Source organism: Hyposmocoma kahamanoa, unplaced genomic scaffold, assembly GCF_003589595.1.
Source record: "Hyposmocoma kahamanoa isolate Upper Pololo Valley unplaced genomic scaffold, ASM358959v1 94, whole genome shotgun sequence".
NCBI lineage: Eukaryota > Metazoa > Arthropoda > Insecta > Lepidoptera > Cosmopterigidae > Hyposmocoma > Hyposmocoma kahamanoa.
In genome coordinates, this window is record NW_020654878.1 from 10,467,905 (window position 1) to 10,539,828 (window position 71,924).

Here is a 71,924-nt window from a genome sequence, read left to right on the forward strand (position 1 = left end):
CCCCCAAATACCTCGAAAATGATATCCATATTGCATTTATTCGCAAACTCGTGTCCGCCATCTTGGATTTAGAAATAAATGCTATATTCGTAATGAGCACCCCCAAATACCTTGAAAACGATACCCAACTTGCCATTATTCGAAAAATCGTGCCGGCCATCTTGGATTTAGAAATGAATGCCATATTCGTAATGAGCACCTCGAATACCTCGAAAATAATTCCCATGTTGCATTTATTTGGAAAGTCGTGTCCGTCATCGTGTATTCAGATATAAATGCCATTTCCATAAGGATTACCAAAAATAAATTTTTGAAAATTCTTGTCACTTGACATTGTCGATCGACAGTAACAATCAACAAAACCAAGCATATCTGTAGGCACCTGATGGACACTGTCGATCGACAGTATATTCGACAAAATCGAGCAAATTTGTAGGCGCCTGATCGACAATGTCGGACAAATCTGTAGGCACCTTTAACTTAATGATGAGTTAAGCGAGATACAATTTCCCCAGTTTTGAGGGAAATTTTATTCCATGGCATCATTATTTGTATAGTTGTGTGCGTGCCGACGAGCGTAGATACAAGTTGCTTACGCCTATATGAATTCGATTTTTGCCTCACTTGTGACAGTTCGTTTGATATGAAACTATCATTCTATGCGTTATTATTCTAAGTAGATCACATTATCTTCTATCACTTTGAACAAAAACTTTGAATTCGTAATTAGTGGAATTTTCAGGATAAAGTCTTTTGTAATTTGGTTTCCGTTAAGGAATATAGTTCTAACTTTCTTCATCGCTATTTCTTTGTCCTTGGATTTAGAAATGAGTGCCATATTCGTAATGAGCATCCCCAAATACCTCGAAAAGGATACCCATATAGCATATTTTGAAAAATCGTGTCCGCCATCTTGGATTTACAAATAAGTGCTATATTCGTTTTTCATCGACAAAACCGAGCATATCTGTAGGCACCTGATCGACATTGTCGATCGACAGTAACGATCGACAAAATCGAGCACATCTGTAGGCACCTGATCGACAATGTCGGGCAAATCTGTAGGCACCTTTAACTTAATGATGAGTTAAGCAAGATACAATTTCCCCACTTTTGAGGGAAATGTTATTCCATGGGATCATTATTTGTATATTTGTGTGCGTGCCGACGAGCGTAGTTACAAGTTGCTTACGCCTACATGAATTTGGTTTTTGCCTCACTTGTGACAGTTCGTTTGATATGAAACTATCATTCTATGCGTTATTATTCTAAGTTGACACCTAATATAATTACCACGGATTTATATATTTCATAAACCAGTTTATCGCGCACTTCGATATACCAATATTACAAACTTACACCTTATTGGGTTATGTTAAGGTTTATTTTAAATAAATATAAAAACCAAGCTACGTGAGATAGCTCGAAGTAGTGGTCTGTCCTTGTCTAACAAGTTGCCAAGGCTAATTAAAATCATCTTAGGTAGTGTCTAGTGTATTAACTTTTTTAATTTTGCTTAAATAAAATTAGCTTAAAGGTAATATGCTTTTACTGTAATAATACAAAAATAATATATCAACAATGAAACCTTCTATTATGAAGTAGCATATCAAATAAGTATACTAATTTAAATTATGAAATAATATTAGTAGTTTTAGTCATCCATAAGCGGCCACATTTTCTTTAAAAATTAAAAAAGTTAAATACAACGTGGCTGGCTGAAACATGAATGAAAGAGACGCATTTCTACTTTGAAAAGCTTTGAAGCCTCTCTCTCGGCTCGTTTTATTAACTTAGTGCGCGGTGCAGTTTCATATACAAAGCCGTGACAATTACCCCGTTTGAGTGTTGTCCGAGAATTTACAATAACCTTTTTTGTGTGTACATTTTAATGAAAAGGCATTGTATAAATATTTACGAAAACAATATGGATACATGCCATGAAATACCAAGAGTTTATCAGACTTTATATTTACCATTGATTGTAGTTTGTATACTTTTCTCTCAAAAAAAGCACACCTTTAAAAAAACTCATGTCCTTTGACTCGTGCTCGAAATACCGCTCACGATGCGATCCTTAGAGGATGGAAAAAAATAAAAGAATGCGATCGCACGAGTGGCGATGCGATGCACGACGCGAATAGCGAAGGGACCGTTTAGACATGCGTGCGTGTATCGCATCGCCTATCGCACGAATGTGTGAACGCGTTTCAACAACAACACGAATGTTTCGTTTCGAAACAATCGACGATAGTGTAAACGCGGTGTTAATGAACACTCTATTAGAAAGAGACGCATTACTACTTTATACAAGTCCATGGTCCTGAACGTAGTTCCCAAAGAGTACATTGTATATCTAAGTAGTCTGTGGCCGTACATTATTGGCTCTCGAGAACTATGACAAGTGATTTTTCAGCTGCCCGCCACTCAAGAAAATAAATAATAAATCGTCTTGTGAGTACGTGCTTTCTTAATTTAATTGATACCGCTATTTTGAATTTTTGATGATGGGCTTGTGCTGAATTTTCTCAATTTAAAATTTACGTTATATGGTGGAAAGATAAGGTAAGAAAAGGTACAAAAGAAAAGAAACATTTTCATGAAAAGTCGCGAGCTTAACTATTTTGTTACTTGAATTTGGAGAAGAACTATTTAAAATCTGTTTTGTAGGTAAAATGGCAGGGTATTTTGAGGAGATGGGCTGGAGCGAGTTACGGGATGGTGAGCAGCCAAACCATTTATTGCATATGGCTAGGTTCTTGCTGGATGTTGGTGTGTATGACGAAGATTTCTCTGGACAGTGGCCCAGGTAAGTAAACTAAGAATATATCTTTTATTTAAGTTTATCTGAGAGTTGCCTCTTGTAAACAATCTAGCAATAGGTTTACATCAGTAACCCGTCTTTTGCCTTGTTTAAAATTGTTTGTGTACTTTGTTCTTGATCCCTATGTACTAGGTGTACATAAATGTGAAGTGATTCAGACTCATAATATTATTTCTATGATTCTGTAAACGCCTAGTGTACTAATGAAAATGTCGCATTCAAATTTTGCACTATATATCCTAATATTATGTCTATAGAGTACCTAGAAAAATACTTGAATAAATCTCAGTTGCATTTTTTAAAACTTAGGATGTTGCTTGGACCTGAAGCATGTAATTATATTTACTATATTTTCATGTACATGCATTGGGTGTTTTGGTACTTTTCCAAATAATTGTAGATCAGGCATAGGAGGTTATACAATAGCCATAATATCATAAAGTTATTAATACTGTATTTAATTATAATAAAATTATAAATAGAGATCACATTGTGGTTACAATAATTGTTAATTAAAATACTATGAGAAATGTTGATATTAGCCAATCTGATTTCCTTTTAGGTGTAGATCTTCCAAGGCAATATCTAACCAGTCCTTCCTAATTACTTCGGACAAAGGCATCACATCTTCTAACCACCTCTTTTTTGTTGAACCCCATGCTTTTGTCAGTAGCATCCCTGACTTGTCACTATTTCCGATCCACTGTTACTTTTGGTTATTTGGCATGATTTAAGCATCATATAGCTTAATTTTATTTATCACTTTGTTTTATTTTGTCTGTGTGTTTAGTTTCAATTTGCTTTAGCTCGTAACTGTGTAGTGCATCACATTAATTCTAGTTAGTATTAAATTAACATGTCTATTGATTACAGATTGCCTCCACCGGCGTCCAAAAACGCAATAGCAAATTTACAAGAGTTCATTATGGAGAATGATGTTAAGAACTGCCCAATCTGTCTTAAGGATTTCAACATTGGTGAAAAAGCTCTAGAGATGCCATGCCACCATTTATTTCATGCTGCATGCATCCTCACTTGGTTGGAAAGGGTAAATATGAAAATTGATTTTTTTTTCTTGTATGTCAGCTGAAAACAGTTGTAAATTATGACTACAAGTATTCATTAGGCACTGAAAAGTTAAATAGTTCAAGCATGAAAATTTACAGAGCCGATAAAATGTGCATTAATCATTTCTACTTATGATTGTTACAGACCAATTCTTGTCCGTTCTGTCGCCACGAGCTTCCTACAGATGATGAGGCGTATGAAGCATTCAAAAAGGAGAAAAAAAGGGCTGAGCAAAGAAAAGAAGACATTGAGATACTGCACAATTCTATGTTTAGCTGATTAAGATGTTGAATAGTATGTCTTTAATAGTATATTGTTTTTATGCTATCACATGTTAAGGGTAAGGAAGTTCAAAGGGAAACAAAAGTTAGTAAAATTTTTTGTTGGAGTTTACTATATTTAAGATGCACCGAGTTCATTTAGAACATTGTAAATTTAGGGTCAATTTACATCGCCATGGTATGGAATGGAACTGAAGCGGCAATTTAGCCTTTTTGCGTGAGTAGACGAGCGAATTCGCACGACTGCACTTTGTGGCTGTTGTAGATGTTCAGTAGTTTAGTCTAGATCTTTTGTATGACAAGGATGTTGGATTATTTCGCTTATTTGTGAAGCAGAAGAAGATAAATTTGTTCATGATTTATAAAAGCTTTTGGCGAATATTTCCATTTTACAAAGATTTATAACTATACCTGTTTTGTAGACACGTGACGCCGTACTGCGCCTCCCCTTGGCTTCAATACCACTAGTATTGAAGCCAAAGAAAGTTGTTAGACGCCTCCGGAACTCTCGAGAATGCACGAGAATTCTCTGGAAGATGCGCGATCTGTCTTTTGACTCGTATCTTGTCCGTACGTTATACATAAAGTTCATTATGATGTGTACAATTTCATTATAAAAATTCGCTTCTGTCCCGGGGCAATCTATAAATAAATAAATAAATAAATAAATAAATCTCAATTGAGCCTTAAACACAGTTTGGGAAAATAGATTTAGATGGTTTATATTGATCCAAGTCTTACTGATTGGGTCTTCTAAATGTAATGTTCTATTTTCATTAAATTATTGTGCTTATGTTAAGAGTAATAATAATTAGAGAACAGTTCTAAGCGCGAGAGGTACGAAAATTGGTGCAATAAACAAAACTACTCAGGAGGAAGGGTAAAACATCTTTATAGTATAAAGCCTTATTTTGCATATCTATAGTATAAAGTAACTCTTGTAATTGGTTGTGATGTTTGAGTCTATCTTGTATAGAGAATTATCTTAATCTTTTTGTTTTTTGGATTTTCGGTACTTCCGTAACTTTATATTTACAGTTTAAAAAACATTTATGACATGTATATGGTATATAATGTATCTTATCATTCCAACATGTATTATTATTATTAGTGATTATACTACAAGTTTATGGCAATAAAATATTAAAAACGCAATATTATTTTGATCTTAACTATTCTTACCACAATTATTATTTTTATTTATTTGTTTATTGCATATCATATTGTACATTTGTAATGGCAGGTAAGTTAAGTGAAAAAAAAGTAAGTTATTATAAATCACACTTCACTAACTATATTACACTATTACGGGGCCGTAAGCACATCAAGCCCGCACATTGACGGATCCTGTTCCATTGCAATAGACGTGATATTTGCATAAATGTGCTGAAAAACCTGAAGCGCTGTTGACTGTACCCATGACAATATTGTATTTAAATAATCAAGTTTAATTTAATTTAGTTATTTAAAATGACATACTAACACACAGAGTCATATTAATGTGACTAACTAATGTGAACCCATTACATTTCTAATTGCAACTATCCCAATATAATAAATTACTTATATCAATTACGTTGAGGTATACTGATAATTCATGGATCAGTTTATTTCAAAATTTAATATTGGTCAAGTTGAAGGCAGTAGGAACTGGTCAACAAGGAAGTACAAGGTCATTGCTATGCTGCGAGGCATAGAAGGTGCCATGGAGGCAGTTGAAGGAAAACTTGCCAAATCCACACTGGGAACTGGTGACTTTGCACTGAGCGCCTATAATACAGAGCTTCTGAAATATAGGAAGATAGAAAGCATTGCCTGGCTCATCCTTACAAGCAACATGAGAGGTGAAACTTGAATGAAAGTTATGCGTTATGTGAGACAGCGCTAGGAGGTCAAAAGGAGGAAACCCAAGGAGTGCTCGCCTCAACTTCAAAGGTGCAGACTAAACTGAAAAGGGACGATAATTTGCGATGTAGGTATTGTTCGGAGAAAGGCCACCGGATCCATAACTGCAGAAAGTGGATTAACCTTCGTATACCCGCGCATTGGTCTCTCAGACCGCCGATTATGGTTTGCCGTGTTTTTTCTGAAACGGAAAACGTCAGAGCTTTGGGCTCACTGCTAGCTGCATGGTTCATGGCTAACTTCATTTCAGCGTAACAAGAGTATTGGTGCATACAACACGTGTACTCCTACACGACACCGATCGGCCCCTTAGACCGACGCGGGTATAGTTGTCAAAGTTTTAAGTGAATATTGTAATTTACCAATGTCTGTAACAAAAGACTGCTTATCTCTAATAAAAGAAAAATATATTGTATAAAAGTTTGCTTAATACAATTTCCCACATTTCCTTTTAATATTAAACTTAATTTTACGACGATATTTTACTAAACAACATACTAAAATGACCCTCGAACTTTCGGTCCCACACACCGTGCGCGGGTATATGTGCTACACTATTTGGCGCGAGTATAGGAAGGTTAACAAGGATGGCAGACCGAAAAAGGCTACAGAGGCGTCCATCAAACAGCAAGTTCAAAATATCACGCTGATGATTTACACTTGCTCTGAAGAAAGAGAGAATTGGTATGTCGGCAATGGAGCAACAACACATGCTACCAATAAAGGCGACGTTTTCGTTGATTTTGAGGAGTTTGATTCGACTCATTCTGTCACGACGGCAATGGGACCGTCATTCCTGCGAAAGGGAAAGGGTCGTTGGAGGTCGAGTCAAATGCCTACGGAAGAAACTCACACTTAGCAACGTGTGGTATGTGCCGACATTGACCAAAAATCTATTTACAGTTTTAGCAGCACAAGACAAATTATGTAACAGCACATTTATATCGACAACTAAAGAGTGTAGGATGGTTCTATATCGTAGGAAACAGAAACTACGATGGAGGATTGTACATATGTATAAGTTGCAATTGAAGACAGTCCCACCAAAGCATCCTATTCAAGTAAATGCTGTTATCTAGCATGCTCCAGCTATATCACGAAAGGTTCGGTCACTAGAACCAAAGGTACATTAAGGATCTTCTAAAAACGGAACTAGGGGTCGACCTAAAATCGGATGATATAAAGTACGAGGGCTGCATTTATGGAAAAGAACAACGGCTGAAATTTGGCAATAGAGATAGAGCTTTTATGGCAGGAAAGCTCATACATGCTGATGTAATAAGAATAAGAATATGTTTATTGGCATCACAAACACACAGAAAAACAAAATACTTTACATATTTACATTTTTAAGAAAAGAACAAGATACTTATGCTAAATGAACATTAAGTGTGTGTTAAATATTAACAAAAACATGCATTGTTAACGTGATGCCATGCCTGAAAACATTGTGAGTCATTACAGGTGGTCCCACACTTGGCTAAGCCTGTCCTGGGGCGACCTTTTTACGGCTTCAATTTCTTAATCCCGGCATTGCATAGCGTATATACGTTGCGTTACTCGTTACGTTACCTACGATTATATTATACAAATAATAAGACCTTATATGTCTATTAAATCTAACATAAGAATAGGAATTGTTATAGATTGTATTAAGTAAAATAGCATGAATTTAAAATCAATTGTGATCAACATGTACAACAACAAAAATAAATATTTATATTTAATAATAATAATTACTAACTACTATGATGTATGCGGATCATTCGCGGAAAGTTACTCGAATTATCGCTATTTTGTTTTCTTTAAAACGATTATTCTGCATTTCGTCATGTTTATTTCATCCGCAACAAGAGTGATGTTAAAAATAAACTATTACAATTCTTGAAAGAAAGTAAGAACGCTTGCACGACCTAAAAAAATTACTGAGCGATAATGGCGGCGAGTTTGACAATAAAGCCGTTCGTGAGATACTGAACAAAAACGGGATAGTACAGCGGCTTACAATGCCTTATACCCCGGAACAAAATGGGTGTGCTGGGATTCTTGTAGAAAATCTCGGTCGTAGATGCATTCTGGAGAAGAGTTTCCGCAAGCGTTATGGGCAGAGCTGATCAATACAGTTGCTTATGTTCTGAACCGTACGGGACCCACAAGGGTAGACGGGAAGTACCTTTTGAGTTGTGGCATACGAAGAAGCCCAAGATCTCGCACTTGTGTGTTATAGAAAGCGATTGCTATTTTCACGTTCCTAAGCAAAAGAGGAAGAAGCTAAATAAGAAAGCTGTTAAAGGAAGGCTCATCGGATATGACAACGATGATGGCTACCGCATCTGGGATGGACAACAGGCAGGCAAATTCAGAGACATCATTTTCTGTCCAGGACTGGAGTTAATAATTCCAACGACGGTAGCTGATCTACCAAGGGAAATGACTCCACATTTGCCTAGCAAAGAGGCAGAGGTCATTCCAGAAATGACAGGTCAAGAGATAGAGGGAGATATCTTTCCAAATAACGTTCTCTCGCAGAATAACGACATAGAAGATCCACCTGGATTGCTAGAACAACGACTCAGTGAATCTGAACTTGCGGGAGAGTATACAACAGTGCCCGTGGATGAATCTGCTGTAACATCAGATCAAGTTCATGACGATGAAGCAGAGCCATTCTTGGACGCCCAAGAATGTGAAGTAATCGAATCTGAAGCCAGACCCGGATACAATTTGAGAAATAGAGGCACGCTCAAACCACCGGAACGTCTTAAGGACTTCGTCTGTTTTTTAAACTCCGAAAATTTTCCAGAGACGTACAGAGAAGCTATAAAGATGAATGGTTTAAAGCTATGCAGAGTGAGATGAGATGGCTGGAAGAGAACAGTATATGCACTCTGTGTCAACTACCACAAAATAGGAAAGCGCTTTTTAGAATCAAAAGCAACCCAGATGGGACTATTGGTAAATATAAAGCGCGCTTAGTAGTGAAGGGATTTAAATAATGAAAAGGTCTAGATTACAAACAGACATTTAGCCCAGTTGCAAGGCTAGCAACGATAAGGGCGCTGTTAAGTGTAACCGCCCAAGAGAAACTTCACTTGGTACAGTTTGATGTTTCTACAGCCTTTTTGAATGGTGAACATAGAGAAGAAATTTATATGAAGCAGCTAGATGGTTTTAGTGATGGGTTGACGAAAGTAGGTCGTCTGAAGCGCAGCTTGTATGTGCTCAAGCAAGCACCTAGATGCTGCAATTCGTGTTTCGAGCAAATTCTCTTAAATGTGGGTGTCGAACAGAGCGAAGCTGATTATTGCTTATCCACCAAAAAGATTGGTCACAAAAAAATTTTGATAACATTGTCAACAATAGCCATCGTTAGATGGCTTAATAGCCGTTACGGGTGTAGATTTAGCGAACAGTTTTTTGAATGATCTTAGAAACAGACGCAAGATTACTACAAAACCTGCATCGTATTACTTAGGCCTTGAAATTGAGAGAACTAAAAATGGATCCATAATGATTAAGTAAGAATCGTACGTTAAAAAGATTTTACAACGTTTTGGGATGGCCGAATGCATATTTCAACACCGATTGAGAAAGAAAGTGTTCAAACAGGGAAAGTTGATACCTCTACAAAGGAAGAGAAGTTTCCTTACAGAGAAGCAGTAGGTGCTCTTGTCTATGTAATGGTAGGACCCGTCCTGATATCGCATATGCGATCGGTGTAATCTCTCGCAAGTCGGAAAATCCTACGAAGGACGACTGGAATAAAGTTAAAAGAATATTCCGGTACCTCAAAGCAACAGTTTCATTCGGAATCACTTATAGCAGTGGGCCTAATGGACATAAACAATTGCTAGGCTATAGCGATGCTGACTATGAAGGAGACACTACCACTGGATGATCTACTTCTGGCGTAGTATGTTTATACGCTGGTGCAGCTGTGTCGTGGCTTAGTCAGCGGCAAGCTATAGTTGCAATTTCTACTACGGAGGCTAAGATTGTTGCCGCCAGTGAGGCAGCACGGGAACTTATTTCGCTTCTAAGGATATTTGACACGTTAATGGACATAAGAGACTTGCCGTTACTGAAAGTAGACAATGAAGCTGCCATTAGATTAGCGCACAATCCTGAATTTCACAAAAGGACAAAACATATATGCATGAGACATTTCTTTGTTAGAGAAATGGTGCACGAAGGCACTCTCACAGTTGTTAACACGGGCTCAACGCATCAGTTGGCTGATGTCTTAACCAAAGCAGTTCCAAAACCACAGTTGCTGGATTTGCGTGTTAGAATTGGTATTACTTCTTTCAATTAAGGAAAGTGTAATAGCAGAGAGAGACTTCTTGTTACAAATTGAAAGAAGAGTGTGGTTCTTACCATGGGCTACCAAAATAACAGATGTGTCAGTGAGTTGTTAAAAGAAAGTGAAAGTTATTCTCTATATATTCCTCGTGAAACCGCGTACTGCTACATTTGGTACACTCTTGTTGTTTTTTGTCGTTGAAACAATAACGGTCGTCAAAGTGTATCGTATTATGCATTGACCTACCAATCATTGACCTACCAAAAATGTCAATGGTATTAAGTTTTCGTATTATCATTTCAAAAACAAAAGAAATAAAAAGAGTGTAAAATATTCAGAAACACCAAAAAAATGGACTAGGGGATTTCTTGAACTGGGTCATGAAGCTTTTGTTGGTATCATATGGTATCAAGGTTAGTTGTGAAAAAGTTTTTTTTTTAAATTAAAGTCAGTTTCAAACATTTTTGGTTGTTGTTTGGGAATAAAAACTTCGCCAGTGGGTTATCCGATATATTTTACACTATCCTTCCGATTTTAAATTTAGAGATAGTGACATTGTCTGTCAAAACAAATTTATCCAATCAAGTGCTAAAGTATGAAAATTATTTTGTAACGTAAAGAAAAAAAATATAAAAAAAATTGCATAGTATAAACTATTCGAAATGCCCAAGAAACAGAAACGGTAAGATATTGTGTACTTTCGTTTTTATGAAAGTAGACACATCCTATCAAGAAGCTAGAAGGTTTCGCTGTAGCTACATCTTGACTATTTGAGGGTCGTATTCTAGAACTCTACTCCATGCTCAAGTCAGGATTTGAGTATGGTTTAAAGCACTCGAAATCATACTCAAGTCCCTGCCATTAGGGACGTATTTCTAGTGCTTGTGTTGCCAGTGCAATCCTGACTTGAGCATTGGATAGAGTTCTAGAATACGACCATTAGACTGCAATGCTCAGTCCGGAAAAGGCCTCCTAATGATCATATCGTTTTCAGGCCATGCGAAGACGAATTAATATCCGCCATTGTATCGACACTTAAGCGCGATGAAGAAAGTAAGTAAAGAATATTCACGTAAAATATTAAACGTTCCTGACTACTGATAATTATAATTTTTGCCGCACTGCTGGACACAAGGCCCTCTCGCCACTTGGCTCCTATGCCTATAATCCTATGGGGTTTCTGTCTAATGTTTTCGTTGCTATGGTCCCATGGATCACAGGATATAAAGGAGCAGTTTGTGTCTCAACTGAGTTGTCAGACCAACATCGTTCTGTGGAAAGCCGTATCTTTCTGTGTAGTTTCCTAAACTATTGGATCATACGATCTATTTTTTACCTTGACATTTACCATTTTATTTTCTATATTAGGTATATTTGGTATGTCATTTATTTATTTGTGCTTTGTAAATACTACATAAAGATAAATAAATATACTTGGACATTCACGTAATAATATTTTGACTACAGAAAGGAACAGACGTGGGAAGAGTCGGGTTACTGTACCAGAAATGAAGGTGTGGAAGTACAAGCCTCCTCATACAGGCTGTATACCTATGACTCCTTCTATGCATACTAGGTAAGTGTCATCTCCAAGGTACATGGTACTGTATTAAATCTTGCGAGGTAAGTGGGTTAATACTTGGAATGACAAACTCTAAGACCAATAGCCGAACGTTTACCGAACCGTTTATTATTTGTAGTAAGCCCAGTGCGCTTAATATAGCAAGCTTAGCGTGTTCATAAGTCCGTGAGGAAGGCAGTGAGCACGCCAGGCGTGTCGTGAGCACTCAACGTGTGATAGTTCACACAACCTAGTGCGTTGCGTGCAAAATAATTAAACGTGTACTTTTTGAATAAATAAAATATTAGCGTTGGACCTGTGGTGAACGTTGACATGTTTTTGTCACTCTTTCACTATTTTGAAGCCAAAACTATCTGATCAACCTTTAGTAGGAAGAATGAACCATTGCATAGGGAACCGAAACTATAATTAATTCAAAGCATCTGGCTCTTTCATTATTTATCAATAAGAAAAAAAGAAAAGTTAAAAGCTGTCATTATAAACTTAAGCACTGAAGTTTAGATTGCTTTAGGTCGAATCGACGCCCGTATGTCTCATTGTAAACTAAATAGCCAACATGCGTGTGAGTGTTCTGTTTTAGCTTATTAGACTACCAAGAAAACATTTTTAAAGTTATATTTATTATTACTATTTATTTATTATTTTATTTTTAAAGTTTTGAAGTTATAGATATATACATATTGTATTTCAGGTTGCGGTACATCACTCATTGCGATCCATATCCAAAACCTAGGGAATATCATTGGTAAGAACTTTTGGTTACTAGCGATTCGCACCGGTTTCCCACGAATGCACTATGAAATTGTTTGCTAAGAAGACTACGTAGTGAGAAAAATCAATGTTTAAGACCTTACCAACCTTAAATGTTTAAGATAGCTAATTTTAACTATAGTTGTTTCGACATCGACTTTAGAACGACTACTTTATCGATATGAGACTAGAATGTGACGTGGTGAATGTAGTGTGGATCCTACATAAATAATTAATAATGTGCCAGACATTCGCGCCAAATGCCTGTTCTCAAACTAGGGAATTACCGGTACTATGAGTACTAGAACAATGGGATTCATTTTTGGACCACTTCCCAGAAAACTTCATTAGTATTTTGTTCTACAGGGAGTCGAACCCGGGACCTCCTCATCTAGCGCCCACAATATAAACCGTTGAGCCACTGAGGTCCCCATATCACTTTAATAAGAATGAAGCAAACTAGGATAGTTCCTCGCCGCCGCCGTCTGCGCCCACTCGCATACAGAGAGACCTATATAAGTGTATGATCTATGGACCGGGCTGTCAGGGCTTTGGCGCGCGATTAAGGACCACGGACTGGTTCGAAATATGTACAACAAAAATTCGTCTAAATACGTAAATTATCCGTTAGTTATGTCTGAATCTCACGGTAGTATTCTATTTAAAATAGTTAATTTTACTTATAGGAAATATTTAATTTTTCTTGATATGAATAACTGCATTCATAGATGTTTTCAAAACTTACTTGAGCCGGGAATCGAACCAACTAAAAATGCAAAAAATAAACATTCGCTGTTTTATTGTGATCAATGATTGAGATAAAATCTCCTTAGAAAGAAAGCTTTTGGTTGAGATCCGTTTAATAATGAATTAAATGTTTACTATGTTCGATTTTCGACTCAAGTAAGCTTTTGAAAAAATCTGAGATGTAGTTATTATTATTAAGAGAAATAAAGTAATAAAAATTAAAGAAACATTAGCTGTGTTAAGCATTTAAGGTAGTTCCTATTACTTTTTCTATTATAAGCTTCCTTGGTGTATAACAACACATGAGGGAAGAGTTAGATAGAACGATGCGACCAAACCGATATGGAGACGCTAAGGCCCGCTCGCGCGTGTTGTATTTGTAAGGCATAATTATAACGACAACCCTGTGGGTATCCTAGAAATCGTTTGCAGCGGACCGCGCATTGGGCAAAAGGCGACTCGCGAACGTCGCTGCTGCGCCTGCCCTGCTTCTACGTCCCGTCCGCCTAAATAACGGCAAGGCCCGGTATTTTTTTTTAATGTAGGTAACGCAATAATCAATAACGCTCTAGTAACTTTTAAAATATTAAAAAACTAAAACTGTGAAGAACAATTATAATTCTGTGGGTGTGAGGTAAAAGACCTTAAGTCCATATTTTGGGATTTAAACGTTTATACATTGCTTTAGAATACTAATAACTTTCTATAAAAACCGACCTTAAATTTTGTTGAATTCGGTTACCGGAAAGTGCGTGACACCCGATTTGCCACCCTTAGAGGTGGAATATTTTTTTCCAAACTTTAATAGGACCAATACTGAGGCACCCTCTTTCCTGTAAAAAAAGAATCATCAAATTCCATTCACAAATAATGACCGGAGTCATTGCGTAACAGACACAAAACAAACGGTCGAATTGAGAACCTCCTACTTTTTTCAAGTCAATACTAAAAATAACGTATCGTCGTTGGTTTTTTATTTAACATTGACGTTGAGACTGACTTTAAATTAGAAAAAAAATACTATTTGGCACCTACGGATTTGTATATTTGACTTGTTAGAAAAAAATAAACATTCAATTGCAAAAAAAACGTACTTTGAATGCGTTCCGTTTTCCGTTGTCTTTTAACATGATTATTTCTTACTTAACGTGTAAATTGTCCCAAAAAGTGGTTTATTAAAAACCATAATAAGAGTTCCACTATGCAAGGGAGACTGGACTTTCAAATATTATGCGTGCTATAGCTACCTACGGTGTCGGTGATGATTCTTTAATATGAGTTAAAACTTCAGTCGTTAATATTTAGTAACATTGACTTTGTTAGTTAGTACAAAGGCGGGTTTTACAATCTTGAAACTACATTATATTTAATTGTGCAGACTGAAATAAACATTATGAATTAAAATTTTAATGAATTACTGTATTTTATAGGAATAAATTTGAAGAGTTTCCGGATGACGATAGACGCCGTACGAAATCGATGCTACATGATGATGAAAAGCCGTGCTGCATTACTTTTTCGAAAATTACACCAGCTTTGATCAAGCATTCTCCCTCTGATACCTCTATTATAAACGTACGTATCTTGTTTAAAGGATGAAAAGTAGTTTTTGAATTTATTGATGTAGTGACTAGAATAGAGAGGGGATGCTTCGATGGTTTCAACATGTAGAGAAAGTATGAATGTTGATAGATTGACGACATAAATTTATAGAGCGAATGCGGATGGAGGCGTGGGGAGAGGTAGACCTCGGCGTATATATCTCAATTAGATTGGGGATATCCTTAAAATACCAAGAATAAACGGGCATGTATGAAGAGATTGATGTGAACGGAGAAGGCGAAGAAGGCTTGTGTCCTGACACTCCTTCTGATGCTCCTGCGTAACGGGTGAGAGATCCATGGTCTCCTATGATTATATGTAGTTTTGGATACTTGATGAGTTTTAAGAATCGGTTAATTAGACTATGTATGTTACGATAATTCCTCGCATACACACAACATACATATAAAAAGGTACAGTCGAATTGAAAACCTTCTTTTTTTTAAGTCGGTTAAAAATAATCTTAAAAGAATCCTGTTATTATTATTATGATTAACCTGATATTATTTATTACTTTCGGGATAAAATAGAACTAAGCCAATGTAACTTCTTGGGAATGATTTTTTCCCACTAGTTCCATAATTATTGAAATGTAATTTAATAGAACTGCTGGGACTTTTTGTCCCAGTAGTTCTATAATAGTACTACTTAATACAACTTGTGGGAATGAACCACTTAATTTGCTTTGTCAATAATGTTAGGTTAGTAAGGTGTATCCGGAGCACTCCGTTTATTTTGTCACACACACCGACGGTTTAGTATTAACAAATAGAATCCTTTAAACCTGTTTTAAAGTGCTTTTCCACTAACGAGGCGAGGCGAGGCGAGAATCTAAATTTCGCCGACCTATTTCCACCAAAAATTGTCATCGCAAACTCAGGCAAGCATTCGCGATTTCGCGCTAGGGTTATGGATAGTGAAGACACAGTGCTGTTCAATTCGTTAAGCCATAAACACGCCGCTAAAGTACCACGTCCAGCAAATTCTTATTATTAAATATGTTAACGGAAGAAGAATCAGATGAAGATACTGTAAGAAGAAATAATCATGTTGTAATATAAGCTGTTTGTTCGTTGTTTGTTGCTCGGCATATTATGCTGGAAATCATACAAGTGGTTTACAAAAGGGAAAACTACCGATATTCCGCCGGACCCACCTGGAGGACCAGAAGGAACTAGCAGGACGCAGTTCTATCTGAAGAAGGGAGGAGTTACCATGGCGTAAAACCTGGTAAATGCTGACTCTCACCTACGGCGAATTAGCTTACTATTTAGATTTATATAACGTAATGCTTTTCTACTTTTCATTGTATTTTTTTTGTACTTTAGTCTTGTAAGGTTTTTGATCCGAATTAAACGACTTTTATTGTAATAATCAATTCTTTTTTTAAAACGTCCTTTTCCGCTGTCACTACATAAGTGGCGCAGTCGGTAGGATCGCGGCACTTATGCTCTGGCCACACAGAGGCGGCCGCGGAAGCGTTCCGGGCGCGGGATTTTTTGTAATGTACCAGTTCTTATGAACCCTGCCACACTGAAAGGCGCGGCGGCCGCGGGGCGAGGCGGCGCGGTGCGGGGCCGCACGCCATGACAAACAGGCAGAGCGGGCGCGGGCCGCGGCCGCGGCGTCCGCGGGGCGGGTGCGGTCGCGGGTGTTGTAATACATTGAGTTCTATGCAACCGTTCACACAGCGCGTCAGTGGCGGGGCGCGATCCGGGAGCGGGGCTTCAGCGGGCTTGGACGTTGTATTTTTTTACAACTAGGGAATGTGTTTTAATTGATTTTAATCAAGTTTCAAGATGAATTCGACGGAAAAACTTATATCATTGGTGCAATCATACCCCAGTTTATTTAATACAAGTGATAGAAATTATAAAAACATAGAAATTATTTGGGAAACAATTCCGAGGAGCTAAATCAAGATCGTGAGTATATTTTATTTTTTATGTTTTTAATTATTATTAAAATAATTGCCAAATTTTTCTCTGATTTCAATTGCATAATCAGACGATCTTTGATTTGTACGAATTGGAAGTAGTTCATTGGCCTCAACTGGTCGAGAATCGCTCTGTTGAACCACATTGTTACCGTTCTTACTTTAATGAAATTGTGTAAACAACACGTGACTTTGACAACTTCTATTGTCGTTTCAATATCATATTGCATGAAACGTCTATAGACTTGCCATTTCTGTGTTAGCTGGCCGAATACGTTGTGGAAAACGTCTCCCTCCATCAATAACAATCAACTGTGAGATACCTCTTTTTATCTAGATTATCTGTTCATTAGTTATGCAGAAACATTTAAAAAACTGAAACCCACAATTCAAGCCGAAATCAAATTGAAACTTGCACACATTTTTACAGAAGCTGAACTGAACGACCTAGAAGAAAATCAAATTTCAGTAGCACCGGTACAATCTCCTTAATTTACCGTAATTAGCACAACAAGTAATAACGATCAAAAAAGTATCCCAGTTTCATTGCAACTAATTCCTGAAGACTTGTGTTTCCCATTATGGTACCTGTAATATAGTTGATGACTAAACTACACAGGGTAATTCCAAAAGGTATGGTACTGAATTAATGCTGTGATAACATAAAAAATGTAATAAGAAATGATGAATGCTAATTTAATAAATAAAAAGTTAAATAAATAAACAGTTAAGTTTAATAAGTAGCAACCAAGGAGTTTTATAATTTTTATTAGAGTATTGAATGGTCTACAAAACACTTTTTGTTTGAATAAGTTTGCATTGTTAGTTCTGAGATGTTGATTTTTATGTTAGTGACTCGGATTCATTGCTCCCGAGTGTATAAGTAGGTATATAAGTTAAGTATAATTGCAATTATGCATTGTTCGTAATAATTTAAGTAGGTACATAAAATTAAATAGAATTGTTGTTGATTCTACAAATCTTAGATGCCTGTTATTTGTTAAAATAAAAAATCATGGGCCGTAGGAAGCCAGCATTAGACTGATAGTAAAAGAAGTTTGAATTAATTGTGTTAAGATTGTTGATTGTTCATAATAATGTAACTTTCGATAGGGACCTATTAATTATTTGTTAAAATAAAAATGCCCAGCGAGTTTGTTAGAAATAGAAGTTTTAAGTTAACTATGTTAAAATTGCTCAAAATAATATAAGTAGGTACATAAGTTAAATACAATTGTTGTTACATAAATCTTAGATAGATACATATTATTAGTTAAAATAAAAACGCCCAGTGAGACTGCTACAAAAAGAAGTTTCAAGTTAATTTCAATTGCAATTCAAAATAATCAGATGACAAATAATTTGTCAAAATAAAAATGCTCAGTGAGACAGATAGAAAAAGAAGTTTCAAGTTAACTATGTTAAGATTGTTCAAAATAATGCACTTATGTAGATACATAACTTAAACAAAATAGTTGGTGTTATACAAATCTTAGATAGGTACTTATTATTTATTAAAATAAAAATGCCCATTTGGACTGATAGAAAAAGAAGTTTCAAGTTAATTACGTATATAGATTGTTAATAATAAAGTAAGTAGGTACAGTAGTTAAATGCAATTATTATTGTTGATTCTATAAATCTTATATACCTATTATTTGTTATAATGAAAATGCCCAGTGAGTCTCACTGAAAAAATAGTTTCAAGTTAATTGTGTTAAGATTATAGAATTTTTTAAATGTTTTTAAATAAACAATTTCTGTTCATATGAATAGTTTGATTCAAAACCTTCAAAGTAAGTATACAGAGTGTCCCAAAACTCAACGATAACCTGGGAACAGAATGTTGCCTAGTTTGTAACTACCCAGAAAAAAATATTTAAAAAATCGGAGTCATTTTCTTTTTGTAATATAAGCATTTTAATGAAAAACGTTGAAAATGTACGCCCTGTACCCCATTTTTAAGTACTACAATTACAAATTTGCTAATTTTGCTGTTCTAGTTTTTGTAACGGTAACCCGAAACAGCCCAGCTAATGAGCACAATGCCAAAGAAAGCCCGAATTACTCTAGTAAAGTCTAGTTTCAGCACTAAAAAAATATGTATTTAATTTTTTCTTGAAATTTTTAGCAGATTTTTTTTCAAGGTAACTAACACCCCATACAAAAGTTTAAAGAAGTTCTTCTACATCACTATCCGATAGTGACATGGACCTTTCATTATTTGTGTTGAAAATGAAATGTGGCGTGACGCTTTTGGTGTCACACCGGCCGCCTTCGTGCCGCTGTCCCGTCACGAACTACACTCGGGATTGCTGTGTGGCATGCCCCGGCACGCATTCGCTTCCCGCAGGTCCGCCCCCGAAACGCTTTTCCCGCTATACCGCGTCTGTGTGGCCTGACCTTTAGACTTTTCTAAACAAAAGTATTCGCGTGAATAGAACTCTTTGTGCGAACTAGAGTGAACGGTGCCAATCGTTTATCCGCGATATCCCATCAAGATTAGTAACGACGGTGTAACTAGGACGACTGAACCCGCGGGACTCTGGAGAATTGGAGGCCTGTACCTACAAGACCCGAGCAGACAATGCAGCGGCTGTATTAGTGAGTGCTCATACTCTTCCTAGTACATTCCTTGCTCTATTTCCTATCGTATTTAGTGATAAGTGTGATTTCACGTCTGTCTGTCTGTGTGCTTACATGGCTATAGATTATAAACATCACTTTTAAACCAAGTGATTTAGTAAAGTACGTATTTAGGTGTGTTATGAAAAGAAAATGGAGTTCGAAGCAGATTACAAAATGATCTCCGACGTAATGCCGAGATAGGACGGCAATCCTAAAAGACTAAATTTCTATATCCGGGAAGTAGACAGTCTGATATCATTTACACGCCCAAAAGGCGAGACTGGTGCGTAGACTATGGCCTGCGCCATGAGATGAAGATGCCATATCGTATGAAGGTTCTGCGAACTACTGGGACGAAATTAAAGCAGCCCTACGAAGGCGCCTAGGTGAGCCTAGAAATGAAATCCAGGTAATGCTGGATCCCACACGTACCCGCCGAAATAAATCTGAAGACGCGGAGACGTACGGAAAACGGTTCCGTGAATTGTTAGATATCCTATATCTAGTAGGTCAGCATACGGACAAAACGTACTATGAAAAAATAGCAATAGAACACTATGTTCAACAACTTGACTTCCATGTATCACTAGGGGCAAAAATTGCAATACTTTAAAACTTGCTATAGTGACAGCACGACAGGAGGAAGCCAAAGCAAATTACAGGCAGAATCCTAACTTTAATAGCCCTTCTGGCTCTCAAAATAAACCGCGATCTGATCCACGTGCAATTGATAACAAATCCTTTAATAGTCCGATAAGTTTTATTCCTCAAAGCAATTTTGTTCCCCAACGTAATAATTGGACCCCCGAGCAAAGACAACAGTTTGTAAATTCCGTGCCACCATGGAAAAACAGACCTACCCAAAACACATTTAGGAATTCAGAAAACTTCAGAAACAATAACTTCCAAAGGCAGCCGAACATGCCTAATCAACTGGTAACCAACCGCCTCTAAATGTCTATGATGTCACCATGCGATCAGTTAACAAATCGACGCCGCCGCAGTTCGCTGTCCAGGAATTATTCTACAATGACGGTAATGTGAATCCACAGTTATATGAGCCCCACCAGCTGATTATTCCCCTTGTCTAAATGCACACGCCATGTTCTACCCGTCCGCGGACGAGGACGAGTAACAGGTAAGTACACCTCAGGATTTGTCAGGACCAGTACCCAGACGACCAGAGTCGATAAAGCTCAACCACCAGGATAAAGACCATCTTCCGTACATAGAGATCCCCGAATTTCAAGGTAAGTTTCTCATTGATACAGGTGCCTCATGTTCAATGATTTCCCCAGAAGTCATACAAAGTAATTCACTTCTATTGTGTTGATTATGACCCCTTCGAAGTAAAGACCGCTTACGGAGTAACACAACACTCACATGTTGCACACTTACCACTACCACCGGTCTTTAACTGTGACATAACTCACAAGTTTCTCATCTTCGAGTTCGACCCGAAATACAAAGGTCTTATTGGGTTAGACCTACTGAAAAGCCTAGGTAGTAATATTGATTTAAAACGTACGTTATTACACACAGCTTCCGCAGAGATTCCCATTCGATTCGATTATCCAAATAAGAAATTTCGAGTTGAACCATTGTGTTCCAAATTAGTACGAATTAAAACCAACTTTTTAGATGGCCAATACGTTCATGCAGACCATACGTGGGCCGAAAGAATAATATCTCCCGCTGCAATCGTAAACGTAATTAATGGTTCATTTGTAACATCAGTCATGAACTTTAACAACGAAAAGAAAACTGTCTCTACCAAAGAGCCAATCAACTTAGAGCCTAACATACAAGCATCAGTAAATTCAATAGAGATTACCACAGATATAGATAGAGCTGCGCGAAAACTTAAAGAAAGTTAGGACCGAACATATGAACGAAGAAAAGAAATGAGAAATAAACAGAATATGTTTTCAATATAGAGATATCTTTTACTCTGAGAACATTCCACTAACATTTACACACGCAGTTAAACATGAGTTAAGGTTGACAGACGACACCCCCATTTTCGTTCGAAGCTATAGGCAGGCTCCGCAACAGCGAGAAGAAATAAAATCCCAAATGGATAACTTACTGAAACAAGGTATTATCCGCGAGAGCGTCTCTCCGTGGTCATGCCCTGTTCACGTGGTCCCTCAGAAACCAGCTGCTTCAGGCAAGATGAAATGGCGTTTCGTTATTGACTTTAGAAGACTGAACGACCGCATTATAGAGGACACATACCCACTACCTAACATTAATGACATTCTGGACATATTAGGACGTGCACAATACTTTACTACGCTCGATTTGGCGAGTGGATATCACCAAGTAGAGATGCGCCCCCGAGACATAGAAAAAACAGCCTTTTCAACCGAAAGAGGGCACTATGAATTCTTGAGAATGCCCTTTGGGCTCAAAAACGCCCCTAGCACATTTCAGAGGCTAATGGATCATATTTTACGCAGTTTAGAAAATGTGTTCACTTATCTAGATGACCTAATCATCGTCTCCACGTCCTTACAAGAGCATATCACCAAGCTCAAACAAGTTTTTGACCGTTTTAAGGTCCACAACCTAAAAGTTCAGTTGGTTAAGTCAGAATTCTTACAGAAACATGTCAATTCCTAGGCCATGAGTTAACTCGTGATGGCCTGAAACCCAACAAAGATAAAATAAAAGCCGTACTAAATTTCCCGCTTCCCAAGACCCAGAAAGACCCAACTTTCCTTGGCCTTGTAGGCTACTACCGACAATTCATCAAAGACTGCCAAACTTACCAAACCCATGACCGCATGTCTGAAGAAAAACTGTAAAGTCACTCACACCTCTGAATTTTTAAACGCTTTTAATAATTGCAAACAGATACTGAGTGACGACTCCATCTTACAGTTCCCCGACTTTGACAAAGAATTTATACTTACCACAGATGTTTCAGACTTTGCTGTAGGAGCAGTACTTTCCCAAGGTAAGCTAGGTTCACACAAACCCGTGGCATACGCTTCGTGAACTCTCTCTGAAACAGAAACTCGTTACTCAACGATCGAGAAAGAGCTACTAGCGATAGTATGGGCGTTCAAATATTTCCGACCATACTTATACGGTCGTAAATTCACTATCTATGCTGACCTTTGACTTGGTTAATGTCACTCAAGGACCCAAATTCTAAATTGACGAGATGGCGATTAAAGTTGGCGGAATATGAGTATATAATTATCTACAAAACGGAAAACAGAATACCAACGCCGATGCATTATCAAGAGCAAAGATTTTCCACAATAGTATTGAATCCCTTGCTGTAAATTTTGACGACAATGACGATGACGAAATCATTGACAGAATATTTGACAGTGTGCGTAGAGAAGCTGTAACTCAACCTAAAAACACCAACTGACAAACACAAAACCCTAACATGGACTCACAGAATCCAATAGGTACTGCACTCACACCTGAAATAGATGCCAATTCAGACAGCATAATGTCGTTAGATCCAAATCAGTTAGTCTCCACTAATCATTCCCAACAAGATAACGAAAACAATGGTATTCCCATTATTGAAGACGCAATTGAACGACAACAAAAACAATTTTATGTTAGATCAACCCCCGGTTTAACGTACAGAGTTGAGAACAGATCAACTAACTCTAAAGTAGTCATTAAAGATGTATTCATACCAGTCAACAACACAGAAAAGGAAATAGTAAAGCAAGCAAGCAAGCATTCGTCAACAAATGTGATACATGCTTGAAAGCCAAATACGAACGGAACCCTCTAAGACCACCATTATTATTTTTTTTTTTTGTTACTTATTATTGTTATTATTATAACTGAAACACCAACTAAACCCATGCAACATATGTTCATGGATCTTTATTCAACATCTTTATTCACCCCGCGTGCGTCTGCACCACATTGCGCCTGAACCGACCGCCAAAGTGCGCTGGCGACGACAGCCGCCAAGCGCGCAGGTGATCGCGTCCTGCGCGGTTCTACTAGTACCCCGCAGCGGCAACCGCGAGCTACCCTCACCACTACAGGCGTAAAACGCGCTGTGAAATGTGCTACTAATTTTACATACTTAACTATTACACTCTACAGATGCCGCGGTCCCGCGGCAGACGCGGTTGAAAACCGCTCCGCGAGTTCTTAGTGTAACGAAAAATGAGTTTCAGCGCCATCTAACGTGTAATAATTAGCTATTATATACTTGTAGCATTTTTACTAAAACGCCACCTGATGGTGAATGGCTGAGCCAGGACGAAAAAATACTGAAATATTGTAATATAACTCTTACTCAAGTGACTGTAAGTTTAATTTTGTTAAATTTTAAAATTGTGACGTCGTTTTCGCGTTTTAAGCCCTAACCAATCAAAATCTTTAAGTTATGGTAGTAGATAATAAAACGTAAAGTTTGAATTGCACACAAGTTAAAAAGTGGCGACATCGGTACCCGATCTTACATAGCGTTATGTAATGACATATCTCCCCTTTTTTTCTACATCTATGGTCTGAACTCACCAGTCTGCGCCGTCTGTCTAGACTGGTGACAATGAGCACAGTGCCACAGTGGATATGTTCTCGGACTAGCTATCTGGTCTCCGTAGAGCAATAATTAGCATGTAAACATCTTATCTATAAGTATTATTATTGATTTCATGTTTTTTATCTATCAATCATCTGTATTGTTTTCTGTTTCTTTTGTAATTGTATTGGATTTCATAGCACTTAAATATTAAGACTAATCTGCTCAATGCAAATTGTGTTTCATCTGTCACTAGTTGTGCATCTTGGCATAATAACTAATAACAAATTGTGTAACATGTTATTTGATGTAAAAACTGTTGATGAACCTAATAAATAAAATAAAAAAATAAAATATTCACGAAAATGGTATGGATTCACTATGACACTAGGACTATATATTTTTCATTGACTGTAGTTTGTTTATTTTTCTCTGAAATAAAAGTATACCTTTTTAAAATGGTGTCGTGATTACATATTTTTGAAAACAGCACAGGGTACATTTTTTGAAATATCTAATATTTACATAATTTCGAAAATGTGTGAACGTTTACATTTCAATGGCGACTGTATCCCACGATCTCGCGCAAGCTAGCGAGATATCGTACGAAACATCGTGAATCGTGTTTCCGTTGCAGAGTTAATAAAGAGTCTGTGTTGGCAGCAATACGGTTCAATGTTACATCAACAAATATTTCAAATGTCGTGTCGCCCGTCCTCGTCAATCCCGACCGTTTCCACCTAAGATGCGCTAGGAGAGAATTGATATTTTGCCATACAAGTTTTAATAATCGTCTCGCCTCATTGGTGGAAATACACCATTACACAGATTTGAATTTCTTTGATTGATTGTTGTTTGTAAATGACTGTTTAGTTGCCAAGTCCAAAGACCAGTGGAGAGGTGTTGTCAGCAAAGTACGCTGAAGTCAAACCTTATGAAGTGAGGCCGCCTATGCCCTCTGCATCTGGACATCAGTAAGCTTATCTTCCTATAAAGTAACAGAACAAAGAGTTTGGTGTCCTCTAATTAAGGGGGTAAAATTAGTCTACCGTGACAGTTTTCACATGTCTTCGAAGAGTTGTAAATTATCTCCGACTTGCTGGTTTCCTTACAATATGTACCTTCGCCACTTAATGGTTAGGGTTATTGGTAGGTACTATAGGGCAATTGTATTACTTTAAATTTACAGAATACATGGACGTGTTAAACAAAAAGGATCCAATGCACATCCAGTCAAATTCGAGATGTGGCAGTTTGAAATTTAAAAGTCTTTCTCACTCTTGTTTTATTTTCAAAACTTACAATGTCATGTAACTCCAGAGATATTTATTTATGTTTTTATATGTTGGATTTCTTTTGCTGATCGAAGACGTTAAACTTTAGGAACCGTTTGGTACATATAATTAATTTTTTGATAATTTTGTGGATTAGATCCTTTTTGCTAACTACGTCCAAATATGAGTTATCAATGATTGTTTATAGAGATGCTTTTAGTAATTTTGCTACTATACATAATAGTGCATCCGTACATTCAAAATATTTGAAATAAACTCTACAATTGGTAACCTTTTTATTTCAGGGTATTTAGACCACATAGCGGCATCGTAATTAATATGGATAAGGATTTCGTCCCTGTATCGGCTTTGCCAGGATCCCGCAAAATACCTGGGTTGAGGTAAGCTTCCTTAATTAGTTTTTTTTAATACCAATAGGTATCTATTGGTGGCGAAAGGACTAGACAACAATGATTTCTCAGCTTAAAAATTGTTTAATCTAAGCATAAAATAACTATATTTAATAGTAATAGGGCTCCTTGTGAAAGAGTTCGTCCAAGGAAGTACTGCCACCCTACCTATTTCTGCCGCCAAGCGGTAATGTGAGCATTTTTTTCTTTATTTAAAGAGCTTTGTCACAACATGCGACTACGCCGCTCTATACATATAATTATGATTGAAGCGGGCTATAGTTGCCTTAACTTCGAGCTTCTCCGCCAATCTATATAGCATCTTGGCTTCCCTTAATAGAGGAAAGACCAAGACGCTGTCCGCATCCGCCAACTTGTCTAAATTGGTCACATATAGCATCTACATCAAAGCTCTACGTGTCACTGCAACTGCTATGGATAGACGTGTCGCTTACCACTTGCCTGTGCCTGCGACTACTTGTATTTGTAGTACTATGGTTGACATTTTAGTAGAATGTAAATTATAAATAGAAAGTTGTGGTGTCTAATAGAGTCATCAGTATTCTTTTATTATTTGGTTACAGAAGAAGGAAAAAACCATGTCACAAGGGAGGGTAAGTAACGTTTAGATTCATAAAGTGTTCTTAAGCATTTGATCAATAAATTTTTTTGTTGGTCATAGTTTTCATTAACTGTGGTTGTTTGTTTTGTAGGGTATGCAGGAACAAGTATTGTAAGAGGAAGATATGTCGGTATGTGTATTTTTCTCGGTCCTTTATTGTTAAATTATATAAAATAATCGAAATTTTGTATGATCATTATAGACGAGCTGCTGAAAAGAGAAGGCGGCGAATAGCAGCCAATTTGAGATGGGGGTAAGTATTTAATAAGGTTCAGTGTAAGTATATATAATATTGGCTCTGATCGCAGTATTTTTGAAGTCTTCCAGGCTTTCAGTTTTCGGTAAAAACGAATGTATCAAGGTACGACTTCACACAACATGAAAAAACATATACTAGTCCGACACGCAACAACTAAAGGCAAATTATTTGCAAAATATTTTGCTCGTTGCGAGTTGTTTTTGTTTTTATACCAAGCTATTTAGTGTCAATAACGCCCAATGACGTCAATACTTTGAAGCCGTGGTAGAAGTGCCTAGATTATCAGGAGAAAGTTCTTGCGCCGGCGGAATGGCGAATCTGAATTGTATTTACTAGGCAATAACATTTAAATTCCTCTGAATAATACAATAGCGCGGTCGCCGCCCGGCCGTCGCGTAGACCAAATTCAAGCCTGGGTCTAGTCTCGATCTCCGTCCGACATCCGTCCGAAACAATTACTGTCAAATAAGTAATATTCGACAAAATTAAAAGACAAGTATCAAGTATGAAGCTTCATTCACATCACGCGTCTTTTCATTTGGTCACACGTCTTTTCACATCCACGTACCCGGAACGCTCATTTCAGTTAAACGTAAAAGCTAAATAAATAGAGCGTATTTTGCCATGATAGTTAGACGCACGCGGTCGCTGCGTGGCGGCAAGGCGGACTCCATTCTTCGACGACGTGAGTTCGATGAAATTCCTGTCGAATAAATGCGTCCTAATGGTTTGACCTACCGCCTCTCAAGCAGAGGCCGTGGGTTCGAGTCCGGGCTCGCACCTTTTGAGTTTCTCAGAATTTATGTGCGCAATTTAATTTGAAATTTGCCATGCACCTGTACATCGAAGAAGGTTCACACCCCGAGGAAAACGTGGCCTCTCCTGAGATGAGACCCGTGCCCAGCAGTGGGACGTATAAATGGGTTTATGATGAATGCCGTCAATAAGTACTTTAGCGGCAACATATTATTATGTGACGCACAGTAAGTGTGAAAGTCCTAATTAATTTAATTCTCTTATCAGTGTCATGGGTACGAAAGGATACGTCACCGACGGCACGCCCAGGATGCGTGGCAGAAAGAGACGCATTTTTGGAGATGACGACTGCGGCCTAGACGAAGTGCCCAGACCAGAATTTGTTAGTTTCATATTCCTTAAGACCCATTTACACCGGAGCCTTAAAATCATATCGGTAAAATTTTATAGGTAGTTATCTGGCACAAGAGCATTATTCTGAGCACAAATATGTGGTATGCTATTTTTATAATATAACGTGAACAGCGCATGAGTGCGAGGATTATCATCCTCTTTTATCAAGTAGACCCCTGCAAAACCGCGCCGTCATAATAAACTAAATAAGAGCTTTACTTAACTTACCACGCTAGATTTTTATTAATCGTAGGAATCATGTTCATCGTCTCGCTCGGAAACCCATCTGATTTCGAGACTACTCGATCGGTTCGATTCCTATTTGAATCAAAATCAGCATGCAGCTGATACTCGCTATTGGGCCTCGTGGATCTAGGTAAATAACCTTAAAAATAAGAGAGGAGTAACCGAAAACGAAACATATCATTTAATTATATGTATAAGGTTCAAGATCTTGTTGGATCCGTTGTTAGGGATTGTACGAAAAAATTGTATATCATTGTTTTTTCAACAGTCACTCAGATTTTTGTTGATAGTTCCAATTAATTATATTCTCCATCCATTCAACCTGTATGATCCCGTTTTATTTTTTAAGGGGTGGTTAATAATTCAAAACACAATTAATATTGTTATTATTATTTTAGTTCTTGAGTTTTAAATATTTTTTTCTTTTTTCTTCTTCGCTTTTAACCTTTTAAAATTATTTTTGTATTTGTTGTATATTGTGACTGCTTTTAAGAGTGTTGATATCTATAATAGTTCTATCAGATATCATTAATTTTATCGAAATGTTTCGGGGTCTAATCCAGAAAAACATAAATACAGTCAACATTTCTAAAAACATACATATATTTAGGTTTAGACTGTCCCAACTTCAGTTTGTTTTATATTTCAAGCTAGTTTTACTTGGTTCAGTAATTTAGTATCTGCTCTGTTTTTATCTTAAAGGTCGTCTCAATCTTAATCGAGACGTGTGTGAGCTCAAGCAATACTCTTAAATATGAATATGTCCTTACGTGTGATTTAAGGCTCGGAAGTAAATGCTGCGCTAGAAGTTGATCTTTTAGATTTTCCATTATTTTTCTATCTATTTAGCATTTGAAATGTATACTTTGTGTTAAATTCATAAAGTTGATAAACGTGCTTATTTAAAAGCACGTTTACTTCACACGTTTAATGAGATGTACTATACGTTAGATCATTTAAGTTTTTTTTTGGTAAAAAAAATTACTAAAGAAATTGGGTTCCGTTTGACATAAGTTGTAGAACTTTCTTAATTGCAGACAATAATAATTTTATATGCTTGTACAATAACAATTTCAGCCTCAAGTACCACCAAGGTTGCCGAAGCACACGCTTAGGACGCACTCGCTGACTGTGATGCCATGTGTCAAAGAATTAACAGGAGATGTACATTTTGGCATCCTCAACGGCTCTTACAATATGTATAGCGATAAATTTGGTAAGTAAACCTCGTAAGTGTACTTTCGATCAACGGATCATAGCGGTCGTAGTGTCATCATAAAACTGACACTCTACCAAAATTTTACGCGTTATGAAAATCTGATGAGAGTCTGATGTCAGTGATTTCAACCAGAGCGCTGATTTTTTGGCCGTTGCTTTACGAAACAATTGCTCAAACGGCCATCTAAAGCAGCCTTTCCCAAAGTGGGCGATAACGCCCCATTGTGGGCGCTGCAGGCCTACAGGGGGGCGGTATGAGACCTACAAAAACATGGGGGCTTTGTGTAGAGGTTTAGGGGGAGATTTGTAATTTCATCTAGGAAGACTCGTAGGGTCGTATTCTAGAACTCTACTCTATGCTCAAGTCAGGATTTGAGTATGGTTTAAAGCACTCGAAATCATACTCAAGTCCCTGCCATTAGGGTCGTATTTCCAGTGCTTGTGTTGTCAGTGCAATCCCGACTTGAGCATTGAATAGAGTTCTACAATACGACCCTTAGACACCGACTGAGCTCTCGACTCTCGACTACAATATGTGAACATCAACTAATATTAAGAGATTGCTCAAACTAACTCGGTTCGATATTTCTCTCCGTGTAGTTCATATATCTGTCCTGTTTTATTGAATAAATAAAATAAAAATTATGTCAATCGCTCCGTTTCGAATTGAAAGTAGACAAACAATTAAAAAGGCGACACAGTTTCGCATTTTAATAGTTATTAGTATTCCTAGATAGGTAATTTTCGTAGATAATAGGCTGCGGGCACTCATGTTTTAACAAGTTTTATTTTAATAACCCGATTTGTGCATTCCTGTATGAATCGGCTGGTTCATAGAATACTTGTTCTTTCTTGTTGAGTACAATTGAGCGTGGAAGAGATAAACGAGTTTATGCATGTTTGTCTTATTCCTGTCGGTGCGTGCTGCTTATGCAATCCTATATAAACAACGTAATATTTATTTTATTTTCATTTGCAGTTTCACGCGTAATAGATAAGCAGTACTTAAGTTCAACACTTACTTACGTATTTCTCAAAACAAAACTATGTCGGAAGTAAAAAAGAAGAGACAGCAATACTGTGCGGAATATATTAAATTCGGATTCATTGAAAATCCCACAAACCCATCGTCGCCTTTGTGCCTTCTATGTCTAAAAACATTTTCGAATGAAGCAATGAAGCCTTCAAGACTGCAAGATCATTTGAATAAAATGCATCCAGATAAGAAAGACAAGAATGTAGCATATTTTCAAGACCATGAGAAGAAGCATAATACTCAGCCAAGTGTAGCAAAACTCTTAAAAAGGACTTCGAGCTTAGTACAATATCTCTTTGTTAATTGCTCATTTAGGCAAACCACACAACATCGGAGAGGAGTTAATTTTGCCAGCAATAAAGGAAGTAATAACTACTGTGCTTCATAAACCGGCCGCAGATATTATCCGAAAAATTCCTTTGAGTAATAATTCTGTGCAAAGACGAATTGATGAAATGGCTGAAAACATTGAAGAATCATTGTGCAATCATCTGAGGACTTGTCAATTCTCAATTCAGCTCGATGAGTCCACTTTACCGACTAATGAAGCATTATTGCTGTCTTACGTGAGGTTTATTAAAGATGAGAAAATATGTGAAGAACTATTGTTTGCTAGAAATTTAGAGACAATACAAAAGGCGAAACCATATTCAATACATTGGAAAAGTTTTGTGATGAGAAAGAGATTCCCTTGAAAAATATTATATCAGTTGCTACGGATGGCGCTCCGGCTATGACGGGATAAAGACTTCATAGCGTACTTAAAAAATAAAATTCCAGATGTCCTTGCTGTACATTGCGTTATTCATAGGCAACATTTGGTTGCTAGAAATTTAAGTGAACGACTATTTCAATCACTGCAATATGTCATCAAAGCAGTTAATAAAATCCGTAACAGCTCTTTGAATGATAGATTATTTCATCAGTATTACTAATGACGACGATTTCAACCGTTTGTTGTTTCATACTGAACTCCGTTGACTATCAAGAGGTGATTGTCTGCCTCGATTTTACAACCTGTTTGACTCTGTGATAGAGTTCTTGGAAACAAAAGATACAGAATTGCGCAACAAGCTCATTACCTCAAAGAATGATATAGCTTACATGACAGACCTGTATAAATAGTTCAACGACATAAATCTCCAACTGCAAGGCGATGAACTAAATTTAATTAAAACAAAAAATGTCGTTGCTGCTTTCGCAGCAAAACTGCTTCTGCACAAAAAGAAAATGGGCAGACGTGAGTGTCACAATTTTCGGAATTTATCAGTATCCTGCTGTAACGACGACTTGTTTGCCTACTGCCAACATTTAGAAAACCTCCACATTGACTTCACCGAACCACCGAACCGAACCAGGACATTTTGAACTTGGAAATACCAGACTGGGTGTTGGATCCGTTTTCAAATGTCAACACAGCAATACCACCTCAGCTGGAAGTAGAACTTATAGAATTGACAACGAACGAGGAAATAAAAATCAAGTTAAAAAATGGCTACCAAGATCCCGCGATTGTACCCTGGATTGTGGTCAATCGTTCAACGATTCTTGATAGCATTCCCATCGTCATATTTCTGTGAACGTGGTTTTAGTGCTGTGACAACGCTGCTTACTAAAAAGAGAAATCGTTTGCATGTTACCGAACGTGGTGACTTGTGTTCTTGAGTAATTTGGAACCTGATATCAACAAACTTATTAAACAGCATCAGATTCATCCTTCACATTAGTTTTTATGTTAGAATCGATTATGTTTGTTTTATTTTGAATAAAAGATATTCTGTCTGAATACTATAAAGTTGCGTTTCAATAATCATTCTCATTGGCAGGTGTAGCCCGTAATAGTTAACTTGAGACCTGAGCGCCGTTGTGTACTACCTACTGCGCTCAGGTCTCAAGTTAATTCTTGCGGGTTATAGTAAAAGTCTCGTTTAGAATGAATGTTTAATCTCCGCTAATATAGCTCACAATAATTAATTTAATTTGAAGTTATAATGGTTTTTAAGTAGGTGAAAAAATGGGGGCGCTAAAAAATAATTTATTCTCAAAGTGGGCAGTAGACAAAATAAGTTTGGGAACCCCTGATCTAAAGCATTGTAGGACTGTAAATAAGGTTGCCAGATTTTAAGATCAAATAGCCCGACAGATCAGCCAGTTTAGCCGGATATTTGCTGGCCGGAGTTTTAATAATTTTTTTGTTAATGTGAAACCAGGTTTTAAGGGTTATTTATCGAAAAGTTTTCTTTCGAAAGAAATTCTTATGAAGAAGTAACAATGAAATTTTTTTTTTAATATATAATAGACACACGCTTGGCCACAATCTCACCTGATGTTAAGCGACGATGTGACCGACGATGGGACGCGTTTGCCTAAAAAATGCCTATTCACTCTAGCCTTGAATAGCCCCAAATTGTACTTTTCGGGAAATACAGATACAGTAGAGCATTCCATTCCTTTGCCGTACGCATCAGAAAGGAGGAGGCAAAGCGCTTAGTGCGAATAGGTGGAATATCAACGACATAAGAATGGAGTGCTCCGGACCTTCTAGTCGACCGAAGGAGGAACGGTGAGGGCGGAACCAAATTGAAAAGTTCCTGCGCACACTCCCCGAAATGTATCCGATAGAAAACCGACAAGCAGGCTACTTTTCTGCGATGATCGAGATTTTGGAGCTTCGACTCCACAAGAGGATTATTGTTAATAAGTCTCTTTGCTTTACGCTCCACCGAGTCCAAGGCAGCTAACTGGTATTGGGCAGAGCCGTCCCAAAAGTGGCAGCAGTACTCCATACAGGATCGAACTTGTGCTTTATACAGATTTAAAAGCTGTTCAGGTGTGAAGTACCGCCTGACCTTGAAAAGTATGCCTAGTTTTCTGGCAGCAGTTTTTGCCAAGCACTCGATGTATCGCCCAAAGTTGAGGTTGGATGATAAGTCCAGACCAAGTAGCTCAAGGTGGTCCCTTATCGGCACGGATACACCTCGGAAAGTCGGAGTAAGGTGTAGGGGACTCCGTTTTGATGAGAAAAGACACGCCTGTGTTTTAGCCGCATTAAACCTGACCCTGTTAGCATCTCCCCAGTCGGAAGCAGCTTTCAGACTCAGGTTCAACCGGGTGACCATCGCCTCTCGCTTACACCGGATCTCTTCACTGTGCGTCTGGCACATAACTCACCGCCACTGTGCTGTCGTCTGCGTACCCAAAGATACCGGGCATCAGCAGCAGGTCGTTGATATGCAGCAAGAATAGAGTGGCGGAGAGGACAGATCCCTGAGGTACACCGGCATTTATACCATGAGGAGCAGACGAGTAACCATCTACAACTACACGGATTGACCTATCCTTCAGAAAATCGCCTATCCATGTGCAAAAGCCAACAGGAATTCCGTAAGCTGGAAGCTTGTTTAACAGGCTATCATGCCAAACCCTATCAAAGGCCTTTGATATGTCGAGAGACACGGCAAGCGATTCACCGCGTTTCTCGACAGCCTCGCTCCATAAATGTGTGGCGTACGCAAGAAGATCCCCAGTAGATCGTCCACGGCGAAAACCATATTGTCGATCACTGAGGAGATCGTTATCTTCGAGGTATCCAAGGAGACGGCTTTTCAATACACGCTCCATAGTCTTACAGAGTATGGAGGTGATTGCGATAGGTCGATAATTAGATGGGTCGGCATGGCTACCTTTCTTAGGTACAGGCTGTACATTTGCAAGCTTCCAGGATTTCGGGACAATTTCGGGAAATTGAATAAATCAGTTTCTTTTTTCGGGAAATATTTAAGTGTTTATATATATACAGATAGATATCAGAAAACTTAATACATATAAAATTATGTTCATTATCGTTCAAATAACTTTCACATCAAAAAAAATATTTCACTGCAAATAAAACAACTGTCGAACAAAACTAGTATCAAAAATAATTTAGAAACATGTATCAAAACTAGATCTCTGCTAATTACTCAGTGTACAACGAAAGTGTTCATTTATTAACAAAAATGTGGTCTAAATTTAAATTTTAAATCAACTCTAAACGAAATAACAATTGTTTTAAACAAAATTATCGTAATTTTTCTCAAAAGTTGCTCCACAAATTATTTATACTTTATACAATGAATCACGTACAACAAATATATTTATGATATAACGAATAACACATATTGCATAACATTATTTCAAAAATGTCTACTGTTTACTGAATATAAATAAAACCTCAAATGTAAAAGTTAATTTTAAAATATGTATTATTTTTATATGCGTAACTGTTTGTCCCTCAATAAATAAAATAAAATAAAATAAATAAATAAATAAATAAATAAAAAGCATGGCAAAAGTCGAACACAGTCACAATACAATACAAAATGCTTTACTATGATTTAATATAAAATGCTTCTCTCAGAAAGGTCTATAAGTAGTTACACTTCATGTCAGTATAATAAAAAGTTCCTTACTGATAGCTGGAGTCTGTATTAGGTTGGGGACCTGTGTTACAGATCACCAGGCTCACTCCCTCTTAGGTGTATAAAGAAAGTAACATTATTTAAAAAAATACGATCATGTTACAAAATAAAGTGTAGTTATAACAAGAAACGATGTATGTGTGTTGTGCGTGAGTGCGTGCGCGAGCGTGTTGCGTGATTGTGAGAATGCGGGAGTGTGTGCGTAGGTGTAGGTACGGTAAGTAGTTTTTTAGTCGACGCAAAACTAGTGAAAACTAACTGAAGGACAGACCAGGTGTTTACGTCTGTGATCAGTTTATTAGAGTCATAGGGGATTTGTGTGTGCATGGTAAAAGCTGTTCGAAGGATTAACAGCTGCCGTACTGAAAGGACCTCACAGGTTTTATAGAGGTCAGATATCCGAAGGGTAGGCTCTTTGCCACCTTGAGAATCGTACGTTGACGGCGTTTCAGCTTAAGAAGTTGCGACTTGGCAGATCACCTCAAGCAGTGATACAACAACCGAACACCGTCTAATTTGGCATGACACGCACCCAAAAAGCTTAAATATATCCGTCTTATTTAGACGCTTGGCAACGCTAACTGTATAGGTACCTACTTGCTTTGAGCTTGTTGCACCTTGCTTTTGTGCAATAATGAATATTTGTATTGTGTTTTAGGTGGTAGATCGAGGGGTAAACAGGCGATAGCAATGAGCGCTATGGCGTATTGTCTTGCATTCCACTATCATCCGAAACAGTGGACTATGAAACTCGTAGACAATCTCATGGACGCTGGCGACCAATGGTAATCTAATCTAAAAAATTAAACACTACTACCTTTGTCTCTCTCTTTCTCTTTTGATTTATGGCGTCATTGTTCACATGGCAGAAGTGCATTTGTAACTTTAACCCTTTCCTTACATTTTAGGTACTTACAACTACTAGACAAACAGCACGACCATGCGGAGGTTCAAGGCATGTGCGAAGTGTTAAAGTATGGAAAAAAAGAGACGCTAATATTAAACCAGAAGCGCATGCTGATGTACCTCGGTGAGCCCTACATTGTGGGCTATGCACTATCCAACGACCCTCGAGTATACAATTTATGTAGAGGTCTTAAAACTTTTTTTAAAGAAAACCGAGCTGCTATTATGATGTCAAGGTATACCTTATTCTGTACAATATAAGGATATTATATTTTTACATGCGCATATATGTATTGTCGAGTACAAGAGCAGGCTATCAATTAGCCTCCATTTTATCGAAGGGCGCTTTCCGAGCTATTCAGAACATTCTGAGTAAAACGTTCGATTCGGATACGATATCGTTATCCAACAGCGTTTACGAAGTTAGTCGGTGAAATAGATTATAAGAAAAATTAAAATCATTTTTTTATACATTTGTAAGACTTTTAAGGGCTTAAAATATAGGAGTGAATTAGTCTCGCATTAAAATAAATTAATAAAATTGAACAAAATCCAGACTTTATTTAAAATAATAAAAGATTTCCATATTACATTCTTGCTTTGTAAACAAAAGGACGGTCGGTAACTTGCATTCGATAACTGTGTTCTGAATGACGTTTGTAGCCTTTGCCGGTCGAGGAGTTGGAGTAATCGTACGAGTGTGACGTCATTTCTGTTCGGTTTCGAATACGACAGTTTGGGGTCGACTCGCGTGTTGTGAATAAAAAGAAAAGAAGTCATACGATATCAAATCGAATCGGTCGACAACTGAGTTATCGTAAGGTTCTGAATTGACACCCTGATGGCTTTTTATTAAAAATTTACGTCCTAGAACCTGGACTTTAGGTCTGGTCCCACGCATGTTTTGTTAGGGCATGAGGGATTTCAAAGATAGTAACTGAATATTGAAAGTTGATTTTGTCTTTATGTAAACAATGTCCTGAATATGTGAGATAATTCATGTCGTTAATGTTAAAACTATCACATTGGTAATGTGATAGTTTTAACCGACTTCAAAAAAAGGAGGAAGTTCTCAATTCGACTGTATGTTTTTTTTTTATGTTACGCGATAACTCTGGTATTTGTGAACCGATTTCCATGATTCTTTTTTCGTTGGAAAGAATCCTCTTTGACCACTCTCGTTACTTTTTAACCGACTTCCAAAAAAGGAGGAGGTTCTCAATTTGACTATGTTTTTTTATGTATGTTACGCGATAATGTATTTGGGAACCGATTTTCATTATTCTTTTTTTGTTGGAAAGAGGGTACCTCCATAGTGGTCTCATTTAATTTTGAAGAAAATCATCCACCTCTAAGGGTGGCTGTTCACGCATGAAGATTCATTTTTCTAAATAGCGCCTAAATTTTATTATAATGAGCAATTATTTTAATGGTTGATTTTGCTAATTCAAGGCATTTTCTCTCTCAATATACTTTGAGTAGTGAGAACCGATTTTTACTATCTCCTGTGTAGTGGCGAACTAAGGGTTGAATCCGGGTTTGCGCACTTTCCGATAACCAATTTCAATAAAAATTGGCAATTATATGTAATTCCACGTACTTTTGAGGTCGGTTTTTTTAGTACTCTGTACTGATTATATGTAAAATTTTCAACTTAAGCATTCGTTTATTTTTAGGGCCCTTAAATTAGTAATTTGGAAAGACAAAGTATGCTTTTACGTTTTCGACCCAGCTGGCAGAAATTCTAAAGCTGTATCGAACTATTCCACTGGCACTGCTGCCCTCATAAACGTGAAAGACGCACAAGCGGTTGCAGACTTGCTCCTAGCACGCAGTATACTAGAAGACCAAAGATATGTGCTAGCACCCATTAAAGTCCTCAGAATGGTTGACGAGAAATCGGACGAAGATTTTGAAGAAGAGAAAGAGCTTACTCAAGCGGAGAAAGCCTCTATGAGCTACAGAATTCTTGACGAGAATCGAGCTATCGTTAACGCTAATATGCATTTAGGTGATCGTTGTTTCGACGATACTAAATACCGCCAATCCCTGCCTATCGCCATAACAGCTATGACATATGCGAAAATATCGCCACCTAACACCTGGTATTCTAAGACGCTAGACAAGATTATGCTTTTAGCAAATAAACTGTTTTTGGAGTTTTCCCCCTCAAAAGGAATGGTAGATTTGACAATAGATAATATTCCTAATGAGATCCTTCTTGGGCCATATAGTTGCGAGATTATTATTTATAGAGACAGGGTGAAAGGACAATTGTTTACAACGAAGGAGTGTATATTTAACATTAGAACCGGTTTACAGGAGTTCTTTAAAAATGAATATAATAGCGGTATTTTGGACTTTAGTGGTTATAAAATAGCCGTGTGGAGACAAAAGGATATGTTCTATATGTTCGATCCATATCCGCGGACAAATGATGGTGAAAGGGCTCAAAACCCAAAATATGGCAAGGCATGTTGTATGATGTTACTTACTACGGATACGATGGCAGAGGTATTCGCAGATATCTGGGACTATTTGCCGGAGACGACTCTATTTTCCATTCACGCATTCAAAGTGTTAAAGGTTAAAAAGAAATTTCCTAAGGTTAGTCTGTGAAGTGTTGTATGTGTAATATTTTGTACAGAGTTATTATAAAACACTAACAACCTCGCATGAGTTTATTATTAACATCATTAACAACAAGTGTTGTTCCATTAGGTACTTTTTACAAAACAATAAATGTATCAAAAACTATCGTTTAAATTTTTGTTGTACTATCTGACATTTCTTCTTCAAATCTGTATGTGGTAGTAAGTTAAAACGTGCAAGTTCCCTCTCCGAAACGATGCCCACCTCCGTTCTTGCGTTTCACATTGGACTGCTAATTTACACTAGCGTTTTTTTTTGTTACTGCACATAGTTATCACCGTTTAGGTCAATTGTATAATGAACGATTTACTGTCACGCCTAATAGGTGAGAAAGTAAGAAGTGTAGGTATGCGTATGTGCGTGTTATCTTTAATTTAGTTCCCAGCTGACAAATGGGAAGTAATTTTCAGCCGTTTATGTTATAGACTCAAATAAAATGTACGCTGAGTGACACAGACCACAAGGACAAGGGTAAAAAGTTTAAAAGAAAGGTGCTACCCGTCATCTCGATGCGCGCAGAGATGATTGGTGATGGCGGCACCGGTCTGGGCTACCGGAAAGTTGCTCAAGACGTGTTACCTATCGAACTACTTCAAGCATCAAAGGACAAGTCAAGAGTTAGTGGTGATTTGTCAATGTATTTTTCACAAATGTGTCGATAACGGTGTATTTACTGATGTCATGAAATAAAAAGCATTGTTATTCCTCTTTTTAAATCTGGTAGGAATTCAGAATTGTAATCTATTTCAATATTACTGACAGCCAGTAAAATATTTGAAAAAAAATCTTATAACTATATATTTAATGTTTACGAAGATTCACTTGATGCTATTTGTGTATTTGTAAGGCATTTAATTCTGGGCACAATGATACTCTGGTCAAGTAATTTCACGTCACCATTGTGGTGTGGCTAACCGCACATTTTCCATGAAAAATAGTGATACGACAATATTACCCTAATATGAGGAAAGAAAACCGAAATAATATTATTTGATCCTAAAAGATGTAATTGTTCTATATGTAAATGTGCACTTTTTTTAAAAATAACCATGTTTTTTATGGTTATTATGTGCATATATTAATTGTTCCATCTATACTCGTTGATCTACCGATAAATTATAAATGAACTCCATTCAAGGACACACTATCATTGTGTTTAAGCATACTAAATTAATATTTGGTGTTCAAAAATAATATTTGATCCTCTTTTTTTATTATTGGGCTTTTCTTTTGATTGATGACATTTATAACCAGTATATCTTTTGATACGGATCTCCTGATAAATCTTGGTTGCTTGGTTACGCCCTCCATTTAGTAGGTTAGGTTTGTATATGAAAGAGAAGCACGAGCCGAGCGAGCGCAGCGAGCTTGTCGCGGCAGCGGCCGGCGAGTGCCAGAAGCCAATTTACATACATTTTCGAACATGTTTTCAGGTCAAATTATATTACAATTAACATAATATTAGTATAACTACTAAAACTAACTATCAAAGTACTAAGATCTATCAAAGTTAATTTGTACAACGTAAACATATTTTGCGTAGCTCAGAACAGATTAAAGTAACCATCGATTTAATTTATTTTATGTCTCAGAGAAAGAGAATCAATTGTTCAAAAAGAGGAGCGTTTACACTTTTTTACCTGCTGTTTTTACAAATTTAAAGTGATCATTTAAATAAATGCGCTAAAAACTGTCTACAAAATCACAAATTCATGGGTAATGTGTACGCTTTTGTAATGAGATTCCGGCTGATATTCGAACTCCATTTCCGAGGTTTAAAACTATAGTTGAACAAAAACAAAAGCTAAAGATTATTTATTATAATTCTAATAAAATATTCTACATACTTGGATGACAAATACATGGTGAAGACCTGTTTAGCTCTGTCAGGTTGTTTCGATCTATGATTTTTAAATAACATGATTAAAATCAATTAAGAATGTAGGATATAAATTAGAAGCAAGAATGAATAAAATAGATTTATATGAATATACAATATTTTTGCATAGATTCTCGATGAGGAGCAAATGGGGGACATAATCTCCTTGGTGGATAGCATCCAAGAAGAATTTGTACCGCCCATTCCGATGAGATACAAGAAATCGCCAGTGGAAGAGACGGGAGGAGACGAAGCAGAAAAAGTTTCCGGTGATTAATGACTTTTTGCAAATTTCAATTCCGAGACGATTTTCACGTCTGATTATAATAACGATGCATCTTGGAAAAATTTTATATTTTGAAAAAATCGTATTTGTCAGAAAATACATACTTCTAAATCTTTGTACCTATATATTAATCTTTTCATAATTTTTTCAGAAACGACTAAAGTATTTTTGGAAATATATTTAAAAAATTACAACCACTTCGATATTTTCAGACAATTACTCATCACTAGCATATGCTACAGCTTATATGTATAAGTACCTATATACTTACTCCGTGTTGATATTAATATATACTATAATAGACAGTAGAAATAAAAACTAAAATATTTTTTGACAGTTTTTAACGTGAGTACTAAAAGTACTCCTTTGTAATTAATAGTAGATTGTACAACAAGTGCGTGAAATGCGTCATCTTACCCAAGACGAGTATATGGATACTTAAGTCGAGTAATGGGTTTTATGAACGAGTTATACACTCTGTGTACTTTTCGATTTGCGATGAAATTAATCAGCAATATTACAAATAAACGATTATTTAATTAAAATTGAATGTAAAATTACAACAATTACACGTTTGTGTTATCGTGATGGTTTTGTTATTTTATGCACTTGAGCATTAAATCCTATTTTATGCACTAGAGCATAAAATCCTATTTTATGCAGCCTACACCCAACATAAATACGAACTTTAAGAGCATGAGAAGTGAAAAAAAAATTAAGACAGGTATTCCGACTGTATCCCAGCCCCTTTAGTATAACTGTCGTATAGTTTACAATTAAATCAAGTGTATGAAATACGTTTACATCGGATATTGCTTTATATTTGATACAGCAAACTTGGATTCTCCGACGGTGTCGGTGACGCAGGTAGTTCCTCCTTGGCCCAAGACTCGGGACAAGTCCAACGAGATACCCGACCTCGATCCCTCGCGGGAGCCGACGCCGCCTCCCACTCCACCACCGCCCCCAGTATGACTTAAAATGTTTATATAAAGATATATAGTTCTAGCAGATATTTACTCGCTTTAGACTAGTATTATGCTTTAGTAAAGGCACTTTACAAATTGCTTTACAAAACGCCCAACCGTTTATTTGAACAATTTTTAATTTCATAAAAAATTTTATTGTTTAAGATACCGGAAGGAGGATTGCCAGAGGTAAGCGCTATTTTACATTATAAAATAAATGACTACTTGCATTTCTTATAAGAGCTTTTTAATGAATATGATTTCTTTTTCGTGGATGCATTTAATATAGAGTTAATTTTGAACATTAGGAGGAGGAAAAGGTAGAAGAAGAATTGGACGAAGAAGCCCTTAAAGAAAAGAAAGAAGAGATGAAAAGGAAAAAGTTAGAAGAGGAAGAGGCCAGGAGGAAGGCCGAGGAGCTGCCTCCGCCGCTCGCACCTCCGCCTCCCTCACCGCAGCCTTCCGACACTGAAGTGGCGGTTTGTCATTTTGTCCTTATTAGGAAAAAAAATAGTTGCCTGAACTCTATGTAATTCACATAGTATCGACAGCGTATAAAAATGTGTAGTGTTATAATATGGTTATAGGTGCATTAACAAGAGTTTATACGAACAACACACGTGTAGTTTTGAATGTGTTCTTGAGTCGGTATAATGACGTTACTAATAATCATCGAGTATGTAACCAGAGATAGTGACGAAATGTCGTCTAATTGGTTTGAAAACTATTCTGCCATATCATTACTGTGACAACTGCGCTCCGATTGGCTAGCCCGAGTTCGAAACAATTGACGGGTGTCGTCAATTGGTGTCGTTAACTGATTCACTTCAAATTGACCAGTTAACTTGAACTTTGCTATAATGGACGAAAATTGCAAAATTAAATATTATATATTTAATTACCGATGAAATGTGATTCCGTTTGTTTAGTAATTAGATATTTTGCTGTTTTTCCCACACCACCGAATAGATCAGCACGGCATTGTTAGAGATATTATCTTTATTACAATAAATACAGAATATTTTTTGGAATATACGGAGACGTACACACAGGTCAGTAGTTGGCCAGGCTATATTTTAGTGCAAACGAGAGTTGATATTTATAAGAGCTGTATCGCTAATATGTTACCAGGAAATAGGGCCCTTATTTATTTATTACTTACTTATTTATCTCTATTTCTGGTTACATACTCGATGTTAATAATGAAAAGATAAAGAATATCAATTGTTAGATCTATGTAATTGTTATCGCTTTAATGTTATTTTACTTTACTGCAAATATTTTTTTATGTGGAAGGCATAATATGTTATATTGTTATATTTTGCTACATGCCTAAAAAGGAATAAGAGCGATTACACACGGCGACTTCAGCAGCGGTACAAACGTGCGTTTCTGAAACCTTGTGAACCTGTGAAAAGATGAAGATACTCAACAGAAACGATGGAGTTATTATAGAGTTCTCTTAAATCTAGGATTAATCATTTTAAATCCCGTTTTACTCTTAACTTGCTTCACGCTAATTTAAACTTTATGAGATATATCAAATGTGTAACATAATGTGAGACTTCGAATTATATTTTTCCACTTTTTCCGGAAAGATTTCCTCTGTTTGAAGTTTTCGGAAAATTGTCCAACAGTACGCGCGCACCGCTGCAGCGCTTCTACTCTAGAAATGGTCGGATAAAATATATATAGCCTGCGTTATTATTCTAAGATATAGCCCTTATGTAGCAAATTTGTGCTGTCAAGGCTATGCCTGAATGTACTAAGATGATTCTTTTTATTTTTTGTACACTACTTCAGACTTCTTGTTTGGAATCGAATCCTAGTGGACCAGATTCTGACATTCTACGTTTAAATTTTCCAGCTCGCTCCGGCACGTGACGGCATTGAAGACGAGATGGAGATGCAGGAGCCTGATAGCGTGAAACGGTTTATCTTACTCACAGAAGACGCCCGCAGGCGTCATAAGTTGCGGCAAATGCGTAAAAAAATGACTCCACTCCTCCACGAAACTCCGTTAGAAGAAGTAGTAGGGACACCATCAGAAGAATTTCTTAAACCCAGTAACTTCAAAACTTTGCCCAATTCAACACAGATTATTCATGGAAGTACAGCCATACCCGAATCAGATGCCACCGAAATCCTGCCTTTTGCCGCCATAATGGCTATAATTACATCGTACAAGTATTCTATAAATACCTGGACGAACGGAATTGTGGACTTTATCATTGATGGCGCTTTGAAATTACATAAAAACAAGAAAGAAAAATTTCAGCTTGCTCCAATGCATGTAATACCAAAGATTGCCGTTGGACATCAGGTACTGAATAATTACTTAATTGAGCCTATCAGCGCAAAAGTGGTGTATTGGTAGTTTTAGGGTGAGGCGTGACGAAACGAGGCGAGACGAGAATAGAAGTCTTGCCGGCCTATTTCCACCAAAAATAACGCGACCTCGCGCGAGATTTTTGGTTACATGTTATGTTAAGGGAAGAAGGATCGAAGCCACCTTTTTTTAAATCTCAAAACGTACGTATGTAAGCTCCACAATCTCGCGATTGATATTAATGATCATCGCGGGGTCTCGCGAGAAATCGTGTTTCCGTTGCAGAGTACGTGGGGCGCACTATAAGTTTCCGGAATGAATAAGATAAAAATACTACAAATGGTCAGAAATTAATTTATTTTTTCTCAAAATATTCTCCGTTAGCGTTAATGCACCTTTTCATAGGAATGAACCAATTTTGAAAACATTTATGCCACTCCTCCGTGACAATCTCTGAAACATATTTTTCATACTCTTCGACAGCCGTTTCAAGTGATGAAAATCGTTGACCGCGTAACTGATTCTTGATTTTTGGAAATAAATAAAAGTCATAAGGTTTACGGTTATTTTTCGGAGTTTGTCAATAACTTCCGGCAAACAAATGGTCGTGTACCGTGTCACTATTTACGGTACAACGATTCTCCAAAGCAACAGTAGCCACGTGTCCAGTTTTATTTAAAAAAGACGAATCATCAGCTTAGAGGCACTTTGCACGCGCGCCACTTTGGTTAGTTTCGGTTCATCTCGAAAGACCCATACGCTCGATTGCTGCTTTGTTTCGGGATCGTAACTATAAATTCATGTTTCGTCACCTGTTAATATGTCTCACACAACATTTGACGTCCCTTCGTTGAATCTGGTAGGCATGGCATTGCACCTAATGACGCGATCCGTTTTTTGAGCCTCAGTCAAATTATGTGGGATCCACCGAGAGCACAGCTATTTCACATCCAAATGTTTGTGTAGTATTATTGCCTAAAGATTTAATGGTATGTCATATGCCTGTCTATTTTGATCATACGGTGCACAGCATCGATGTTTTGTTGTTCACAGCAGTGGACACGAAATTCGTCACTGAGATTCACACGACTGCGTTTGAATTCTGCAAATTAGCTATAAATAATCGTCTTGCATGGTGCTTCATCGCTAAAAGCAGTTTGAAGCCGAGCGAAGCTCCGCTGACCTGTTCAATTACACTTAAAGTCGTAGAAAATCATACTACGAAAATTTTCACGACTTAAATCCATAGTGATGTGGACAACCAATTTCTAAACACTATGTAAAAACAAGTGACAGTTCCATTTTCAAATGTTGTAATTACTTTTTAAATATTGTTTATGTAAGTGGCCAGCTCCGGAAACTTATATAGTGCGCCCTATGTATAATACTCTATGTAGGCAGGAATACAGTTCAATATTACATCAACAAATATTTTTTCAATTCTCGCCTCGCCCATTCTCTTCAATCCAGACCATTTCCACCAAAGATGCGCGGGGAGAGAAATGAAATTTTGCCATAAAATTTCAATCCTCGTCTCGTCTCGCCAGTGGAAAACCACCTTAAACAACATGAATTTTTTTCTACAATATTACTTTAAATGAATACTAAAGTTATTCTTCCCGTCACTTGGTATCATAAAAAAGTACATAATTATTTTATATTTGGATGCTTTTTTCATGTATAAAAAATATTTACTATTTTTTTTTATACGCGACATTAGCATCCAATTACAATATAATTATGTATTTTAGTAACATGTGTTACACCTTTGTATTAATAATTATAACAAACTAGTGGAGTAATTTCACATAAAAAAAAAAATTGAATATCAATTCAATAAAAATTTAAATGTGTTACACCACTTTTGCGCTGAAAGCCTTATAATGACAGGAAACCAAGTGTCTGAATATTAGTTTGAACGTTATTTAGGATAATCGTAATTTTTTAACCATGGTTATCTAACAGAGCGTTTTTTCACAATGGACCAATGACGCCCGTTCGTCATTTCAATAATATTTTCCAATGCTTTCAAATGTTTATAAGTTATTATAGCTAATATTTCATAGCTAGCTTAATATCAACTTTCATAGCTAATTTTGAAGTAAATTAGCAATTATAAATGTTGCAATTTTGTGAATTAATATTTCGTCATATACCAGTATATAGAGTACTATAAAGATATCACATACTTGTTTGAAAATTTTGAAATGGCAGTCAACAGAAATGGATTTAGCAGGATGGCCAAGAGGCCATCCATTATAAGAATAAAGACTTACGGAATGGTGAAAGTCACTGTCCCATAGCTTATAAGCTCGCTTAGGCATATTGTTTCTGGTTGTTCCGCTCTTGCTAATACTGAGTAGGTACTTGCACAGACACCATCAGGAAACCAAAATATTATATCAAGAGCTTACTTTGAAATACGGACTAGTGAAATACAACAGAGGATGCCGTATTACAAGTACTCGAAAACGATCGCACCAAAAGCTATTGGGACCGCTCCATTATCAGAAGGGCTACTCTTGCGAATAAGCCTGATATTGTGATAGATATAAGGGACAGCTGCTAGATATGGCCTTCCTACACGATGTTGATAATACTCGCCTAGACAGCCCTTCCCTTGTTTCCCTGTTTGGTCTTGTAGTGCCCTATAGTCGCCGTCGTAACCCACTTCATAAAATATTCTACGTTTCACCAAGTCGTACGAATTATGGCCAGAATGAGATCGTTTCGCGCCTTACAACTAAGTACAATAAGTTTTTCAGTAGCATTGACATCTTTGCGACGAATTAATGGAGTAATTTGTCCACCCTCAGCTTGAGACATATGAGTTTTTTCCCCTATCACGATAATTTTAAAATTTTACCTTCTATTTGCAACATTTATTATTATTATTATTTTAATGTAAACTTTTTAATAATTCTGCCTTTTTTATTACGACACTGTAAATTGGACCTAGGTACTAATTTGTAATATACTTATTTATGTTGAACTTAATTGTTAAATCATGAGCACTCTTTGTCACGTCATGTTATTTTTTTAAGCTTCTGTGATATCCTGTAATTTGCATTATATACTGGTCATGTAAAATAGATTTTTAAGTTTGAATTGCATGTTGTTGGATGTCCTTCAATAAATAAATAAATATTGGATCGATCGCAGCCGAGGGTATTTCATGTGGATTTTACTGTCCCGCATGACGAGTGTTTCGTGAAAACTGAAACCAAGAAACGTCAGAAGTATCTCAATCTGGCGCACGATATCACCGACATGTTTGATGTGGCCTACATTGAAGTAATCCCAATTGTTTTGTCCGCAAACGGGTTAATTCCAATCAGCCTCGCTAGCAGCTTGATGCGGTTGGATTTCTGTAACATGTCGCTTCCAGCTCAATTGCAGAAGGCGGTCCTGCTCGTTACAACACGTATTATACGCCGTTTCCTGAACCAGAGTTCCTGATTCCGGCCGTCAGTGCCATTGCCGGGGAATACCGCCTCTACCATTTAGAAAATCTAAATTAATCTTTAAGGCCTTAGAAGGCGAAAATCTAAAATTAATATATTATTAATATAATTAGCCATATAGTTTATATAATTAGCCGTATAGTAAATTGCTTTCCAAATGTGTGCAGGTTTCCTTAGGATATTTTGTTCACCGAAACCTCATGGTAAATTTCAAATTAAATTTCACGCATAAATTCCGAAAAACTCCTAGGTACAAGCCCGGATTCGATTGATTATCACTAGGTACAAAAATATTATTGGGTGATGAGTTATGATATCGAAAATTGGTCCTATTTCTGCTCTGGTAGGAACATGCATTTTCCACAGTTTGTACTTTTTATTATAATTCTTCTGTTGATATATAATACTTTAATACATTACATTACATATAGATATATGTAATGTATTAAAAACTTTTTTCAGGCCTATCACGCCAGCATCGATGTAGCAGGTGAAGGGCCTACATGGAAACTCGAAAATGTATTGGACACCAAATTTTTCCCGAAGTACGATCGCGGTATTCTTACCACGCCGAATTACAGTTGCGCGTTTTTCGTAAGAAATGGAGTATTCTATCTCTACGACGCAAGCCCTTGCAATCCTATGGGTCTAAGAGAAATATCACGGAACAGTGTACAAGCATCAGACGGCAAAGGAAACAACCCAAACGGGAAAGCAACTTTGATGCGTTTCAAGACTTTACATGACCTAGCTTGCAGGTACTTATTTTCTTAATAATCACTATGATTATGAAGTCTGTAACACGTAGTGGATTTGACGCTTATATCCGTATATGTGGGTTGACACAAACTTATACAATTTTGTCCAATTGCTTTTATCAGCTTTTCATCAATGACCCAAACACATAAATATTTTAATTTTATAATCAATTTTATTTAATTATTTGCCAGTTTTGCAAGAGTTTTAGATAATTTATGTAACTTGTGAACTTACCAACTGTCCATTATCTTTTTACCTTTAGTCAAACACAGTAATCATTAAAATTATTGTTGGTTTACTATAGTTGGTGGGTATTCCCTTAAAAATATAGCTAAAACATTAGCTATATTTTTAAGGGAATACCCTCTATCCTGCGCTATATTAGCCTTTACACAGACGCTCTTGCCGTTGTAACAAAAACGAACACGAGCAATCGCGCGCGTAAGAACGTTAGCTTAAAAAAAAATCAAACAGGTGATCGCGCACGATTGTGCGTATAGACTTTCCCGCACGAAATCCTGTACGCTACTGATCACGCGTTATAGAGTGACTGTGTAAAGAGCGCTAATCGCACACGATTACTGTATCACGCCATATAGAGTGTATGTGTAAAGCTCATTATTGAAGAGCAGAATATCAAAACATCTGCTGCCGCTACTGATGAGGACGTTCTACACTACGTTTGTCGAGCCGTAGTCTCCACTCAAGAACTCGCTTCCCCATTCGGTTATCGGTTGTTCGACATATATGGCCAACCAATCGCCACTTGTTATTCTACCAGCTATATAGATGACTGGTTGTCTGTCTCATTTCGTATCTTGTCCTTCAGAGAAATTCCGTGCATAGGTCACCCCATAGCTCGCTGACCGAATTTTATGTACCCTCGTAGGTAATAGATTTATGGATGAGAGCAGGTACCTCAATACTTTTCAACAACGTGTTATCTACAATGAAAGGATCTGGTGGGAGTGGAGGTGGTTTGGGCCTCTTCCTCGGTCTTCTTTTCGGCCATCGCCATCCCAATCGGCTGTACATCGCTTTTTGGGCTTTGGTGAACGTCTTTAATTCTAACCTGAGTAAATTGATGAGAAAATTAAAATGCGGTGTGCGTTTGTCCTCATAATAACAAACTTCTTCTTCCTGTTCTTATCTCACTCAAGATGGGGTCGGTACAAGATGTATTTTTCTTCCACTCTCCCCTATCAGCGGTTATTTCTGTACTCACACCTTTCTTATCCATGTCATCTTTCACACAATATTTATTTATTTTTAGTAGCAGTAGAGCTCCTTGTGAAAGAGTTCGTCCAGGGAAGTACCGCCCCTTATCTATTTCTGCCGCCAAGCAGTAATGTCAGCATTACTGGGTTCCGGTTTTGAAGGGTAAGGGTGCTGGTGAAATTACAGGGACATGGGACTTGTCAACTTATGTCTCAGGATGACGGGCGCATTGGCAGTGCCCCTCAGGTCTTTGCGATTTAAAGCTCCAAGTGGCACTGCAACTGCCATGGATAGGCGTGTAGCTTACCATCAGGCGCACGACTTGTTCGTCCCGTCATTTTATATTATAAAAAATAATTAAAAAATTAACTTTTTTGCACAATACAGTATAGTACAAATTGCGGAATTAATGCCATAAGGCATTCTCTGACCTGTTCACTGTTGACCAAACAGAAAAAGAAACAATAGGTTGGTGCTACACTTAAAACAAAAATAACAAGTAATGATAAACCAAAATTTTAATAGTTAATTTATATGGTATAAAAGAAATATTACCTAATATAAACATACTTAACATACACATAATATTTTGTTGCAGAATCGTATACAACAAAGATGGGGTTCACAATGACGAGCACTTTATATTAAGCCGTATCTTGGTAAGGAGACTTCTACCAGAACCTCGGTATAAATTGCCAGACGACTACGACTATGATAAACGCGAGGCAACAGAAAAGAAAAGCAAGTTAACAATCGATCCTAGCGATCAGACAAGCCGAGAAAGCAAGAAAAAATCATCCACCGTTCCTCTTGACCGGAAGAAGAGTGAGCCAGCTGTTGGTTACCAAAACTATAATGGCCTTTATAAAATTGAAGGCACTACCGCTTTAAAAGACCGAAGTTCAAGTAATGATGTGAAAGAATGTCATTTCGTTGGTTTAGTTGCTATGTTGTTGGCTGCCATGCATCCTCTGAGGACGTGGGATCATTTCATGGTGGACAGTTGTCTTGAGAAAGGTCAAGAAATTATGGACAAGTCTACGAACTGCGGTATCTGTGAGAAGAGGGTAATTAAAAATGTCATATTGGATGGCAAATTCATTAATGTAAACATTAAAAAAATTATTGTCATTAACGAAAATTCTGAAAAAACGTTAGAGCAATATATGAAAGCTGTATTAAGAAGGCTTCGCTATGTAATGATTCGATTCTCTGAGTGTACCTTGGTCGTCTGTCAGAGTGGTGGTTACTATCATCTTTTCGATCCATACGGAAGCAACTCTCAAAACCCCTCCAACAAAAACAGAAATGGTAAGCACGACACTGAGGTTTCAGATTCAGAGAAGTCAAGGGTACATAGCGAAGAAGCGAAAAACGTAGCATCATGGACATTGTTTCGTACGTTGGATGAATTGATAATTAAAATTAAGTGTCTCATAAAAACTAACGTAAACAGTCCAGAATTTTACACGTTTGAATTGACCTCGGTAAAAAATGCTCCAAGACATGCAGCGTTCAATTATAAGCTTAGTCCTCTGTTCAAACCAGATGAAAATCCAAACACAAGATACTTAAAACCTTTAAAAAGACCTCGACGAATTGTGAATGAGAAAATGTATTGGCTGAACATAGATCCTGTGTGGACCCGCACGAGTCCTGTGAACGATTTAGGGCATATGCGAAACACTCCAAAATCTTTGTGGCTCGACTGGGACATTGAATTCCCAGGCGACTTGTATTCGGTCTGGGGTACGCTACATCCGATGGACGAAAGGTTCAAACCAGAAAACCAAGGCAAACAGTATTTAGCTACCTGTGTTATTGCTTTGGTGATGGTCCAAGCGTGCGACCTGGCAGTGTGGACGGGAAGTTTCCTTGATGGGATTGTTATAGCCGGCGATAAGTACCATACCACTATTGCACATAAGTTACAGAAACAGCCAAACCATGAGTTAACTGTTGAGGACTATGCAGGCTCATTTGATGATTTTTATCCATACCAATTCACTGCGACGTTTGAGAAAGTCATATTTGGATTTGTGTATAATACTCTTCCAGATCGTTTTAATTTAAGCAAGGCTTTGAGCTTATTTTTTGAAAAGAACACTATGGGTATTTTGACAAGCCCGAGCAAAAATTTAGCTTTTGGTAAACAAACCGGCTCATATTACATGTTTGATTGTCAAACCCGTGGTCCTCCGGTATTTGGCCCTTACACAGGGTCTGCATATATGTTAAAATGTGAAAGCTTAAACAGGCTCATTTATTGCATAACAATGACATTAAATTTACGTTCACATGGGCAACAATTTCATTTGTATACTGCAAGTATAACACTAACTGAAAAAACTAAATAAACAGTGTGTAACGATTTTTTGTGTTTCTATTCTTCACTATATCAATCATGTGATCATTATCGTATTTGAAAAATATGTGGCGTCGTCTCGTCAATGTGAATTGACTTGAAAGGTTGAACAGTTCAATTTGGAACTGGGCGGAATTTTGCAAGTACTTATTACTTGTGATCACCATTTTAGGGTTCAAAAATAATCCGTCTTTAGCCCGTCTTAACCGGTCTTAACGGCCGGCTAAGAGTTACGATAATGGACCTTTTTGACTAACATCCATATCAGTGCCGGTGAACGAAGGAACACACGGCAAATTTTGAACTTTATATTCGTATTTCAAATTAGAATCTATTTTGCCCCGTTTTTATCTCTATGAATTATATGAATACCTTTACGGCATGCACTACGTAAACGTAGTATGTATACGTAACGGTGTGGAGATTTAGAGACGTGCAGTCCTTGCTGTATGTTTTCTTCATTACATTTGCTACAGTTTTTAGTTGTAAACGCTTCGCCTATAATATACATTGACAAATTTTTTCGTTGTTTTATTGTCTTTATAATATCATTGTGTCTAAATTTACGGTGACCCTTAAAAGTTTTCTTTGTTCATGAAATCGAACCCGGCGCCGTAAACCACGAGCGGTGGACTCAACCAGAGTGCTCGCAACCCGTGGGCAATCGTGTGGTTTACCTTTTGATCGGGTATATACTTATCAAACTTTAACAGCTACACCCGCCTCTGTTCGTAGCGATGCTGTTTCTTGTCGTCTTTCATTTGAGTTGGAATTTGATGTATTCTTCTACGTGTGCAGTTTTGCGAGAGATTGCACATCCCAGCTGCTCTTCTGTAGACTCTATCATTTCTAATTTTTGCATCTATATCTTTGACGAGTTGTGATCTGTTTTTTTCTCGGTGCCGTTCTTTAGTTTCGTATAGAACTTTGCCGTTTTTCAGCGTTTTGTAGTCAAAACCGGTCGCTGGTTCTCGTGCATGTAACTATCGGGGTTTTGGCGCCCGGATCAACGGTTATAACTTTATTATATTTCCTATAACAACTGTTGTTGTTTTCAACTGCTTCTTCTTTCTTCCTTGGCTTTATATTTGTACCCTTTTTCAACTAATCTATTCATCATCATTGAAACGCAAACGCCGTCGGTGCAAAATCTATACCAACATTTTTGGGCAGGCTGAAATATTTACTTCAATATTGTTTGATATTTTCTGAAAAAAGTGTCCACGACGATGGTGGTGGTTTAAGCAGTCTGCTGATCGACTCTGCGTAAAAGTTCATGCAGATCCCGCGAGTCGTAGGTGAGAAAAATACATTGACTGTTTTGTATTATTTTCCGAAAGCTCGTGTTGAATATTTACAAAAAGCGCGACAAACTTCCAAAAATTTTGCTTTACTCCTTTCTAAGCCTATTCCACTAGTCCCTACCAGGGACCCGTGGCGGGGACAAGTGCACCATCGCTGATTTGTAGGGAATCTACGCGAGTGTGCTGTGCGGAGTTGTGTACGAGATCGAAAGTATCGAGTCGTCTGTGGTTGGTTAAAATAACGGAATCAAATGGAGTAATTGAGTGGGGTTTTCAAAATTATTTGTTGGATAAACAGTTGCCGGACCGAGAGGGCATCGTACTCGTTTAGGAGTTTTTTATTTTTATTTGTGGGTTATATAATTGAAATGACGGAAGTTGATGACTTGTCAATTATGACATCTAAATATTTAATGTCGTTCGTGCTGTCCAGTGTTGGACAAGCACAGAGGCTTAGATGAATTCGAAGGCTTGTAGTGCGACTGTAACACTTAAGAATTAGAAGCTTCAGTAAACGAAAGATTACGAGTTTTAGTTAAGTAAAGTCTAGTCCGTTCCAAGACGGACTCAGTGGGGATTCAACACTAGGAATAGAATTACCTGCCTGTGACTTTGCTTCTGAGTAACCTCATACAACCCGAGTATTTTTAAGGTGCGATTGAATAGGCATCTTCTGGGTGAGCTCGTTCCATTGAAGACCTTATCTTTACTGTAGGGCTAGATAGTGGTCAAGAACAAGTCTATTTATTTTAAAAAAAAGTTCATGTCGTGTCGTATTAGGCAATCAAAGTTGCGGAAGAGAGATAATTGGCGATTACTCTACCAACAAAAGCCTAGCTCTTAAGAGGGCACCGAGCTTCTGGCGTTAATTAATTTTAGATATTCTATGTAAATATATAAAATATAAAAGTATATAATGTATGTGGCATACGTTTTTAAATACGTAAGGCCAAGCGGCACAACCTCTTACGTCTGACGGTCGAAGTAGGGCTAAAGCGGACAGGGGGGAAGTGTGGCGGCTCTGGCTATTATGGGCGGACCGCGTACGAATTTGGGTATTTCCTTCTTTGGTATTATTAAAACAAACACACATTTTGAAAATATACGGAGTATAGGTTATAGAAACGATGTAGTTTTGTTATTACTCAAAAAGTGTTGACCTTCCGTGAAGTATTTACGCCGTACTAAGGGTTTATTTTGTTTTTTATTTTGAGATAACTTCGGTTTTTTTTTCTATCGAGTAAACTACAAGTAATCGTGTTTCTAAAGAGTATGATTTATAGAATAAATTCTTAAATATCTTAAACATTAATTTCATAACAAAAGCTTTAGTTATAACAATACAGAAAGGGATCAAACGAATGCAATTATTTCACAATTGCCTATCGCTGCCTTGGTGCCGTTTTAAATAAGAAGAAAGACATTAGTGTTATGTTATATAAGACTTTTTCGAATTTAGTTTATATTACAATTATTTTTTATGCAAAGTAGTCTCTAGATTGACCACAATTTCGCCTGATTTTAAGATACGAACCAACCAGAGACGGTACGCGTTTGTATATTTACTGTAGCTGTGAATAACCTCAAATTTCAGTTTTCCAGTAACACGGACAGTAACTGTGTTCCTAATATCCAAACAAATTGTGAGCCAAAACTGATCAAACTACCAATACATATTCTTACAGAAGTTTTCTCTTAAACTAGATCTATCATATTCGCGAAGTTACATAAACTAGAAGATTGTGCAACTTTTCGGTTGCAATTTGGCACAAGTTTGGCACAAACATCGTGTGCAAAAAACTGTCAGGGGACGAGACGGGGCAAGATGGAAGCGAAACGGGAACAGGCCGGCCGGGAAACATTTATCTACTGTTATGATTCTCAAAGTGGTCTATTGACCTCCAGAAGCCCATTCCAATCTATAAGGGGTTCAGCGTAAAAAAATTGGGGGTACATGAGACCTGAATGTGCCTCAAACAGGAAAGGAAAGAACAGAAGAAAGAAAACTTAAGTGGCGGTGGTCGGGTCACGTTGCCCGAAAGCAAGGCTCCTAGTGTAAGGCGGTCCCCGAATGACAACCTTGGGATGACATAAAGCAAGTAACGGGGTTGAACTGGATACAGGTGGCACAGTACCGAGAGAAATGGCAGAAACGAAAGGAAGCCTACACCGATATGGTTGAAAATGGCTAGAAAGAAGAAGAAATAGAAACCTGAATGGGTGTACACAAGAGTGGACCCCATGTAGGCCAGGGTAATGTGAAACAATTCGGGTTACTTTGATTGATAGTAGCCATATGGCCACCAATCGCCTCTGAAGCAAAGGCACGACACACGTGGTTTTAAATCCGGGCTTGCACCTCTGAGTTTTTCGGAATTTATGTGCAAAATTCAATTAAAAATGAACTTTTCGGTGAAGTAAAACACCGTGATGTAACCTGCACGTGGAAGAACGTTCACAACCCTCGGGAAACTTGTGAAGTCCCCAACCCGCATTGGGCCAGCGTTGCGGACTATGGCCTGAACCCTCGCCTGATGATTTACTACAGCCAATCACAATTTTTTACAGCCAAGTCCGTGTTTCGCCCTTAGATAAAGATGTATGGAAAGACGACATGGGTCTAGATTCCATATAAATTTGATTAAAATTGTGTTCCATAGCATTTTAAGTTTATTTGAAAAGAGCAATCCCTAGAATTTCTTGCTCGTTCTTCCCGGGGAAGTCAGCACAGTAAACGAGCAGTAGTTTAAAAAATGACGGTTTGAAGTGTAAAATTTATTTTACCTATGGAATAAATGATTCTTTGATTTTGACTTTGACTTTACTATATTGAGATCACGGAAAAAACCATTGAAGCCTAATCACTTAACCTACTGTTATGTGTGGGTAGGGATAAGTGGAAATTAATTTCTACTTATCCCTACCAATAAAATTTTGGAAAAACTTGAAATACATGTATTGGTTTGAGCGTTTGAAAACGTGCGCGTGTATATTCGTCTCCAAAATTGTATTGTATTCCTTAGCGATAGCCATTAAAGTGAACGACCTCAACGCTTCGTTATACACCACGTTGTTATTCAATAACTTGTATTTTTCAATAATACCCAATGGATCTTGTAGCTTAGGTTGTGTACCCTTCAATACGCAGGTGAATTGTAAAGGTTCAAACTTTGGAAACAGGAGAGGAAGTCATCACGAGTACAGTATAGTGTTTGAAAAAGTAATTTACCAAATACGACAATTTAAACCCGAGTCTTGACAACTATTTTTACGTCGCCGTCGTTTCTAATCGTTTTCAATAACTCTAATCTTTTATCTGCCAGCGTACAGACGAAAGAATTAATTCCCTTTTTCATAAGTACACTATACTGCTGACACTACGTGGTTGTTGCCTAAATCAGTTTCACGAACACGCTTTTTTCGGTTCAAGCACTTTGGACTCGATAAACGGGCGTGGTCACTTTTCCCGCACAAATTACAGGGTTCCAAACAATTGTCGCCCACCATTACATAACTAAATGTTTGTACTTTCACTTGAATAAATACTTAAAATTTGGCGGCAAAAACAAATTGTATAATCACTGATTCAAGGTTTTCAGCCTCTTCTCAAGAACAAACATAATTTAGATACAATACGGCTTAGAGCACAATACGGTATGTTATTATTCAATAAATATTAGTGGTTAATATATTACTTAGAGCACAATATGTTACCATTGTCAATTAAGGGTTAAAATGCTAAAGTGGTGAAAGGCAGTTTAAATTGTTTATTTTGGTTGAGTATGTAGGTACAGAGTCAAGAACACGTCAGGCTTGACACTTAAGATTTGAATCCAACTCTATACCGCTTATGATAAGATCTGTCCAAAGTACAAAGTGTCAAGCTTGACGTGCTCTTGACTGTACGTTTACAATTACAAGTATTTTATTAATAGCCCTTTTAAAGTAGAGCCTAATAGTACAAGATGTAAGTGTAAGGGTAAAATTCGAATTGCGCCCTTGAAGTCTTTCGAAGGCATCTAGAAAACAAGAAAATTAAATAAATATGTTGTTTCAACTGTACCCACAAAAAATGTTTCAACCGTCCCCAACCTCTCTCTTAGGTACAAAGCCGTTTATAGTTTGGGTGGCAATAATGACACATTAAATTAATCATACTACCCTATTCTACAAGTTTTATTTCAAACACATAAATACACTCAATAGTCAGACTTCAATAATAATCATAATAACTGGAGAAATCTCCGAAGAAAAATACTTACATTTGATTTTCAAAACACAATAGGGCTTCCTATAAACAACTGCAATGCGAGCGATACAACAATATGATTTTTGTCGGGACTTGTTTGTCCGCTTCTTCGCCCCTTGGACCTCTCACCTTATTTCATATGGTTCGAAAGATATTCGGTCTTTTTTCAATCGTCCTTTGTGTCAAGTTTTCAACCGTACCCAGTTTATCCTTTATTTATTTTACTTTTATTTTATTTTATTTTTTTTATTTATTTCACCTTTATTTCTTTTTTTTATTTCGATTTATTTTGACAACATTCAACAATACCTACTAAACAAATGAAATAAGTATAGGTACCAATAGGTACACGCTGGTCTGAGGCAACCTAGTAGGTAAAGTTAACGCTCATAACACGCAAGTTTTTAACGTCAAATTATTTAAAAATAGAATTGTCTGCGTATTAATCAACAAATATAGGTCATCTTGCTAAAAATTTTTAACACATTTATTGTATTGTATAAATTGAAATTTAATTTAGCTTTAATTTTTTATTTTTGACGAAATTAGTTATGTTTTCCACTTTTATAAATTCTTTAGTTTTGGGTATTTGTGCCGAATTGTGATTTAAATTTGTTTGTAATAAAATGAATCGTATTTTTCCCTGAACTCGAAAAGTGTTGTGTTTTACTTGGATACTATTTTAGAAGGTTTTAGGTCACTAAGACAAATCTGGGGAAACCCAGATGGAGGGTAGCCCTTCCCCTAACACACTTTAATATCATTATTTCTAATGTCAAAATGAAGCTGCAACCTTACTTGTTTATTTATTAGAATTGGTTTTTCTACATGGTACGTAGATGTTTATAATCTCTGAAATTTACTTATTAATTTAATAAATAAATCTCACCAAGTGTAAAGTAATAAGACATACCTGTATGCTGTTTACGCGTCCAATATAACAGCAGGCAGTTCAGGTTGCTGTTGTGCTACTGCAACACATCGACAATGTAAACAGAAATGTATATGGTTAGTTTCCACACCATAATTCGTAAGCTACCAGCCTTTAGTACGTCAGACAAATAAGTAACATGTAATTAATGCACTAACATAGTTTGTCAGTCATTTTGGGATTTTGTTTGAAATATACCTTTCCGGACTGTTGGTTCCACTAGTGGGTCCAGTAGGATATACTATTATTTCAGAAATATAAGTCCTATACACATACTTTTTTTTGATAGATTGTTTCTAGGATAATAGAAGTACTGAGAAGACTAGATAGACAAACATACTATATTCACTCTTGTTAAAGTTCTATTCAGGCATTATTTTTCCTATTATTCACCAACAGCGGAGAGAAAGCAGCTAGTTTATTCTATACTTCTTTGTCGAATTTATAAATTTAATTTAATTTATAAATAAGTGGAATTTAAATACTAAATTTTAAATAAAAATTAAGAAAATGTTTTGTATATGTTTTATTGTAACTGTAAAAATCTTAAAATATCCACAATGTACTGTCAGAGTTAAACATAGGTATTATTGCTAAAATGGGATTTTCATTCAAGGTCTGGTAAGTTTTCATCATCAGAATCGCTCTCCATGTCGTCGAATGAAGGTTTATCGGGCTTGTCGCCCGCACCGCCGCCGCCTCCCATCGACCGCAACATCTCTTCTATGTCATAAGTGTTACCCCCCTCATCGTCCTCGTCGTCCTCATCTCTCCATTTGTTGAAATCTACCTTGAGATAGTGTGGTTTTTTCTTATCTTTTGTGAGTGACGGCCAGTACGGAGCATCCTTCTTTTCTTTACGAAGCACCATTTCTATGCACCGGCCTTTATTTATAAAGGCGCTATTTTCTGGAACCACAGCATCGTATAAAGGTATGGTTACCTCATGCGGTTTGTTATCCTGCACATTGACTCCTTTAAAATACACAGAGTCTTTTTCTATTTTAATAGTTGGATCTTTAGCCTCGACGCTAAATGTGAGAAAGACATCTTCCTTGCGTTGAGCCCATAAAACAGGTGGAGGCACCGGAGTTTCACTAGACATGGTTATTTTATATTATGAATAACTGAATATCAATACTTCCGTTGTGAATGATCGATCAAACGCAGAATTTTTCGTGTCAATCACATATAAAACCACGATGATTGAAATTCTATTCACCGACTCGCCGATTCATTTCATTTATGGAAATCCGTGTTGCCATAAAAATATTATAAAATGTACTCTATAACTACAACGCACATGTCACTGCACAAAATAAATACCATTTGAGTCTAAAATTATTTTTCTTACTTTATTCCCAAATTTTCATAATTGTCCATAATAATTTTCTGCTTATTCAATTTCATTACATCGCAGTCTATAATATACTTGTAATATAATAATGTAGTATACATATGAGTTGCTTAATATAATGAACTCCATTACTCCAATTACTACCGTTTGGTAGATTGTGAGTTAATGCGGTAACTCGCTAAATGTCAGTTAATTTTTTCTCGGTCTTTCCATGACCTGCTCGTTCGAATACACACAAATGTCGAGACTATCGAAAAATTTTAAAACCTATTTAAAAAAATATTTAAGTCGTAAAATATTAGTCGTTTCATTTCTTTGTCACCTGCATTTCGTCTTACGTGGTCTGCAAAATCAAATCAAATAAAAAACTAGGCTCACTTAGTATAACATAGGTACTTTTTTTATAAATGTTTATATATAAAAACAATCAAGTCCACATCGCATTCGTCCATGTCGGTTCCGTAGACGTTGAGTGTAGCGCATCGAGTATATGTGTAGCGATTTATAAATAATCCGTTGTATTTCAACTTTATTTTGTTTGTTATAAGAGCTTTTCATGTGTTTACATTCGAAATTAAAAAATGGTGTCGCCAGAGTTCTCAGCGTGGACAGTAAAGCATCACCGCAAGTTTAAATTTTATCGATTTAATCCAGGTTTCTCGACTAGAACAAACTGATTTGTTGTTTTTAGCGCTACCCTTAGAATATATAAATATATCGCACGTTGAAATGAATGCCGTCACTTAATGAAAATCGTCGAGTAGACACGGGGAATAGCGTTACATTTCTATCGCCGTGACTGTCGTTCCGGGTATCACAGTGATAAATCATCGTGATTTTGTCACGACTGTTACTTCCGTGACCTTGTCACGCCTATAACTTACATCACGATATACGGTTTTAGCCAGCGGCTTCTTTCTAATACTTATAGCCGTTTTTTATAGAATGATTTAAGTTTTTACTCCCTTTGTAATAAGTTTCAATTCCGTTCAAAAAGTTGATTTTGTATTCAATGTAATTTTGTTTGTTACTTATTTAATGCCAATCTTTGGATTATTAAAAATAGCAATAAAGTGTAATTGTGAATGATTTAAGTTTTTACTCCCTTTGTAATAAGTTTCAATTCAATTCAAAAAGTTTATTTTTTATTTAATGTAATTTTGTTTGTTACTTATTTAATGCGAATATTTGGATTGTTAAAAATAGCAATAAAGTGTAATGTAATTATATTTCTAGTAGAATACACAAAGTAGATTATACATAAATATAAAATACCAACTCTTCCTAAAATAAAACAAATATACAAAAATATTTTATTTGTTCATAAATACATACATTTATAATAACTGCTGCAGATTTTTTTCCTCCGCCTTTTATAGTAGTAGTAAGCACCTTGTACGACCCTTGTGAGTGAGCAAAGAAAGTCATCCTATTTCATTCACTCCCGTCGCCGAAATGGCCCGATTTGAACTTCGTAACGAGTCACGGTGATACTGTTTGACGGCGGATCATCGTGATTTTTTCATCGTGACGTTATTTATCACCCATCTATATCGTCGAGTCGTCGTAAAGTCAATTTTCGGAGAAGGGCCATTAAAGTTTCTGAAAGTAATTTAAATTTGGCGCTGTCAGAGCGAAACTGTTGTTTTCGAGATTGAAGAATGGTGTCACCGGCATATGCTTATCCTCTAGGATAGATAAAACGTTTATTTTGATAGATATTTGGGATAGACAGTAAAACTGTAATGTAGTTAAGATAGTACCATAGTAAGTAGGTAGGGCGCGTTAGGGTCTTACACTTCGCTCGGAGCGTAGGGTTGTCACATTTTAATTTGTACCTGTACCTACATATTATAAACATAATTTTAAAAAACAAGGTGTTCATCCACTGTTCATCGCAGTTTTCTCGTGCTATTGTCGTACGGTATCAATATTAAAATCAGTAACTGTAATCGCCAGCGGACCCCACATACATCGTCATGGAGATGATCATGTTCATTGGATGTCTAAATTCACGAATAGACAGAGCTACGACATGGGGCTTCATCAGCAAATGCTAATTGAAGCCTCTGACGACTCTCTTGTTCACTTAAGTCACATCGAAAATCGTAGAAAATCATGGATCAAAAATTTTCACGACTGAAATTCATTGTAATAGCGCCTCACAGTTTTCAAAACGACGTCACAATGAAATGCATGCGTGCATGCACATATACAAGCCGTGCTTTTATATTTGATGGAGTTACTCTACTTTTTTTATTATACTATGGTAAACACTCTTACAACTGGATGGACAGAAAACACTTATAACGGCGGACCGACAAAATTTTCATTTTTGCAACTACAATCGAAGAAATTAGGAGCTTTTACCCGACTAGTCAAGTTTTAAATACTAGGGCATGGTGACGCTGAATTAAGCCATACCTCATTTTTTTGTTTACTTACGTGCAACTACGTGACAGTCTATACCTCCTGCTGGGAATGAGCTAGGTAGGCAGATAATATTGATATAGTATTATCGTCATTATATAAGAATACAGGACAAAATCAAAACAGATTAACGGGTACATATTTTTTGAAGTATTTAGCAATACCGAAGCATACAAGATGGCATTATTTAATTGTTTCAGAGATGAGAACATATGAATTACTAAAAAGAAAAACAAATTAAGTAAAAGAAAAAAATTACAGTTGAGTTGCTGAAATAATGATGTTACATGTTACGTACTTTTCCTCATGGAAAGGCGTTTTTTTCTTTAGACCTAGAGTCGTATTCTAGAACTCTACTCAATGCTCAAGCCAGGACTTGAGTATGATTCAAAGCACTAGAAATCATACTCAAGTCCTTGCCATTAGGGTCGTATTTCCAGTGCTTGAAATCATACTCAAGTCTGCTCAAATCCTGACTTGAGCATTGAGTACTGTTCTAAAATACTACCCGTAGTCTTTTTTATATTTTTTTAAATGTATAATATGTGGTAACCGTAGTAAATGTTTTATTCATAATAAACATACTCTGCATTTTGCTATTGTGTAGTCAGAACACTCTGTTGCTTATTCATCTATGATAACATGTTTTGTCTTGTTTTATTACGCATCATTACGTGCTTGCGGAAACGAAATGGATAGTGTGAAATTTTGCTTAGTATTTCGCGATTATCAAATATTATAATACACAAATGAATCAATAACCACAACGTTACTTACCGAATCAATATGAATAATTTAAAACTTTAAATGTATGTTGATACAATTAGTCAAATAACGAAATATGATCGACACATCGACGTAAATTAATTTTCAAACATAATAATAATAACGCTCACAATCAACATAGCCCCGCACTAGGGAAACCCTGTGTCGCGGGTGCCATGGACACACATAGACAACCACAAATTACACCCAAAACTCACGAGAGAAATAAATGTAGGCCATACAAATATTTCTCCCGGCCCGGGAACCGCATCTGCGTACGCCATCTTAAATGTTCGACAACTAGCTAAATGAAGTGTTGTGCCGGAACCGCACATCAGTGAAATAGTGTATGTATGGATTACCGCCTCTATACATATAGTACGGTAGTACATAGATATCATTGTATTCTATCTATTGGATTCGACACATAAAACACATATTTGATCAGAAATATTTTTAATTAGGATCGGGCATCACAAATATTTACTAGATGTAAGTTTTTAATATTAATGGATCGGTACTAAAGTATATTAGAGAAAAATCACAGTTACTAATTTGTTTTCGATTTCTAAAACTCTTGCAACAATAAGTCTTCGAGGTGTACATCAAATGTTTAAAATGATTTAGTTAAATGCAATATTTATGAAGTTCCTTATAATAAAAATACATTATTTTAAAACTATTCTACAAAACGACAAAGAAAGTTCAATAGAATTAAAATAAAAGAAAATAACAAATCTACTTAGTAGGTATACCTATGAATTTTGAATAAACAGGTTTCACTATATTGCTTATCTTTAATTTTATTTTCAATAACTTACAATATCAAGGCTAATCCGACATCACATAAAGATTTTGGCCAACATTTTCAAAGCTGCAGAACAGAGTTAATAAATTTACTAAATTTTCAACCAAACACCACTAAGAAGAAGGAAAACTGTAGTTCCGCTTTAAATATTTCTGAACGTTATTTACATATTGTCTCTTTTTCTGATTAACTGCTGTACAGTATATGACATTTTTTCGCAACTGAAACGTGTGATCTCGCTCAACTTTCAAAAGCGAACATTCTTCATTGATTGTCGTCAGTGTACCTTTATATATAAAGCTACAAGTCCTGACTCACTTAGAAAAATTGAACGCATACTTTCTGATATGCTGGAAAAAAGATTTTTATGCCGTTATACGCGGATAGGCTCCAAAGCAAAAAATCAAATATGAAAAGAGCTGAATGTGGAAAATACAAAAGAGTGATCAACGGCCTGCAAAAACTATAATATACGAGCCCTGTTCCCCACTTACGGTGGGGTCGGCCTCGGTCTTCGGCACGTGATTGGGCTTAGATTACGGGGTGTGCGTACGCTCTTCGGTGGCACAGCAGTTAGTGCTATGGGCGCTTGGTGAGAAGGTTCCGGGTTTGACTCCTGAATTAAGCCAATTTAGGAAACGAACATTCGATGTTGGTTCTGATCTGGGTATTCTGGGTATTGACCTCAGAGATATCTTTATTCTGGTGTTCATAGTACAAGATATTTCCTAATTTGACAAAAGAAATTTGGTGATGGTCTGGTATTTTTTCCCTAAACACTTCCTTTTTGTATAGCTTCCAAGAAAAAAGAATCTAACAGAGAGACCGTCGAGATATAACAATGCTATAAATATCTCATTTCGACTACATCGGGAAGTGTGCCTTACATTTTGAACAATTGTGAGATCTTGCATTCGTAATAGAGCCACCGTATACTACGGTGGCGTACGGACGCTTCGGGCTACACTCTCAGCTGGACCTCGGCGTACGGCCTCGGCACTAACGACTTTGTTTTAAAAAATTAACATGGCTCTTTAACGGCGGTCATGTTGAAAAATGGTTAAAAGTATTTTACCGCAAATTATTATTAAACACCCACACAGAACCCCACACGCCGATTTTTAGTCGAATTATAGCAAATTTTTATCAACCTCCAAAAAAGTTTGTATGGCAGCCATATTGAAAAATGACTAAAAGTAAATTTTGACCGCATATTATTATAAAAAACATCCATAGACACCCCGGCATGCAACATTCAGTAGAATTAGAGCCTTTTTTTTATCTGCCGCCAAAAAAGTTTGTATGGCAGTTTGTATGGCCCATTCAGTCGAATTAGGGCAAATTTTCATGATATTGAAAAATGACGAAAATCTAATATTGATTACAAATTATTATATTATATATATATATAATGTTCCTAGAGGATATATATAATATTACATGTCAATATTTTAAGCAATCAGTGATGTTTTTTGTGCCACCAACGAACGTTGGTACGGCGGCCATATTTGAAAATGGCGATAAATCTTTTTTGATTACGTAATTTTATCCGGCACTCTTAGTGGCTTTCACATGCTAATTTTCAGTCGAATCAGAGCAAGTCTCTCGTCAGCTATTTTTAACGATAAAAACGCTTATATGGCAGCCATATTAAAAAATGGCGAAAAAACTTAACCCCGTACGCTAATTTCCAGTCGTATCGAAGCAAGTTTTCCTTTGGCCGCCATTTTGAATTCGCCACCTTGAATTTTTTTTACACAGGCTGTTGACCACTGTTACCCTCTATAACATTCCTTCCAGCACCTCCTACTTATCTATAATAAAGGGTTTTTCAACAAGATTTTATTAAAGTAAAGGTAAAGGCCCGAAACGTTGGTTTGTTTGAAAAAACAAATATACGCGATGTAATTCTGGAAAAATAGTTTCATTTCCTGTGTAAAAACCTAAGATCTCACAATTGTATTTTTTTAATATGTTGAAAATGTAAGGCATACTTCCCCATGTAGTGGACATTAGATAGTTATAGCGTTGTTGTATCTCGATCGTCTCTTTGTCAGATTCCTTCTTCTTGGAAGCTATGCCAAAGAGAAGTATTTAGGGGAAAAATAAATGCCAAACTTCTGGTCTCAAATTAGAAAATTTCCTATACTATGAATATCAAAATAGCGAGAACTCTCAGTGCTATACATTGACTTACAATTATATGGATGTCGGGTCCGCGCTAAAAAGTGTCCGCACTTGTAAGGCGCTAAAATCGTATACAGAGCGCCAAACTCCGCTTTAGTCTTCATTTGTTCTACTGACAGCGCGATACTGCGATGACATTACAATTTAAATTTCGAATAGGTTGACTTGGGACATTTTTTTCGTGGTTTTTGTATTAGACCCGTCGTCCATTTATTTGTAAGTCAATGGTGCTATACCTAGAATAGCATTTCCTAAATTGGCCCAAATCAGGAATCGAACCCGGAGCCTCCTCATCAAGCGCCCATAGTGCTAACCGCTGTGACACGGAAGAGCATAAGCACACCCCGATATATGAAACCGATCACGCGCCGCAGGCCGAACCCGACCCGACTGTAGGTGGGTTACAGGGCTCGTCATATATATAATAAATATATGGCCATTAAAGAGCTATTTTAATTTTTTAAAATAAAGTCATAAATGCCGAGGCCGTAGGCCGAGGTCTAACGGAGGGCGAAGCCATTAGTGTCCTCACGCCGCCTTACGTAGGTAGTATACGGAGGCTCTGTTACGAGTACAAGATCTCACAATTATTAAAAATGTAAGGCAGACTTCCCGATGTAGTGGAAATTAGATACTTAAAGCGTTGTTGCATCCCGACTGTCTCTCTGTTATATCCTTGGAAGCTATACCAAAGAGAAGTATTTTAGGGGAAAAACAATCACACCAAATTTCTGGTCTCAAATTCGGGAATTTCCTGTACTATGAATACCAGAATAATGGTAACTCTGAGGGCAATACCTACTTACCAGAACCAACTTAGAAATGTTCGTTTCCTAAATTGGCCCAAATCGGGAATAGAACCCGGAACCTCATCAAGCGCCCATAGTACTAACCTCTGTGTCATCGAAGAGCATAAGCACACCCCGTAACCTAAACCCGACCACGCGCCGCAGGCCGAGCCCGTGGTAGCAGGGCTCGTTTATACAGGGTGGAAGTGACAGGTTGCCGAAAACGAAAACAGTGGATTCAGACCATTATACATATATGAAAATCACAGGAAATTTCTCCCGGAAACGCAAGCTGAATATTTTTTGTTTTGAAATTATTTTTTCGCTACGCAATGTATTACTAACAGCGCGATAATATGGCTGCGCACTGCGCGGGTGTGCGGATTGTATCTGCATAGACTACGTTGTTCATATATAAAGAAACGATTAATGAAAAAAAAAAATAGAATATTCCAAAAAAATTTCAAATAAAAATCATGAATCCACCTCCTATTTCGTTTTCGGTAACCCATCACTTCCACTCTGTATTAATAGTATAATAAAGATGTGAAATGATCAAACGAAACTACATTGATGTGACACGTTGCATTGTTACAACAGTTCGCCAAAAGACGGGCAATATGAGTTATATCAAAAGAAATAAACATGTAGTAAAGACGTCCATCACAAAAAAATTATAAGTATAAAATGTAGTAATTAGATATAAATTCATTTCATTGACTGTATTTTTAAATAAAATTATAATGGGATGTGAGTTTCCCAAAACCATTAAAATTATTATAGTAACTCTTAACACCACGACTTACTTATATCTGGCAGTTTCTTTACAACATATCTCGAATCCTTAAGCATATAAATCTCCAACATATTAAGAATAAGACTATAGCATCTACAATCTCTAGAATAATTGCTTAATTTATTTCAAAGCCTATAATGCATGTGCACTTATTGAACAATATATAATAACACTTGAATATTATTGTAAAGAAAATAAGATCACAGATAAATTACAATATAAGACGACAAAACGAATTTATTCGACATAATTGGACAATTAATTTTATTGCGATTATGGCTAATTTTTATTAGTCGAAACGGTTAGTCCACCAGCTTAGATAAAAATTTTAAATTGTTTGTCTTTACAGTACCATATCTCCGCAAAGTACGTGTTACGCAGTCTAGCGCTGTAAATCAAAAAGGACAATTTCAATTTTGTAAAGCATACAGTTTTAAATTCATTTATCTTACCTGGCCGGTAAACTTTAATTTCTCGGTCGTTACGGTGGGGAAGTCACAGCATGCATTAATAATTCCCAAAAAATTTTAAACTCGCTGGAAGAATTATACAACTTCAGGTTGGAAGACAACGGTTTCTGTGACTAGAGTGTCTGTTGGTTGCCAGCAACTCTGCGAGCATGTGAAGATTAATACAGACAGGAAGTGTAGATGCGAGAGCGAAATGTTATTAGGAAGAAGACAAAGTGTCTCTGCAAATTCTGGTACCAGTTGTAATTCACATATCAGCCGGGCGCCACATCGGGTGCAAATGGTGGGTACGTAGGGAGATTCGGGACTGGTGGCTGTGTTCGTCAATGGGGCGCCGAGCAGGGGAGGCTCGTCTCGAGAATACCTGAAACGTGAGCAGACAGTTTAAAGGTTCAAATAATTCTTTTGACAAATTTTACCTCGCAACATGGCATTTATAATAGTGAGTGTAATAATGGTTGTCCAGTGTTGTATAGTGCATCACGCTAAATGCCAAATACACTCTGAGGGTGGAGCGGTTGGAGTCCCGCCAATACGTGAATTTTAATTCGTTTGTGGTGAGATTGCCGGCCGAACATCTGTCTACCTTCATGAAGGAAGAGTTTGGGCCGAAGGGTATATATCAGCGATTCCGCGGCCGGTTATCTGACACCAGATTGCGCCACACGTCGCCGACAAGTGGAATACGTGTACATTTGTTATTTAGTTTATTTCATTGTTATATTATATTGTATGTATGTTAGTCCTATTATATGGGTCCTGGGGTCCTGTGGTCTTGTGGCCTGAAATAAATGTCTAATTAAAAATAAACATCCAGTTCTTAGGTTTTCGCGATTGTTACACATAGGAATTCAAACTATTTTTCCAGATTAAGGGTCATATTCTAGAACTCTACTCAATGCTCAAGTCAGGATTTGAGTATGGTTTAAAGCACTCGAAATCATACTCAAGTCCCTGCTGTTAGGGTCGTATTTCCAGTGCTTGTGTTTCCAGTGCAATCCTGACTTGAGCATTGAGTAGAGTTCTAGAATACGACCCTTAAATCGCGTGTTTGTTTTTTCAAACAAACTGACGTTTCGGGCCCTTTACAGGTTGACTGTGTGACATGGGACTTGTAAAGGACCCGAAACGTCGGTTTGTTTGAAAATACAAATATACGCGATTTAAATCCGGAAAAATAGTTTCATTTCCTATAAAACTGAATAGTTATTCTTAATTAAGTAATCAATAATTTATTTGATATTATCAATGTCACATTTCTATATTTTGTGGACGTACATTGGTATTACAATCTAGATATTTTGTAACGGTCATGTATTTGCACAATTTATGTTATTTATGAATGTAATGGTACTATAGGTCCATTCATATATACTGTTCTTAGATATTGTTTGTATATGACTGTTTGTTACCTGAATAAATAAACAAAAATAAATTATATATTCAATCCGGTTCGAATCCAGTCGGATCGTATGAATATTTCTTAGTGTTTCGATCTTTGTTATAATAATTATAACAAACTAAAATAGTGGAGTAGTAAAATTTCGTGGCATTCAATAAACTTAAAAATTAAAAACAAATTAATTATATTAATTTTTAGAGCAACTAATACAAGGCATGTTCTAAAGATTGTATAAGGGCTTCACTTTCGAAGGTATAGGTAAAATTATAGTATGGCGCGACGTCAGGTGAACCAAGATATTACTAGGTCTTCTTAGGTACACAATTTTTTAACCCAATTAGTACATGAGCGCCGTCATGTTTTCGGCGCTCGGAAACAATATTTACCTTAATTCATTATTCCTGGTTTGTACCTGATAATGGGTGTGCGTGATCTTTTTATACTGGTGCAAGGTGGTTCAATTTTTGCATACAGATCTCGATTACATGATACACCAACATCACGGAAATCGGTGCCGATATTATATGCTCTACACCAATAGAACGCAATGCGATTGTAATCATTAATGTAGCAAAAATACTATATTGACAGTACTGTATAGGGCATTTGACAAATATTTAAAATTAAATGCTTTCCATTAGCATGAAAAATGGACATAAATTTGTGGGTACATTTGAAAGCTGAATTTAATACGATAAAGAAACATAGTTTCCGATATCAAGAGTTAGAAAGAAACGGTCATACTCGTTAGTTTCGTTACGTCACTTTATAGCGCCATGCAAGCTACATACTAAAGATAATTTTGCTGAAAAGGAACAGAGCTTTCTGCCACCAATGATTTAAACCATCATCAATCTGGCATTAGTTGAGAAATCAAGAAACTAATTTCACGTTCCCTTTTAGCATGATTGAAGTCAAATTCCGAATTACATATGGTGTGTGGAGTGTGTTAGTGTATGAAATTTCATAAGATAAGGGTAAACCTGAGAATCTGCCCAGGATTCTTCCTCAAGCGAGTTAGGAAGGCGTGGAAGAGTTTGTCTCCGTGCAACGGCGTGGCATCTTCGTACGGCTCGTCTTCGGAACCGCCTCCACCTCGCTCGCCGCTGCTCATCTCGATTTCAGCTGATGTGATAAATGAACAGAATCATGATGAATTTATATAGTTTCAAATTTTCGCTTTCATAATTATATATTAAAGTTTATCTAACAATTTTGGCAGTTATGTTTTTTAAATTATCTTTCAATAAATTACTAATCCAATACACAATGTGCAAAACGTAAATCAAACATTCCATAAAGCCATTCAATAATAATAATAAAGCACACACTCAACATAGCCCCGCACTACGGAAATCCTGTGTCGCGGGTGCCATGGACACACACATAGACAACCACAAATGACACTCAAAAGTCATGAGATAAATAAAGGCCATATAAATATTTCTGCCGGTCCGGGAATCGAACCTGGGACCTCTGCGTGGCAGTCCCGCATGGTAATCGTTCGGCCTTTCTGTTAATAGTGACAATGAAGTATTTGTGATTCTGAGGGTCTATACCACATTTATCATTAGAGTTAGATAATAATATTGCTCAAGTTGTAAGAAAAAATAGGTAATGTGTGTTGATTCAACAATACGGACCATTTTCCCGTTTATATTTATTGAGTAACTCGGAAATTCTATCATCATTGTTGGAGGATTTCTTCCATTCTTCTTCAACGTAAATAAACTTCGAAACAAATTGGAGTGGTCCACACATAAGACGACTTCGTAAATCGGGCGGCAGTTCTGCAGTCTGAAATAAAACAAATTTATTTTATTCCAAATATCGCATTTAATTTTAAGGGGTTGAGAAACCAGTTAAACTTTTCTGTGAAGTATGCATAAAGGAGAAATGATGGAGGCTTATTATTGAATAATAATAAGTACCAATAGATAAATAAGGCTTCTTGGAAGGGCGGATTTAGAAATTGACTTAGTAAAAGCACTACTGTAATACTGTGGTAAAAGTAGGTATGATGTGTCAAAAATAAAGAAAATAATAATTATATACATAACACAACATAAATGGATATTAAGTAACCATATGACGGACCTGATGTAGCAATGCTTGTACGTCATTAGTGGGTGCTGTAGGAGAATCCACAGTCACCAGTCCTGGCTCATCGCCACCTTCCAACTCTGCAGCCGCAACTGGTGCCCCAATAGCTCCAACTGCACCTGATTCATGAATTATAGGGCTTATTCTTTTACAATCCAAAGATTAAAAAAAAAAGAATTATCTATTTCCAATCACAATAGTATTCATCTAATATAGGGACATTGTGAGAGTGCAGAACCTGTACTAGGGGGTACCCTGTGTTACAGTGTTCCGATTCCCACTCTCAGACAAGTACTGAGTATTGAGACTCGATCTAGAAATAGATGAACTAGGTGCATTTAATAACTATTACGTAATTACATAAAACAATAAAAGGAAAAGAAGAGATAACAGAATGAGGAGTAAACCAAATCAGTACCTATTTGCATGCAAACGGAATACCGGAACACGAATTGCGTAAGTTGTGTTTGTGTGTGTGTGTGTATGTGCGTGTGTGTGTGCGCGTGCGTGCGTGCGTGTGTGTGTGTGTGTGTGTGTGAGAGAGAGTGTGTTTGTGTGTCTGTATGTGTGGGTATTCGCCACTCCGACAATATGTTACTTCGACCTTACTTTTCTCAGACACTACGCTACTCTGACATTACTTTCCTCTGACACTATGCTATTCCGACAATATGTTACTTCGACATTACTTT

The 71,924-nt window shown here is 36.9% G+C and overlaps 4 protein-coding genes across 7 annotated transcripts in view; 2 read left to right on the plus strand and 2 right to left on the minus strand.

Moving 5' to 3' along the window:
• Nucleotides 1-2,312: 2,312 nt before the first annotated feature.
• Nucleotides 2,313-4,787, plus strand: LOC113237834 (E3 ubiquitin-protein ligase RNF181). 4 transcript variants are annotated; one of them, XM_026474519.1, is made up of 4 exons: nt 2,313-2,565; nt 2,671-2,809; nt 3,698-3,872; nt 4,037-4,787. In XM_026474519.1, the coding sequence occupies exons 2-4, from the start codon at nt 2,676-2,678 to the stop codon at nt 4,169-4,171; spliced, it is 444 nt and encodes a 147-aa protein (XP_026330304.1). In that variant the 5' UTR covers nt 2,313-2,565; nt 2,671-2,675; the 3' UTR covers nt 4,172-4,787. The 4 variants fall into 4 exon arrangements, with proteins under 4 accessions (XP_026330304.1, XP_026330306.1, XP_026330305.1 ...); XM_026474521.1 differs by having other exon boundaries at nt 2,313-2,458; XM_026474520.1 differs by having other exon boundaries at nt 2,313-2,454.
• Nucleotides 4,788-11,043: 6,256 nt separating this feature from the next.
• On the plus strand, nt 11,044-51,693 carry LOC113238001. Its single transcript, XM_026474719.1, has 23 exons — nt 11,044-11,063; nt 11,376-11,434; nt 11,849-11,957; nt 12,655-12,708; nt 14,891-15,035; nt 25,016-25,116; nt 25,722-25,817; nt 26,411-26,440; nt 26,540-26,578; nt 26,651-26,701; nt 27,731-27,845; nt 29,180-29,318; nt 35,475-35,601; nt 35,725-35,958; nt 37,399-38,329; nt 38,800-38,991; nt 40,384-40,522; nt 41,372-41,508; nt 41,673-41,696; nt 41,816-41,986; nt 43,375-43,830; nt 47,763-48,058; nt 49,876-51,693. The coding sequence occupies exons 1-23, from the start codon at nt 11,044-11,046 to the stop codon at nt 51,632-51,634; spliced, it is 5,424 nt and encodes a 1,807-aa protein (XP_026330504.1). The 3' UTR covers nt 51,635-51,693.
• A 6,944-nt stretch (nt 51,694-58,637) lies between these two features.
• On the minus strand, nt 58,638-59,351 carry LOC113237881 (uncharacterized protein CG16817-like). The gene has a single exon (XM_026474580.1). It carries the CDS (start codon nt 59,229-59,231, stop codon nt 58,734-58,736), a length of 498 nt encoding a protein of 165 aa, XP_026330365.1. The 5' UTR covers nt 59,232-59,351; the 3' UTR covers nt 58,638-58,733.
• Nucleotides 59,352-66,867: 7,516 nt separating this feature from the next.
• The window catches only part of LOC113237837 (programmed cell death protein 2-like), an 11,563-nt gene continuing 6,506 nt past the window's right edge, over nt 66,868-71,924 (minus strand). The window contains exons 5-8 of the mRNA XM_026474524.1: nt 71,227-71,351; nt 70,773-70,926; nt 70,113-70,254; nt 66,868-68,091 (exon numbers count right to left, since the gene is read on the minus strand). Coding sequence (XP_026330309.1) covers nt 67,803-68,091; nt 70,113-70,254; nt 70,773-70,926; nt 71,227-71,351 — 710 coding nt within the window. The 3' untranslated portion in view covers nt 66,868-67,802. The remainder of the gene's footprint in view (nt 68,092-70,112; nt 70,255-70,772; nt 70,927-71,226; nt 71,352-71,924) is intronic.

What these genes read in the sequence shown, in the direction of transcription:
- LOC113237834 (XM_026474519.1), top strand. Translation starts at nt 2,676, where the DNA reads ATGGCAGGGTATTTTGAGGAGATGGGCTGGAGCGAGTTACGGGATGGT. An exon ending in TTCTCTGGACAGTGGCCCAG is followed by an intron (nt 2,810 to 3,697) that starts GTAAGTAAACTA and finishes TATTGATTACAG; the next exon opens with ATTGCCTCCACCGGCGTCCA. An exon ending in TCCTCACTTGGTTGGAAAGG is followed by an intron (nt 3,873 to 4,036) that starts GTAAATATGAAA and finishes TGATTGTTACAG; the next exon opens with ACCAATTCTTGTCCGTTCTG.
- LOC113237881 (XM_026474580.1), bottom strand. Translation starts at nt 59,231, where the DNA reads ATGTCTAGTGAAACTCCGGTGCCTCCACCTGTTTTATGGGCTCAACGC.
- LOC113238001 (XM_026474719.1), top strand. Translation starts at nt 11,044, where the DNA reads ATGCCCAAGAAACAGAAACG. An exon ending in GCTGCTATTATGATGTCAAG is followed by an intron (nt 35,959 to 37,398) that starts GTATACCTTATT and finishes GTTTATTTTTAG; the next exon opens with GGCCCTTAAATTAGTAATTT. An exon ending in AGATTGCCGTTGGACATCAG is followed by an intron (nt 43,831 to 47,762) that starts GTACTGAATAAT and finishes AACTTTTTTCAG; the next exon opens with GCCTATCACGCCAGCATCGA.